At 45.6% G+C, this 60,948-nt stretch overlaps 2 protein-coding genes across 5 annotated transcripts; one reads left to right on the top strand and one right to left on the bottom strand.

Moving 5' to 3' along the window:
• The first annotated feature begins 857 nt into the window (after positions 1-857).
• PSMC1 (proteasome 26S subunit, ATPase 1) lies at positions 858-13,478 on the top strand. Of its 2 annotated transcripts, none has more exons than XR_014795040.1 (11): positions 858-935; positions 4,947-5,000; positions 5,595-5,691; positions 6,956-7,080; positions 7,841-8,026; positions 8,186-8,314; positions 9,123-9,219; positions 10,626-10,815; positions 11,274-11,904; positions 11,980-12,210; positions 13,143-13,478. XR_014795040.1 is itself a non-coding variant. In XM_084884300.1 (11 exons), the coding sequence occupies exons 1-11, from the start codon at positions 933-935 to the stop codon at positions 13,275-13,277; spliced, it is 1,323 nt and encodes a 440-aa protein (XP_084740426.1). In that variant the 5' UTR covers positions 862-932; the 3' UTR covers positions 13,278-13,478. The 2 variants fall into 2 exon arrangements, 1 of the variants encoding a protein (XP_084740426.1); XM_084884300.1 differs by having other exon boundaries at positions 862-935; positions 11,274-11,425; positions 12,056-12,210.
• A 141-nt stretch (positions 13,479-13,619) lies between these two features.
• Positions 13,620-49,991, bottom strand: NRDE2 (NRDE-2, necessary for RNA interference, domain containing). 3 transcript variants are annotated; one of them, XR_014795011.1, is made up of 15 exons: positions 49,851-49,991; positions 40,554-40,662; positions 38,469-38,702; positions 36,775-36,921; positions 32,548-32,998; positions 31,135-31,540; positions 29,276-29,409; positions 26,700-26,820; positions 24,396-24,571; positions 22,293-22,679; positions 18,420-19,348; positions 17,412-17,550; positions 15,491-15,562; positions 14,847-15,042; positions 13,620-14,390 (listed from the first exon to the last, which is right to left on the bottom strand). XR_014795011.1 is itself a non-coding variant. In XM_084883824.1 (14 exons), exons 1-14 carry the CDS (start codon positions 49,912-49,914, stop codon positions 14,917-14,919), a joined length of 3,495 nt encoding a protein of 1,164 aa, XP_084739950.1. In that variant the 5' UTR covers positions 49,915-49,991; the 3' UTR covers positions 14,793-14,916. The 3 variants fall into 3 exon arrangements, 1 of the variants encoding a protein (XP_084739950.1); XR_014795012.1 differs by having other exon boundaries at positions 14,857-15,042; XM_084883824.1 differs by lacking the exon at positions 13,620-14,390 and having other exon boundaries at positions 14,793-15,042.
• Positions 49,992-60,948: the final 10,957 nt, after the last annotated feature.

Raw genomic sequence — 60,948 nt, 5'->3', positions numbered from 1 at the left:
CCAGAAGCAATGCTGGAGGTTTTGAACCGTAAAGAGGGTAAACACCAGGCTTCCTGGGCAAAGGGCTCAAGGACAACGGTGAGGAAGAGGGTGGGTAACCCGGAGGTGGATGAGAAAGGAGTGTCAAAGCCATTTGGGAGCGAGGAGCAGGCAGGGACCAGCTCCACAGGAACTTAAATAGGACCACGGCGCAGTATTTGGCTGTGGCTCCCTCTGCTGGTGAGTGCGTGTACTGCACGTGACCACTGGCCACCAGGAAAACTGGCCACCATTCATTCATTCCTCCTGGATCACCAAGCAGAGGAGACCCACGGACAGCCAAAGGGATGCTGGCCGTCTTCCGATGTCCTGGTGGGAATGCGAACCTAACCAACGAGGTGCAAGATGAGGACTTTATCGGCATCATCGCAAGACACAAGTCACCCGAAAGGAAAAAAAAAAAAGATTTAGGTTATTCACCAGACAAAAACATATTCTCAGGTGATTCGAGTTAATGCCAGAGGCCAAACAATAACTTAAATGTTGATGCAAAAGCATACGTCAACCTCGCAGTTCCGAATGCCAGTCCAGTTCTTGGAGCAGTAAAGGAAAAGTTCTTCCCGCTTATGGTTTTTGCACGTTCGAAATAATTTACATTCTCCCAATTAATCTTCGTTCTCTGACAGTCGAGGCTCTTCTCTCCAGTGGTTGAGACAGCCTTTAAACTGCGATTCAGACTTTTTCCCCCCGCAAGTAAACTATAAGGTTCACGCGTTATAAGATACCGCGGCCCCAACCCTCCCGCGCGAAGCCTAGGTGCGCGACTGCATCCCGAGAGGTTTGGCTCCTGCGGGCCCCCGTAGCGCCCTGGCTACTTCCGTTTCTGACGCCAGCCGTGCAAGTGCACTTCCGGCGGCGGCGGCGGCGGCGGCGGCTTCTGCAGCCGAGGCAAGATGGTGAGTGACTAAGGCTTTTGGATGGTGGTCGTGATGTGACGGGGTCCGAGCGGCCGGCCCGATCTCCTTGGGGGACGGAGGCTCCGGGCGGCGGTGCCCGGGTGCCTGCGGGCAGGGCCGACCTGCGGGCCGGGCTCGGGGAGCTGGGGCCGCGGCTCGGCGCGAAGGGTCCCCCCAGGAGGACCAGGAGGACGGCGGGGCTGGGCGGGCCCGGCCGCCCGGCTCTGGGGCTCTGCTGACCTGCCGGGGAGCCTCCTTCAGCACCTGGGATGAAGGGTTTTGAGCCGCTCAGCCGGCGGGATGTTCGCCCGGCGGAAGGGAGGGCTTCGGTGCCGCCGAGCGGGGCCGAGCCGGGTCGTAGAAGGCCGCTCCGAGCGGGGCATTTGGAGGCTGACAATTGTAGGGCGGGTGGAAGCCGGAAGGAAAGGCCCCGGGGTGCGTTCTTAGCAAAACACACAGTTCACTCAGCAAATGTTTATGGAGCATCTGCACTTTGAGGGGCGCGGGGCAGGCTCTCTTCTAGGCGCCTGGGGTGGAGGGGGTGAGCATGATGGACCCTCGCTGCCTTCGTGGGGCTTCCTTTCTAGGAAAGGCAGCCGAACAGAGAGAAAGATGTACGTAGGTGAAGCCAGAGAGCGGGATAGAGAGGGTTCGTGGAGTGTCCGTGGTTACATGGCCGTTTGATAGGGCAGCCTGGGATGGGGAGGGACCTCCGGGGCTGAGGGTTGAGCTTAGAGCTCAGTGAAGCGGAGAGGAGCCTGTGCACAGGGGGAACGCGGCCCGGGAGCAGGGACAGCTAGTGCAAAGGGCCGGAGGCGGGACTGTGCAGCCTGCGTCTGAACAGCCGCGCAGGGCTTCTAGGACTTGGGGTGCCGTCGAAGCGAATGCCAGCTACTTTCCCAGCATTTCCTCCTCTTCCTCACAACCGTCCCTAGAGGCAATTCTTAGCCTGACTTTACCTGGGAGGAAACCGACACCGGAAGTGGCTGCCCGTCTCTCCTGGAGCCCCTTCTGTGCTGGCCTAGTGGTCCATGTGGTGGAGACACACACCGATGCTGTGGACCCGAGTGCGGTTCCTGGCTACAACTCTGACATTGTAGCAATATGTGCTACTTCTCTGGGCCCCGGTGGTTTTGCGTGTCAATTCGAGGGGATGGTAGTACAAGCTCACGGTGTCTGTGAGAATTGAGGTGATACCCTGAGGCCTTTAGCGCATGGCTTGGCATAGAGTGTATCTTTTTACTGAGTCCCATCATGTGAAATGCCCCCGGCGTGAAGAAGTGTGGGATCTGTTCAGGAAAGCGTCCTCTGCTGGGGCCGGACCGGCAGCAGCATGAGGAAGGTCGACGAACCTGGAAAGTTTATCTGAAAGTAGAGGCACCTGCAGCCGCTTTGTCAAGGGCCCGGCATGTTAAGCTGAAGGGTTGGATGCTACTCCTTAAGTCAGTGTTTCCCAAACATCTCTCATGATGAGAATCACCTGGTGGAGTTGTTAAAATACAGATTCCTGAATCCCAACTAACTAGTGCTCTAAGACAGAGCACTAAGTTAAGTATACAATTTTACCTATATGTTCCCAAAAATTCTAGTTTAGCACTTCTTAGTTGGGATTCAGGAATCTGTGTTTTAACAACTCCACCAGGTGATTCTCATCATGAGAGAAGTTTGGGAAACACTGAAGTGCTAGGGAGAGCTGCAAGTGTTTAAGAATTAAAGGATCAGCTGATGGTTTTCAAAGGTCTTGGGTGGATAGGGGAGGGGAGAAACTGGAGGCGGGAGCCTCAGTGGAGAGGCTGAGTCCAAATAAGACACAGTGACCTGGACGGAGACAGAGATAAGGGCTAATAGACGGGAGAGAGTGAGCTGGAGCAGATGGAGTTCAGTGTCCGGATTTGTGACCAGACCAACAATTAAAATGCTGACCCTGGCATTTCTGTCTCACCAATACTGTATTGGTGAGTAGTTCCTGAGTCACGTAAATACTCGGTGGTTTATTATGTTACCTCATTTTCAGCAACAGGAGCTAGGATCATCCAGGCTTTCCCGTTAAGGACCCCAAGGCTCTGTCTGGTAGGTGACCTGACTTACCTGAGCTCATAAGCCTATTAGTGATGGAGTCGGAATTCAAGCCCGGATGCATCTAATTCCATGTTGTTAGGCTTGGTGTAGTTCCTCATCTAAAGAGGGGGAATGATGACCCTGCCTGGAAGGATTGTGTGGAATTAATGAGTTAGTGAAGGAAAACGTCTGTACAGACAGGCACATAGTGAGGACCCCACACACATGAGCTGCCCCAGCCAATAGCAGATTTCCTTAAAAGTGATTGTTAAAGACTTGGACAGCCTGTGGCAGTATAGCTGTTTCCCAAAATTTCTCAGAGCCCTAGTTACCTTCTTCGGAATAAAGCACGGAGTTTTAAAAAGGCTGCACGTGGGATATATATTTGACTTTAATTCCTTTGGGTAACCCATGATATGGTAGTTTTGTTTGATAGTGAACCTGGCAGTGAATTTAGAGGTTCCAAAGTAGAAGTGATTTGAGGTGATTGAGGCAGTGGACTCCGTTAAGTAAGTTCACTAGTACTTGTTTAAAATGCAGTCTTTTCTGAGACATTGCTTTTTGTTATGCATTGTCCTGTAACTGAAGGATCTTTTATTTATTTAAATATATTTTATTGATTTTTTTTACAGAGAGGAAGGGAGAAGGATAGAGAGTTAGAAACATTGATGAGAGAGAAACATTGATCAGCTGCCTCCTGCACACCCCCCACTGAGGATGTGCCTGCAACCAAGGTACATGCCCTTGACCAGAATCGAACCTGGACCTTTCAGTTTGCAGGCCGACGCTCTATCCACTGAGCAAAACCAGTTTCGGCTGAAGGATCTTTTAAAATCAGAAATCCCACTGAAGCTTATTAAAACACTTAAGTTCTTGATACCTTAAGTTGCTTTAGCTTTTCTGGCTTTAGGGGTGGTAGGTGTGTAAGCTGCTATTACAAGGAAGTCTCCTGGATCTGGTGTTAATATTAATAAGTGTAATTAATAATTTACACTAATAAAAGAAATATGCAAATTGACTGTTACTTTGTGATGTCCACCAGCCATTTAGGAGCAAGTATGCAAATTAATCCAACAAAGATGGTGACGGCCCCGCCCCCCAGCTGCTCAGGGCCTCTGGACAGCACTCATGCAGGCTCGGAGCAGCCGGGGGGGACAGAACATCTGTGAGGTAGAACATATGAGGAGTAGGACAGGGGGCTGGGGGAACTATAGGAGCAGGAGTTCTCGAGTGTAAGCCAGAGCAAAGGGCTGAGCCCCAGGTGCCAGAGGAAAACCAGTCCCAGCAACCTGTTGCATGAATCTTCGTGCAACGGGCCTCTGTGATTGTTGAAAAGGGAAAATGATTTAGTTTTCATGGCCTAATTTCACAAAACACACTCTTGGTGGTAGTTCTATATTAAAGAATACTGTACCAAACTCTATACCTTCCCCTCAAGAAGGGTGGCTAGAATCTTAGCCTCATTATGATAAATTAACCCTTTGCACTCCGAACCATTCTGGACATTGGCTACGAGCTACTCTGAACCATTCTGGACATTGGCTACCAGCTACTCGACGCTAACGGCAGAAATGTGCGTTGAATTAACTCAATTCCCCGTAATCACTAATAAACTGCAATGTCCCCTGAGAGGGGACATCCGAGTGATATGCTAGAATTCCGATGTCCCCTGAGAGGGGACAGCGGAGTGCAAAGGGTTAATTATGTCTGTTGATGGAATTCTTCTTGATTTATGCAATCAGTTAAAGGCGTACCATTGTGCTAACAGCTTTTTGGAAAAATAAATTGTGCCATGCTAAATGTGCTCATTGACTGCAAGTGTATCTCTAATTCAGAAATGTTAAATGGGGGGGTGGGGGAGGGAGTGCTGCCAGTGTCTTAGAACTACAGGAAAAGAAGAGGGTGTTCTTTTGAAATCATGTTCTGAATTTATACCTCTTCCCACACCCGCAGGGTCAAAGTCAGAGTGGCGGTCATGGTCCTGGAGGTGGCAAGAAGGATGACAAGGTAAATGTGCAGCCAGATATGTTTGTGATGTGAACAACTAGTGGGAACTGTCATAGGTCTCAGCTGCGTTCTTTGGGGATTCACCAATCTTAAAACGCAAAATAAATAATCTTGTTATTTAGCCTAGCCTGGCCTACAGATACTGAACCCTTTACATGTTTTTGGAAAGGTTGTCAACCTGTCACAAATGTATTTATGAATTAATGACTTTTAAATGTGTAAAAGTAACTTACACACTAGAGGAGTGTTAAAATAAATTGCTTCTAATTTTAGTGTTTAATTTCCTGAGATGTGAAGAATTGTCTCAAGTTATATCAACTCAAACTTTTGGAATGTAACTCTGAATTCTAACTTCTATCCCTTATTGAATAATCTATCATTGTGTGTTATAAAAAGAAAGACCAATTACATTCACGTATTAAAACTGCAGAGATATAAAACCTAGAGTATTTTTTTTAAAGAACAGTTTTTAATAGTATCCTAAAAGATAAGGAAAATTATATCACCTGGAAATAGACAATGATTCTTCAGAAATGTTTGTGTTTTAATATGATTTGTGTGACTCTTTTCCCCCTGCTGTTCTGAAAACTTGAGGACAAGAAGAAGAAATATGAACCTCCCGTGCCAACGAGAGTGGGGAAAAAGAAGAAGAAAACAAAGGGACCAGATGCCGCCAGCAAACTGCCACTGGGTAAGGACACGGCTCTTCCTTGCTGCCTTTCCCAGCCCAGGGGAACGGACTGTGTGTGTAGCTCAGGGGCGTGGCTGAAGCTCCAGCTCAGGGACTGGATTCTAACTCTCCTGTGCAGCATGCCTCTAGGTTGGAATAAAAGCTGTATTTTGGGTTTAACAGTTATATGACTATCTCACTTTAGGAATCTTTAACCAGTTCCTCTAATCTATTTAAAAGTAGCTTTAGAGTAGAAAACTCAGGCTGAGCTTGAGGAACTTGCAAACACATTTACTTTATGAAGTGAAGGAATGCCCTGTGTTAAGGAGTAAGAGAGTAAAAAATGTGCCTACTGTAATGAATCAATATGTTATTGATAAAGAATAGATTATCAGGTCACCAGAAAAGCATAGAAAGTCAGGGTACATGGATAATTAATATATGGTGAAGGTGATATTTTAGTTCTGTGGAAAGATGCTGGGTTATTTATTGGCTATTGAAAGAAATAAATCCCTTGCTTTTCGCCAGATGGATTATAGATATACATATGAAAATAAATAAATAAATAAAAATTCCAAGAATAAACCTTAGGGGAGGAGAGATATTTTGAAGAAGTCAGGAAACCTGACACCACAAAATAAAAGGTTTATTTATGTAAATATTAAGAACTAGTGAAACCAAGAGAAACAGCACAAAAGAGTGTGTGGGGAAAATGTTTAGCGCATGTTAACATCACTAGTATTTCACAACCCTACAAGGGGAGGGTGTGCTACATTAGTATGCAGCACGGTGGACGGGCTGCACAGCATGTGTACCATTAGCACTGTGAGAAACTAAGCCAAAGCAAATTTACCTTCCGCATCTATGACTTATGTACACACACAGTTCACTTAAGTGATTTCATTCTGTATTAGCTGATTGGTCAGTGCTCATCTCCATTTTTACAGGCTTGCCTGTAACTGCCAAAATCCCTGTCCCCTTTGCATTTAGGCACCTGCTTAATTAGGGTCACCAAACTTAACTTTTCAGAGTCTGTCCAACTAAAGTGAACTTAGTCTCCCTTCCTCCCTCCCTCCCTCTCTCTCTCTCTCCCTCTCTCTCTCTCTCTCTCTCTCTCTCTCTCTCTCTCTCTCTCTCAAGAATAAACTGAGGGGGAAGGCTGGGTGGAGGTGGGCAAAGATGGGAAATGAGGACATCTGTAATAGTGTCAACAATTAAAAAAAAGAGTAAACAATTGCTAACTTCAAGCTTCAAGTATAATAAGACTTTATTTTTTTAATTACAGTGACACCTCACACTCAGTGCCGGTTAAAATTATTGAAGTTAGAAAGAATTAAAGACTATCTTCTCATGGAGGAAGAATTCATTAGAAATCAGGAACAAATGAAGCCTTTAGAAGAAAAGCAAGAGGTAAATTGAGAAATTACTGTAGCTTTCATTTTTACAAATTAAATTCTGTTTAAGCCCTAAAACTATCCGAGGATAAATGAAATTCAAGTAGTGGAATCTTTTAGGCTTTTATAAAGATTCATTATTAGCTGCCTTTTAAAAACACCAACTGCACCCTGGCCAGTGTGGATCAGTGGTTAGACTGTTGGCTCAAAGTTAAGAGTCTGTACCAATCGATGTGACGCTCATTCATGTTTCTCCATCCTCCCTGCCTGCCCCCCCTCCAATCAATGGGAAAAATATCCTCGAGTAAGGATTAACAAAGTAATCTATATATATATAAAAGCTTAAGCAACCGTCCGACCGGTAGCTATGATGCACAATCACCATCAGGGGGCAGACACTCCAAGCAGTAGAGGAGGGAGCCTGATTCCTCGTGGAATCAGCTGTGAGTTAGATTGCTGCTGGGACACTGTCAGCCCCCAATCTGCTTCATCCGCACCCCGGCCCTAGAAAGGAGGGAGGAGGGTCCCTCAGCCTGGCCTGTGGGGATTGGGCCAGAACCAGCCTGGTACACACATTCTTGTACCAGTGGGGTCCCTGGGCCTGGCCTGTGGGGATCAGGCCAAAACAAGCTCTCCGATGTCCCCGAGGGGTCCCAGATTGTGAGAGGGCACAAATCTGTGTAATCGGCATCTAGTAAGTAAATGTACCAACTGCTTTTTAAATCTAGTGAACTCTCAACTAAACTACTTTTTCTTCTTGGCACACTCTTCCATAGGAGGAAAGATCAAAGGTGGATGACCTGAGGGGGACCCCAATGTCAGTGGGGACCTTGGAAGAGATCATTGATGACAATCACGCCATCGTGTCTACATCTGTGGGCTCAGAACACTACGTCAGCATTCTCTCCTTTGTGGACAAGGACTTGCTGGAACCAGGCTGCTCCGTCCTGCTCAACCACAAGGTGAGTGGAGTCTCTGAAAGCTCTCTCTTTCCTCTTAGATCTGCCCACCCGTCTCACGTAATTACATCTTCCACAGTCAAATTCTGTGGTCAGCATTGCTTGGTTGTAATGAATGTGTGAGCCTCACACCCTGTATTGAAGCGTGCTGTTCCCTGTTAGGTGCATGCTGTGATAGGGGTCCTGATGGACGACACGGACCCCTTGGTCACGGTGATGAAGGTGGAAAAGGCCCCGCAGGAGACCTATGCCGACATTGGGGGGCTGGACAACCAAATCCAGGAAATTAAGGTACGGCCAGGAGCCAGCGCTGGGTCTTCAGACTTCTGGTTTCTCGTTTAGGATACTTGGAGTTGTTTTGCATTTTTGTTTTCTTTATTGATCAGACCAATAACTGACTCAGAGCTTACCAGCTGTGGTGTTTTATATTTCTGAATACTGAGGTAATAGAAGTAACTAATTCTGTGGTAGTTCTTGCAGCAGCTGCAGCTTAATACTTTTTACATGTAATGTTTAATGATTCTCTGTGTGGGTACATAATGGCCCCATTGTGTTTACTTCAGCCAGTGATGTGTGGGGGAGGGTGAGTGGCACACACTCACACAGTGGTGGGGTCTGGAACATATTCCCTGCCCTGGTCGTGGGGTTGGGGGAGAGCCCATGGGGATGGCTGTGGGCCAGCCCTTTGCAGATTCCTTCATCTGTAGAGGAGTCCCTCAGAGCTGTCACAGATCTCCCTGGCGACCTCTCGACAGGCGGTAACAGCAACCAGAAACCTTGCCCATTCCTATCTGTGAATTTTAAGTTCCATTTGCTGAGGAAGTTTTAGATATGATTCAAGGCTGACTTGTACAAAGAAGTGAAGGGGAAATCTGGTGCCATTGGGAAGAGAGGGGATGGGTGCTGGGAGCTCCAGTAGGACAGGTGTCTCAGTGTGTCCTTGCCACTAGTGACATCAGCACGTTGTCTCCAACAAGAGTAATTGAAATTTTAGCTTATTTTTTGTTGAAAGTGAGATGCTTGTGACGCCAGTTCATGAATATGGTGGTGATTTCGGTAAGAAAGCTTTTCGCTTTTACGTAGTGTTTGTTTCCTATAGGAATCCGTGGAGCTTCCTCTCACTCATCCTGAGTATTATGAAGAGATGGGGATAAAGCCCCCAAAGGGGGTCATTCTCTATGGGCCACCTGGCACAGGTATGTGTGCTGTGGGTTTGTCACTTCAGGCACTCAGCTCAACCTGAGCAGCAGCGTTAGTTACAAAACCTGCTGAGTGGGGATACCACAGTCCTTAGTTTAAAACACAGTGTTCTATTTGGGGATAAGCAGCTTCTGTGGAAAAACACCTATTGAATAAGAAAGTGTGTTTATCTGTATAATAGATGCACTAAGAAACGGAGGACTTGAAATTGTAGCCTGCACAGAGTCAGTGTGTTAAAAAGAATTGTAGGAAGTACAACAATAAACCAGTAGGCATTCCTTCCAAAAATGCCTGCTCAGTGTGATGTATTTACAGTTCCCAAAACTCCTACACTCAAACACACTAGATATAGATACTATAATATGTAATGCCTTCAAATATTTATAAAAGTAATCAGTCTTTTGAAAAGACGTTGTAAGAAAAGGTGAACAAAACAGTGCTTCACCTTGGCTGTGCATTTGAATCACCTTGGGAGCTTTAAAAACACTGGTTGTCTGGGCCCCTCCCTGAAGATTCCATTGTGTTGTCTGGAGTATGATCATGCACCAGAGCCATAGCAGAGAGTCATGATTTAAAACCTACCCTGTGCTGTTCAGATTAGGTTCATTTTCCTGGTCCACTGGCACTAGGTATTCATGTTGGGATGAATAAATGCATGAAGGTAAAAAAAAAAAAAAAAGTCCTATATAATAAAAGCCTAATATGCTGTGTCCAACTGCAGTGTGCATGATGCATACTGACCACCAGGGGGCAGACGTTCTGACCAGTAGGTTAGCTTGCTACTGGGTCCAGCCCATCACAACAGGGCGAGATGGGATGTACCCACCCTAGAGCCCTCCCCAGCCCAATCATCCACTGGTGGGTTCCCTCAGCCTGGTCTGTGTTCTCTCACAATCCAGGACCTGTCAGGGGGTGTCAGAGATCCAGGTTCTGCCCAATTGCAGCAGGCCAGGCCAAGGGATCCACTGGTGCACAGTTTGTACACTAGGCCTCTAGTCTATATATATATAAAGGCTAATATGCAAAGTGTCCCCTCTGGAGTTTGATTACTCGCTATGATGTGCGCTGACCACTGGGGGCGGTGCAAAACAAAGGAAAGCTCTGGCCGGCAACCAGAAGGCCCCAATAGTCCTGATCACCAGCCAGGCCTAGGAACCCTACCTGTGCATTGGGCATCTAGTATATATATAATTGATTTGTGTAAGTTGTGCAGTCCAGAACTTAGCCTTTCATTTTTATATAAATTACAAAGGAAGGTCATTTGATTGACTTAAAACCACGTACCCAAGAGGGTGGCATGCCTTTTCATCATAGGAATCCATCCATATTTAATATCCATTTAATTGGTAATGACAGAGTTTCTGAGGATTTTCCCCCCTTTATCTTTTTCAATATAAAATAGGTAAAACCTTATTGGCTAAAGCAGTAGCAAACCAGACCTCAGCCACTTTCTTGAGAGTGGTTGGCTCTGAACTTATTCAGAAGTACCTGGGCGATGGGCCCAAGCTCGTTCGGGAATTGTTTCGAGTTGCTGAAGAACACGCACCATCCATCGTGTTTATTGATGAAATTGATGCCATTGGGACAAAAAGGTAGACTTTCTTTTACCCGTTTTGTAAACTTAAGAGGGAAAACCATGGAGCTCTCCTCTGAGTGACCAGTGGGTGCTCCTGTGTGGCCTCAGTGTTTGCCAGTTCCTACTCTGGCTCTCCCTGATGCTGTAGGCTCTGCTCTCCCACCTGCTGGGTGGTTGTGAACCTGAAGATTGGTCAGTCAGTAACCGCATCCTGAGCATCTGCTCTGAGCCAGGCTCCATCTAGACTCGGGTCACAGCCATGACCACAAGTCTCTGGCCTCAAGGAGCACTCAGCAGGTTGGGGGACACCAAACGTGGGAGATAAAACTTTGGCAATGAAAACTGCTACGAAGAAAATAATGAGATATGTAAGCTGGCTATTGGGTTGAGACAAGAGTGTTGAGGTGTTTTGCTGTAATTTCCCGTTAGCAGGAGATCATTTGGGTCTTCATTCCTTCTCCTTCTTTTCCAAAGATATGACTCCAACTCCGGTGGTGAGAGAGAAATTCAGCGAACAATGTTGGAGCTGCTGAACCAGTTGGATGGATTTGATTCAAGGGGAGACGTGAAAGTCATTATGGCCACAAACCGAATAGAAACTCTGGATCCAGCACTAATCAGACCAGGTCACATTTGCTTTTGCTTCATCGTGGAGAATAGCTGTCTTTATGTGTATTTGTGTTTCATAAGCATTGTTTGGGGAGCTAATGAGATTATAAAATGATACATGTAAAGGCGACATTGTACTGAAATTTGAATAACCTTGAGGTTATAGATAAGAACATGATACAGTCTGTGCAGCGTGGCTCCTTTGAATTCTGATGTTATGTAACCTTTTCTTTCCCAGATACTCCCTTTTAAGCCTCAAGAACTTTTTTCCTAAAGAAATGAAGTAATTCATATAATAGTTTAGGTCCAGTTTTTATATTCATTTAGCAGTAAAAGTGGTAGCTAATTTGTTTACTCTCTTCGTAACTTTTTTAACTGGACTGATCTGTCCTTTTGCACTATCCGTGCTGTTCAGAAACCATTCCTTTGATGTGTTGCTGGAGGTAGCAGAGAAAATAAGTTAATTCAGACATAGAACTTACAAACTAGAATGGGAGTGTTCACCTTTTAAGATTTATGCATGGAAATTTAGAGGAAACAGGCAGTGTATGACCATGTCCTCCTTCCAAAGGACACTGACCCTGCACAGGAGGAGACAGGCACAGCTCAGCGGGCTGAGAGCTGCGCTGAAGCCTCTGTACTTACAGGCCGCATCGACAGGAAGATCGAGTTCCCCCTGCCGGACGAGAAGACCAAGAAGCGCATCTTCCAGATCCACACGAGCAGAATGACGCTGGCTGATGATGTGACCCTGGACGACTTGATCATGGCCAAGGATGACCTCTCTGGTGCTGACATCAAGGTGAGAACTGTGCGGGCTGGAACTCTTGGTTTTGTCACATCCGTTTATGAGTTAGGATGGTTCTTCCCAGGTGACCAGGATTTAGAACAAGGCCTGGCAGTGCTGACTATGCTACATCCTGCTTTTTATGGAAGATCTGGTTTCTGTCACATTGAGGGGAGGGGTGGGACGGAGACGTGGTCTTTTCATGCTGCTGCCTGCGCTGTGTCTATAGACTACATTAGTGTCTCAGTTGGAAAGCAAAATCTCTTCTTAAAACAGAAATTTGGTTTTGCACCAACTTTTTTTACTTTGAAATAATTTAAGCCTTCATAACAGTTGCAACAATAGTAAACACCCATATATACCCATTACTTCGATTTACCAAATATTGCCATTTTACCAGTTTGCTTTATCTTTCTATGGACACATTTTTTCCTGCTGAACCATAACCAAATAGGAACTTCAATGTTAGGATTATTTCTATCATTTCATTGTTTATATCTTGTTTTGTAACAGGTAATTCTTAAAAACTCACTCTACTAGATGTTCTCTTATGCATGTTGGTAAATGAAATGGTCATACGCTGTCTGTTGCATAAATAATCTGTTACTTAGAAATGTTACTCCCTTTAAAGTGGGGCTGTGGGAACTCACTGACTTGCCAGGCCACGCCCCACACAGCTGGTTAGCACCTGAGCCAGTGCTAGGCCCCGAGCCTTACTTCCGGGCCATCCTCTGCCTTAGTTACTGCATTCTAAGCTGCCTCAGACCCTCTGAGAAAACAATTACAATGCTTAACGCATTTTAAAGGATCTAATCTTTTCCCAAGTAAATCTGAGTAATTTGTGTCTAAAACAAGTGTCTTCCACCTCACTTCAAAACAGCTCTCTGAATTGTTAGGATAAAAAAATAAAGTATTTCACTTTCCGAACATCCCGTTCTTTCTTACAGGCAATCTGCACAGAAGCTGGTCTCATGGCCTTGAGGGAACGCAGAATGAAAGTAACAAATGAAGACTTCAAAAAATCGAAAGAAAACGTTTTGTATAAAAAACAGGAAGGCACCCCCGAGGGGCTCTATCTCTAGGAACCTCCGCTGCCTTCAAGGACGTGCCCAGGAGTGCGACCCCGGGGTGGGGGGTGGGGGGTGGGGGGGAGGAGTTGCCCAGAGGATCCTTTTCCAGTTGCTCTTTGTTAGCGACCCATTCTGTGCGTTGTGTGCCTCTGAGCACCACGTGTAGGAGCCCGATGTGCAGCTCCGTTCCCAATAAAGCGAGCTCTTTCTCAAGCACTGGTCTGTCTCTGGAGCAGCCATACCACAGCTCGGCAGGTGGATTTGGTGTCAGGGAAGCTTCTGTTCTGGGCGATCAGAGTGCAGCCTTCAATACCCGTGCCCTCACATCACACCCCAGGGCGGGTGGTGGCTGCACCACAGCAGCCAGTGGGGAAGACGTAACCATAGCCACATGCCAGCATCGCTGAGGCTCCAGCAACAAAGGCTGTGTCCTGTGGCTGTGGGTTCCCAGCACTTGGGGGTAAAGGGGTGTAGGAAAGAAGCATTGGTGCTGATAAGAGAAGCCTGCAAAGGTCAGGGGTGAAGAATCTCCTACCAGACCTGCCCTCCTTGTCCCTGGGTTAAGAAATCTCATCCTCGAGAGCATCTGTAAGTGTCAGAGCTTCTCTCCTTTTCTCCATGGAATTCCTGTACTTCCTCGCAGCCGTTTAGTCTGAAAGCCAGTGAGGGGAGCAGCAAGTGTCCCTGGCTGGCCAGCATCCTCGTGGGCTCTGACTCACCACCCTCCCCTTTTCCCAACCTCACGTCCATCTGTTTGTAGCCAAAGTTCTAGTCCACATACTGGCTTTCCTGGATGAGTTGCCAAATAAATTTTTCTTGTGTGATTCTAGAGATGGTGACTTTAAAAAGCCAGAGCAGCTGGGCAGCCCTCAAAACACCCCTACCTCAGCGGCGCTGGAGCACAGGACGCGTGCCTCTGCACGTCTCCCGGGCAGGGGTGGTCTGGTGGAAAGCTGGCAGACTGGGCCCGGCTCCCCTCAGCAGGCCTGCCTCCTCGGGCAGTGCTTTCCCCACTGCACACGAGTCCCCGGGTCCTGTCTGAGCAGACGCTGACTCAGCAGAGCTGGGGCGGGCCTGGGCCCACATCTAACAGGCTGGTCCACGCTGGAGGCATCACCAAGAAGGCTGAGGGAATAACAGACTTTCTAAGTACACTTGATACAGGCCGGAACTCCCAGTTTTAATGACTGCCTACTGCCCTGATCTGAAGACAGGGCAAATCTGCTCTCCTAACCAGTCCCGGGGGAGGAGGTGCTGGTGTTGAGTAACCACACCTTTAATCACGACTAAACCCAAAAGACTTGGCAAGGACCACCAAGGTGCCTCTGAGCGGGTCATTCACCCGTGGTGCTGGCTAGGAGAGGAGGAGCGGGACAACTCGCACACACCAGCACAGTAGGTTTGGTTACCACGGCCTGTTCTATGTACATGTAAACACAGGATTCGCATACATAACATGTAAGACGAGGGCTTCTGTCATTGGCACATCCAAAAAAATGTGCAGGAGATGAGAGACATAACCAGACACAAATTATCTAGAAAACTTTAAAAAGGGGTTGGCTGACACGCATGCTCGCACACCTGGTCCCACCTTTCGCTCCCCCGGCTCCCAGGGCAGGGACAGCCCTGAGGCGGGGCCCGTCCCCGGGTTCTAGTCCTCCAGCAGCAGCTCCAGCTCCTCCAGGGGCAGGCGCACTCGGAGCTCCTTCTCCGTCATCAGGTCCAGGATCTCCTGCATCTCGTCGGGGAAGTACTCCACGGCGTCCATGTACAAGGCCTAGGGCAGAGAGCCACCGCCCGGTCACCAGCCACTCCCTGTCCCAGGCCTGCCCTCCCGCCCCTCCATAGCCCACCAGCCCTCGCTGTCCTGCCTCAGCACACATCGGAGGACATGACCTCAGGGCAGAGGGAAAGAGTCAACTCCAGGTGGGACCAGTTGGCAGACAAGTTTCTCATGTCTGACTAGACTCTGCAGGGCAGACGGCCATGGATCCCAACGCCTGCTGTCTCTGGGCGAACGCCGGGAAACCCACAGCAACACCCCTGAACCCCAGCTCCACGCAGAGACAGGAAACGTGCCCACCGGCTCAGGCTGCACTGGGCAGTTCCCCAGAGGGGCCTGGATGGGCCCCATCTCCCTGACAGGGACAGGCAGGCGGACAAGGTGACTGATGGGGCAGGAAGGTCCTCGGGTGTCAGGACATACCGTGGCCTTTAGAACTTACCTTTGCCCAAGGACAACTCTGAAGTGCTTTGTAGAACACACCCTTGCTTCTGTCCTTGTTTCCTAACGAAACCTGAGCAGGGAGGAGGGGACACAAAAATGAATTGAAGCAGGTAGGCTGAAGATCCTCGGCTGCAGCCACCGTGAGGACATCCGCATAGCGAGCGGCTACTGGGTGTCTACGTACCGGGGGACGCTAGCTATCAGGGCCCCTGCTGTGCGGGGTCCATTCCCCCAGAGTGCTGACCGGTCACACTTCTGGCCGGCCTTCATTTCTCCTGTGGCTGCAGCCTTTCATTCCTAACAATGCCTGAGGCCCTGTGTGTGTGGTGAGGCTGATGGCTTTACACAGAGAAGACCTCTGCTTTAACACGTGCCATTTTCTGAAAACTTTCTCCGAGAAAAGAGAGCCCGGACTGCTGAATGGGTAACACTGAACGTAAACTTCAGGCAGGCATTTCAGTCCGAGAGGGTGTAGACATTCGGCAGGTCTCTCCAGTATAACATCCTTAGTCTCAATTCAGACACGCCCTCTCTCCACGCCCACTGTGGGAGCCGGAGCTGCAGGTGGCGCGCACACACACACACACACACCCCGGGCCTCTCCCTCATCCCAGGAAGGGGCCTGTCGCTTGGCGGCCCCTCCATGCACTCGGCCCACCGGGAAGCTCCCAGGCTGCCAGGTGTGTGCAGCTGTGGTGGGCACAGGCCAAGCTCACGGAGCTGAAGTCTGTTTCTGGACTGCATCCACCCACCCACCTCCTCCAGACTCATTCCCAGAACCTTCTAGGGGACACCAGGTCCCTGCCAGGCAGCTGGTGCTTGGCATCCCGCATGGCTCAGGGAGGGTTGCTGACCAACCTCCCGGAAACCCTGGCAATGGCCTCTAGAGACTCCACTCTGTGCCTCCGGAGCTCTGCCCACAAGGCCAGCTCACTTCCTCTTCCATTTTTTCACGTTACCGCCCACTATCACCGAGACTGTACCTCTGGGCTGTACCCAGCATCTGGGATCAAAGGTTCAAGCCTCCCCATGTCCCCCCAGAGCCTCCCGGCTGGACACTCCTGCTCCCACCCTGGCATGAGCCTCGGCCGTCCCGAGGCTAGACCTCTGCCTGGCACCCCAGGAGCCAGTGTGAGCTGTTCCTACAAAGCACTTCAATGTCCTCTGCTAAAATACTGACAAACTTTTAGAAGATTCACTACTGCAAGTTCCCACCCACCATGTCTGTGAGACTCAGAGGCCCTGGACCCAGCAGCCCAGGTGCTTCTCTGAGTGCGCTAGCCTCAAAGGAGACCCTCTCTCTGCGATTACCAACCGGCCACCACACTCCCGCTGGACTGTGCAGAAGGGTCTCGGCCAGGGGAGAGCCTGTGACACCACTGGTTCTCTCTGTTCGGAATTTCCTATTCTACGACGGCCTGGATGTAACTGCTCCTTCTCACTACAGCGCCCACCTTCTAATTTCCTCGTCTTCAACCCGACCCTTGTACAGTTCCCAAGTCAGGGCTGAGATCTAACCAGTGGGTGACGCCCATGCACGCCATGCCCCGTGGGGCTGTGACGGGGAAAGTGTGTCTCCTCGGGCACCAGGAAGCGTCTCGGGGCTCTAACCGGGACCAGGCACGGGACCGAAGTCACAGCTACCGAAGGGGCAGAGCTGCAGGTATGGTCCCCACGTAGAAGCCTCCGAGGCCGCCAACAACAGTCCCTAACTACTGACTCAGCCTCACACCATAACGCCCAGCAACTCCTCCTTCCTGTCATTCCCCAAACACCCCACTAAAACTGCCACGTGCAACCCCGAGGGCCTGACATTATCCCCGTCCGGGGCGAGGGACAGGGAGTGCCTCCCAGCTTTCCCGCACAGGGCCCCTGGACACCTGCCCTTTCCACATCAAAAACTCCAAGCATTTTCTTACCAAAAAACTCAAGTACATCCTCCACAGTAAGGGGCACTGGCTGCCGTGCTCACTCCGGATGGCGTTCTCAAACAGGGCTCTGATCCGGTGCGTCAAGCCGGTCTCGGGAATCGTGGCGTAGACCTCTCTGCCGTCTACCCTGCAAGACACGGGCTCGTAAAACCCCGGAAGGTTCTCACACTGACATCACAGGAGGCAGAGGTGCCTGTGTCCGTGACAAAGAACATCAGCAGCAACGGGGTCACAGCTGTGGGAGGCAGGCTGTCTCTCGGGTCTGGGGAGCGGGCGTGTGGAGTGCAGACGGGCCGCGCTCCTCCACAGCCAGAGGGAGGCGGTGTCCAGGGTTCGGTGGTTTCTCACACACCCAGGCCTTGCCTCTCAGGAACCTGTCAGAGGCGGAGTGGCTTGCCCAAGGTCACACAGCTGGTAACTGGAAGAGCTGGGATGTGCACCCAGAGTCCAACTCCAGGGCCTGGCTCTTACCCATGTGCTTCCACCACAGCGTCTCCGATACCGAAGGCCTGACCATTCCCACCCACAAACCATAAGCGAGGCGTAGAGTCCCAGAAGCCATGGCCTAGGAGGACGGCCACAAAAGCCTCTAATGCAAGATGCTGCTCTTTGCAGGTCTCTTCTATACACCCACACCTGTGTGCAAGCTCTGGCCATGTTCGTTTCTGTACCCCTAAGGCTCAGAGGCTGGGGGACTTGCACACATTCCATAAAGGTGTGGACACATTGCCTGGCCGGTGTGGTTCAGTGATCATTAGAGCATCGGCCTGCGGACTCAAGTGTCCCCAATTCGATTCCGGTCAAGGGCATGTACCTTGGTTGCGGGCACATCCCCGGTGGGGGGCGTTCAGAAGGCAGCTGATCAATGTTTCTCTCTCATCATTGATGTTTCTAACTCTCTCTCCCTCTCCCTTCCTCTCTGTAAAAAAAATCAATAAAATAAAAAAATAAAATAAAAAAAAGGTGTGGACACATGAACAAGATGAACGTCATTACCTCTGGACGGTCTCCACCAGTCTCTTCCTCATTTTCTCAGCCTCAATGGCAAACAACCAAGGCTCCAAGGGTTTTGCAGACCTGGTGACTGCGTCGAAGAACCTCCTGGTCCGGCTGGCGCTGTGGGACTTGCTCTGAATCTGGACGTAGGACCGCCACAGAACATGGTTGCCTGGATACAACCTCAGAGCCTCCGAGAGCGCCTGCCGCAGGGGAGCCAGAGGGTAGACGCTGACTTTCATGTGGAACCTGAGCAGGCTCGTGTGCATCAGTGTGACTGCCTCGAGGACGCTGCTCACGCTCACGCTCGGGGGGCAGGCACTGGCCTCCAGGCCCGGGCCTTCTGGGGGTAGAGCGCCCTTCAGTTTTGCAAACACCTGCTCGTGTATCTGCACAGCGGCATCGATCCCTGTGGTCAGATACTGGAAGAGCATAAAGCATTTAACCACGCTGACTAGGCGGTTAAGGCAGGCGACGGCAGCTGGATCGGAGACACAGCTCTCACCCAAACAGTCCTGCAGTGCATGTTCGTAAGCCTTCCGAGCTTTCAGAATGTGAATGGCCAGGACCTGCCCAGTGTAGGGCCCGTAGGGACCACTCTCAGCCAGCCTGGTGAGTATGTGGACAGCTCTGGTGTCCACTCTGGTGTCCGGCGCCAGCTCCAGCTCCAGCGCAGCATAGAGCAGACTGAGCTCACAGACCTCCGGGTCCTTCAGCTCCCGGCTCCCTGCCGAGCTGAGTGCTGTATCGAACACTTTTCTGGCGTCCTCTGTGTTGCCAAGCAACCATTCCAGATGTGCATACTGCTTCCAGAGGCAAACATTGTTGCGGTTTTCTGGCTCCTTAAGGAGATTCTTGGCTAGTTTTTTGCAGTTCTTTCCTCGTGATTTTAACCTCTTCTTGTTTTTAGTGTGCAGGCACCAAATGACCTAGAGGTGAAAAGGAAAGATGATCCATGTGCTCTGGGATGTTAAAGCAATCCCGGGCTATTGTCCGCCCGAGAAAGCCACACGAGGCGGCTGCACTTTCTTCCCCACCACATGCTTGGTAAACACTTAGGCTCTCTGAGCTGGGAAACAAATCAGGATTTCTTTTTCCTCTATTGAGTTTTAGAGGGAGTGGAAGGGATTTTTAGAGGGGTGGGGGGAGAAAGAGAGACAGAGATGTGAGAGACACACATCAACTGGTTGCCTATAGCACATGCCCTGACTGGTGCCGGGATCAAACCTGCAAACCAAATACATTCTATTAACTGGATATCAAACCCAATACTTTTCGGAGCGCGGCCTGATGTTCTAACCACTTGGCACACTAGCCAGGCACAAATCAGGATATTTTACCAAAGCCACAGGAACCCCAAATGAAACATCCAGGTTTCCATCAGAAACCTCTATTATCAAGGCTGACATACTCTAAATGTTCTTCTCCAGAGAGGCAGTCTCCCAATTTTATACTTTAACTAGTGTCCCAGTGCATGGGTTTGTGCACATTAAAAGGAATTAATTAGAAGAAATACTTTAATATTGCTGTTCGCCCTTTCTCTATAATAGAAGTGTCAACCAAATTCATGATCAACAATGACAGATCAAAACACAATCGTGAGATTGGTGCTAGTAAGAACTTTATATGTATCGAGTATGTGCAAGTCAACTTAGCCTTTTATCCTATACTAGAGGCCCGTTGCACAAAATTTGTGCACAAGAGGGGGTGTCCCTTAGCCCAGCCTGCACCCTCTCCAATCTGGGACCCCTTGAGGGATGTCCTACTGCCGGCAAACGAACATCCCTCTCACAATCTGGAACCATTGGCTCCCTACTCCTTGCCTGCCAGCCTGATCACCCCCTAACCACTCCCACTAACCGCTTCTGCCTGCCAGCCGATCACCCCCTGATCGATGCCTAGCTGCTCCTCTGCCGACCCGATGGCCCCCAACTGCTCTCCCCTGCAGGCCTGGTCTTCCCTAACTGCCCTTCCCTGCCATCCTGGTCACCCCCAACTGCCCTCCTCTACCAGCCTGGTCGCCCACAACTGCCCTCCCCTGCCGGCCATCTTGTGACCACAAGGGGGATGGCCATCTTGTGCAAGGGCGTGACAGTCAATTTGCACATTACCTATTATATAGGATAGTAAAAGGATAATATGCAATTTGACCCTAATGGCAGAACTACTGGGAACTACTGGTCGCTATGACATGCACTGACCACCAGGGGCAGACGTTTAACACAGGAGCTGCCCCCTGGTGGTCAGTGCGCTCCCATAGGGGGAGCTGTGCTCAGCCATAAGCCAGGCTGACAGCTGCGAGTGCAGCAGCAGTGGCGGAAGCCTCTCCTGTCTCCTTGGCAGCGCTAAGGATGTCCTACTGCGACTCAGGCCTGCTTCCTCTGGGGCGCGGGCCTAGGCCATCAGTCGGACATCCCCTGAGGGCTCCTGAGCTGCCAGAGGGATGTCTGACTTCCAGCTTAGGCCCGATCCCCCGGGGAGCAGGCCTATGCTGGCAGGTGGACATCCTTGAGGGCTCCAGGACTGCAAGAGGGTGCAGGCCGGACTGAGGAACACCCCTTCCCCCTGAATGCACGAATTTTCATGCACCGGGCCTCTAGTATATATAGAATAAACTTGCTTAATTAGACCTGCTTTCTCATTTAGCTAAACTTTTCCCAGCCCAGTGAAGCACCCAACTTCTCTTTTAGGTAATTGTCAGCAATACAGCAATAAATATCAAAATGAAGCAGATTATTATTGTAGATCACACAGGCAGAACAAGGAGTAAATTATTTAACTGCAGCAGTGTTTGACTATATTCTGCCCAGTGAGAAAACCTGAAGTCATTTTCAAGTTCCACCATTTCTTACTTCTTTTCAGTCAGGTCAAGTTTCTAAGCTTTCTAAATCTGTTTTCCGGCTAATAAAAAGAAAATAGAATTCTACTGAGTCTCCTATCTATTCCAGGACTTCTGTGAGGATCAAATGAGATAAGGCACATGAAAAAGCTTCACAGACATTTGGTTAAACTGTAAAATGTTTCCACCTGGCTATAAAGCAAGCTGGGTTCCTGGGCTGCAAAAACTCCAAGGAGGCTAGTCACTAGGGAGAAGCTGGGTACTGCTACATGATGTCATTACCCGGCACCCACAGCGACCGTTGCTGGGCTGGGCTGGCATTGGGCTGCATTTTGTGCCACGGGGTCTTGGCAGCACCGGTTGTGATTTGGTGGGGTGTTGCTCTGGGGTGGTGGTGGGGCCCGTGTCCCACTTGGAGGAAGCCGAGTGTTGCTTTGTGGGCACTAGGTCTGTGGTGCCATTTATTTTTAAATGGCCAGTGCACGTCATGGCAGCTCCTGCGGTGAGCATCTGACCCCTGGTGGTCAGTGCATGTCATAGCAACCGGCTGACCAGACACTTAGCCTTTTATATATATAGAAGATAATACAACCTGGTGTGTGCCATCTGTAGTTAAAACGTTGGAACTTTGGGGGTTAAGATTCTATACTAACTTTGGCCAGCAGGGGGCGGAAGAGTATTCTAGACAAATTTCTAGCAGATACACAGATAAAAGAGCAGGGTAAGTAGCTTATTTTATCTATTTTAATAAGCCCCTAAACCCTCTTACCCTGCTTAAGCTTAAGCTTGGTTCTTAACACTAAGAGCTCACATAATAACAGGCATCTGCTGATACGAGAATCAACACAAATAGCCCAGTCACTCCTGCGTTCCTCTTGGCTCTGGCCCCTCCGAAAGGGCAGCCACACACCGGGTGCCTTTACGGTCCAAGAAGAACAAGGTGCTGTGGCCCAGGACCCTGAAGAACACCAAGAGCCTCTATCAATACGGGAACAGAGGGCAGTCCCCACGCAGGGTGGAGGGGCCGGAGTTACCTTTGCCATCTCGTACCGTAGCCAGGAGGAGCAGAGCTGGGACCTCTCCGGGCCTGAAAACAGAGGCATCACCAGGTGGAAGAGGTTGCGGATGAACTCCTCGCCCTCTCGGCTGTGACCCCTGGTATAGCGCCGACAGCCCAACTGGTCGGTGCGACCGACACAGCTGACGCCAGAAAATGAGAGGTTGGGAGAAGTCAATGGCTGTTCGTCGTAAAGCCCGTGGTCGAAGACGCTGTTCTCATCCATGGCCAGGTAGAGGCAGGAGGCTGGAGGGCTGAAGCCAGCAGGCACGCCCAAGAACTGCAGGAAGGCCACAATCAGCTGGAACTGAAGAGCCTGGCTGGAGAGTCGGATTAGAGATTGTCCGATATCATCAAACAGCACCTGCAATCAAGACAGAGGTTCAGGGTCTCGGTTTATTTATTTATTCATTGTAATGAACAAAGAAAAATCATCACAATTCTCTTCACATGAATGTACAATAATTCAACATTAGACAATTTTGAACAGATAGGAGCTAGGTTTTCTGCAAGATGCAAAAAAGCTAGAGGCCTCCCAAGACAACCGAGAGCGCTGCAGAGTAAGTTTGCAATGCTGGTAGCATTCCCACACTCCTGGGATTCTCAGAAGGAGGAGGCCCATGGGCAGGCTGGAGCCAAAAATTTTCCAAGTATCCTGTTGGATTCATAGAAAATCTAGAATCACTCATTTCTGAAAGGTCACACAATTGCACTGTAGTTACAAGTGTAATTTTTTTTTTTAAAGATAGAAGAATAACTTTATTATTCTGTGGGGGTATTTTTTGTACAAAACTGCTTTAGGAAATGAAAAAAATTTCCAAAAATAAAAAAATAAAAATAGATAAACAGCAGTAAGGGAAGGGAAGAAGGAAAATACAGGAGCAAGGACGTGTTCAGAGCAATTTTAAGAGCCTAATACCAACGGTGAGTGTTCGTTGCTGACTTCAGGTATAACTTTAAAATGTAAGGCTTTGTTCCAAGGTCCTGCACATCTGATTGATCTTTGTGGCTCTGAGCAAAGGACTACCTGGAGTCAACTAATCAAAACCATCAGTCAATCAGAAATCTCCAGGCTTGGTGTAGAGAAAAAGCTAAGTGACAAGAAACTGCTTGCAGCAGTAGTGTGCTCCAGAAATGAGCTTCCAGGAAACTGCCCAGATTTTAAGCCGTGAGAACTGACTTCTGGAAGGGTAATGAACTCTCAAAACCCTCAACCCCCACCGACCACAGCCAGGAGAGGGAGCTCACGTGCACACTCGCCTCAGGTCAGTCCCTGCACCAAGCACTGGGCGTTAGCAGTGACAACATCTTCACCCTGGAGGCATGTAACAGACAACAAACCATTCCAAAGCTGACAAGCCTCCCTACTCTGTCCATACTATCCCATGTTATATAATACATACTCATTACATTTTATCCCAAGCAATATAAAATATATCTTGTGAAGCTGGGTCAATTCCAGGTATCAAAAGAGAATCTTTTTCTTTCTTTATTTTTTCTTTCTTTATTTTTAAAGGAAAGCTCCCAGAGCTGTGGCCACGAGACAGAGCAGCACATACCGAGTCATGCGGTAACAGAGTAACGGGAGCTCAATGCCTGGCACACAGCAGTGAGTGCAATGCTAGTTCCCTCTCCAGCAAGATTAGCTGTACGCCAAATGTCCCCAATTGGCCCTACATCCAGTCCCCCTTGTCTTCTGGAGTCAAACCTCTCTGCCATGTTTCTGAGGGGATAAGGAGGGCGGGGAAAGTGGACACAGTTAAAGAATCTAGGACAGGGATTCCGTGTTTTTAAACCTGTGCCCTCCAGCTTCCATGTGAAAAGGTAACTGAACAACCTGGAAGACCATCGCTCCTATTCAGGGGCAGGAACTACCTGGTCAAGTGCCTCTCAGGTCCTTCATCACCAGCAGCCAATGAAATCCTGCCCTGGTTTTCAATGAGAGGGAGTTTCCAGACAGGAACAAGAGCCAGGCTAGCATCTCCTAAGCCAGGCGAGTGCTCTGAGAGCCCAAACCCAATGGGCATGGGGAGAAGGCAAAGACCCTCTGGCTGGGGTCCCTCCTGGGGTGGGTACTTGCCTGTCTCTCCGGATCCTCACAGTCTTCCTCCGTTTGCTTCTTGGTCTTATCAGGGCGCCACGGCCGCCAGTGCCTCTGGTCTCGGGATCGCTCAGCAGCAAGCCAGATCTGCCATTTGGGCAGAGTCTTATCTCTGATGTCCTGGTCATCCTCTTCTGGTTCATCATCCTCCTCATCTAGGCAAGAACAAAACTTCTAGCTCACCTAACCAGCAAATAAAACCATCACCACCACCAACCAAATCCACCTGGATGCCAGCCACTGTGGTACCTGGAACGCCAAGGTGAGTAAGAGCTACCTAGGCCCAGCCTTCCGGAAGGCCTCTCCTGTAATCACAATCAAGATCCCTCAAAAAACGGTAGGTCAGCTAATGGAATCTGATTATTTTTAACACTATCACACCAATGAAAATTCTAGAGGACATATATTCTAGAACAGCACTGACCAACACAGCTTTCTGTGGTGATCCTACATTCTATATCTGTGCTGTCTGACAGAATAGCCAGCACCACAGGGGACTTACTGGCACTTGAAATGTAGCTGGTAGAAGAAATGAGTTTTTAATTTTATTCCACTTTAATTAACTTTAATTAAAATAGCCACATGTGGCTAGTGGCTACTACTGGACAACACCATTCTAGAATGCTAAGTGGCATTTAATGACAACATTGGTTTAGATTTTCTTAAGCCATCAGAATTTTTAGCCAGTGACCTTACAATTATGAACTATGTTAACTTCTTTTAAAAAATGTCAACTCAAGATATCCTTCAGTGATATCCTTTATCCTTCAGTGATATCCTTTGTCCTTTTTCCTGACTCTGAGCATGCAGAATGGAAGAAGAGAAGAGTCTGAATCACCTGTAAAGTTCCACATTTACACAGAAACAAACAGGGCATGTAAAATGGTACTGCCACTTGGGAAAGTTTGGCAGTTTCTTATAAAACTAAACATGCACTCCCCATAAGGCCCAGCAATTGCACTTTTAGGTGCCGATGCCAGAAAATGGAAACCTGTGTTCACACAAAGCCCTATCCACTAATGCCCACAGCAAAGCTTTATTCACAGCAGCCCAGAGCTGGGAACAACATACACAAACTGCTACAGCTATGTCATGGAACTGCTGGGCAAGAGATATGAATGAACTACTGACACACACAAGTTGGCTGAATCTCAGGGGAACTATGCTAAGTGGGAAAAGAAAGTGGGAACTATGCTAAGTGGGAAAACACTTGTTTTCTGGGTAACTTCTTCAAAGTTACCCAGAAAACAAGTGCTGGCAAAGTTACCCCAAACACCTGCAGGCCCCGCCTAAGAGGTGACAGACGTGCCACCTGGCCTGCAGCTGGGCACTGCCAGGAGATCCCAGCCAATCCCAAGTTTCCGTTTCTCAGATGAGAACTGGAAGGTGCTACCTGTGAAGAGGCTGGCTGAGCCTGGTGAGTGCCCATCCACCCTCTCTCCCTCACACGTGCAATGAAACCAGGCGATGAAGCACTTCCTGCCCAGCTAAGAGCTGCACCGGCCAACACGGCAGCATTAACATGTGGCTCTCAAGCCCTGAAAGTGGCTGTCTGAGCTGAGATGTGCTACACATGGAAACACACGCCAGGTGTCAGAGTTCGTACGGGGAAGCACGCAAACACCTCGTTAGTTTCTTACTCCTGATTAAATGTTGAAATGTTAATGTCTTTACACACTAGGTTAAACAACACACATTATCAGAATTAATTTCACCTCTTTTCTTTTCGCTTGTTTTAGATGGCTACTAGATAATGAGAAGTTACACATGTGCTTGAGTTCTATTTCTGTTGGTCAGGGCTGATTTAGAGGGTAACTGGAAAGTACTTTGGGGTCATTTAGAATGACATTTATAGAAATGCTAGTTAATAATTTTTTTTTTTTTGCTAGTTAATAATTTTATAGTATTCCTTAAAAGGCATGTAATTTTCAAATGATCTGGACACTGCCAAGAAAACAAAAAGACTGCCTTAAATACACACTAAAAGGGGGTGGGGACTAGCAACAAGACCGGCTCTTCAGGAGCCTGAAAAGGAAAAATGAAGCATTTCAACTGGGAGACCTCAAAGCCTCCAAGCGGGACGCAGAGAGGGGTCAGCCGCTTCAAAGGCTCCAAGAGGAAAACAGTCTATTCTCCGGGGACACCTACTTAATGCACTTCTGACGTTTGTACCATGTTCTTAAGCTCCTGCTAATGGCCTACACACATAAACGGATAACCATGACGACGTGAAAACAAGCTCCAGAAGAAAGACTCGCCCGCGTGCTCTCGCGAGGGCCTCACCTGGGTTGATGACCACCCAGCCGCCCCGCTCCTGCTGGTGCATCCACGCCCGCCAGCCGCGGGCGCCCTTCTCCCCAGCCCGGGGCTCTCCGCTGTCCCAGAAGGGCTCGAAGAACTCCACCTGTTCAGAGGTAAGACGTGGAGGTTAGCCAAAACCGGTTTGGCTCAGTGGATAGAGCGTCAGCCTGTGGACTGAAGGGTCCCAGGTTCGATTCCGGTCAAGGGCATGTACCTTGGTTGCGGGCACATCCCCATTAGGGGGTGTGCAGGAGGCAGCTGATCGATGTTTCTCTCTCATCGATGTTTCTAACTCTATCCCTCTCCCTTCCTCTCTGTAAAAAATCAATAAAATATTAAAAAAAAAAAAGACATGGAGGTTAGCCCAACATGCACAACACTGCTGAGTCACCGGGCAAATGAAGTGCGGGCTGGTGTAGGTGGGGCTATGCTTCGTGAAACCTTGCCCGCCATCAGTCTCTGAAATAGATATAACACACACACCCCAAAACAGAAAATGTAATTATCTAGAGGGGTTTGGGGGGGGGGGGGGGGCGGCGGCGCGCAGCCTCCACAGCCCTCAGGGCTGAGGGATTCACACCCCTGAGTATGGGCTGGACCAAGAATATGGCAAAAAGTGATGGGATGACATGTCCAAGACTGGGTTTCCAAGACTGGCCTTGGTTGTTGAGAAGAGTAGGAGCAGAATGGTTTCCCAGCTCTGACCCTGGGCCGGTCTAACGGGAAGCACTGGCACTGCCAGGCCTCCTAACTGATACCCAAAGTCATGCTGCTTTGGAGACCTTCTGAGGGAAGGGGAGCCAAGGTTTCATCAGGACAGACGGGAGGTCTTGAGGACATGGCCAAATCTCAACTATCTGCCCCTGACACCTGGCACGGCGCCCAGCACCTAGTAGGGACTCATTAAACACTTGCTGGCACAGAGTGAACATGGCAGGCACCCAATGAACAAAAAGCCTGCAAGCCTGGTCCCCCCGTCACTCATCCAGACATTAGGTCTGCAGTGCGTGGTAACCAGTTCAGTGGCAATAATTCCACGTGCAACAGAATGTGAACACAGCTAGGAACAGGAAAGTGATCATGCTGTCAACCAACAGCAAGGACTTTAAAAGAGAGTCAATAACATGGGAGCTTTTGTAGGAAACCTTTGAAGAGGATACCAGGCTTCGAACGGGCACACCGGGGGCCAGGAGCCGCAGGACTATCCAGCCTGAGCCCAGGTAGTGCTCGCACGCCAGGAGGAGGGCGGGGTCCAGGAGAGCCAGGGCGGACATCATGACATGGGCCCTGGGTGCTGAGTCCAAGCCAGTCAGCTCAGGAAGACTACACTTCTGCCGAAACCAGTTTGGCTCAGTGGATAGAGCGTCGGCCTGCGGACTGAAGGGTCCCAGGTTCGATTCTGGTCAGGGGCATGTACCTTGGTTGTGGCACATCCCCAGTGGGGGGTTTGCAAGAGGCAGCTGATTGATGATTCTCTCATTGATGTTTCTAACTCTCTATCCCTCTCTCTTCCTCTCTGTAAAAAATCAATAAAAATTTTATAAAAAAAAAAAAAAAAAAAAAAAGACTACACTTCTGCTCTTTTTAAATTTATTTTTATTTTTTGCTGAAACTGGTTTGCGGTAGAGCGTCGGCCTGCAGGCTGAAAGGTCCCGGGTTCGGTTCCGGTCAAGGGCATGTACCTTGGTTGTGGGCACATCCCCAGTAGGGGGTGTGCAAGAGGCAGCTGTTCAATGTTTCTCTCTCATCAACGTTTCTAGCTATCTCTCTCCCTTCCTCTCTGTAAAAAAAAAAAAATCAATAAAATATATTTAAAAATTTTTTTTAATTTTTTAATTTTTATTTTTTTAAATATATTTTATTTTTAAAAATTATTTTTATTTTTTATTTTTTAAAAATATATTTTACTGATTTTTTACAGAAAGGAAGGGAGAGAGATAGAGAGGTAGAAACGTAGATGAGAGAACATCGACCAGCTGCCTCTTGCACACTCCCTACTGGGGATGTGCCCGCAACCAACGTTACATGCCCTTGACCAGAATCGAACCTGGGACCTTTCAGTCCACAGACCAACGCTCTACCGCTGAGCCAAACTGGTTTCAGCTTAAATTTATTTTTTATTTGTAATTGATTTTAGAGAGGAAGGGAGAGGGAGAGAAAGGTAGAAGCATTAATGATGATCAAGAATGGGGATTGAGCCCATAACAGGGGCATATGCCATGACCAGGAACCGAACTGTGACTTTCCGGTTCATAGGTCGATGCTCAACCACTGAGGCACACCAGCCTCGCTATACTCCCTCTTTACAGGTTTTATTTACTCAAAAAAGATGTGTTTTTTTTAAAGTGTGATAAAGGTTATAACCAGTTTATTCATTCCACAGAAACACAGACCAGTAATACCAGACTCTGCCTGCTATGGTGACGGTTTACTCCTACATACAGAAAGTCATTAAATAAAAAGCTCTATTGATCCCTCTCTCCCCGCAAAAGAGAGATGAGCAGGGAAGGAAAGGGGGAGGGAGAAGAGGCCGGGAGAAAGGAAAGCGGAGCTCCTACCTGTCCCCGGGCGGGCAGGTCTTTGACGCTGTCAGGCTTGAAGAAGGTGAAGTCGACCATGGCCTGGAACAGGGAGACGGCCTTCTCCGCGTGCCCGGCCTGGCGCAGGAAGTGGCACTGCTGCAGGAAGAGCGCTGGAGCAGGCGGAGAGCTCTGTTAGCACCGTCGAGGAAAAACCTGATTTCTAAGACACAGTCACTCTGAGAACATCTCTCTGAAATCAGTTACTGTTGTATTTTCCAAGTTGTGATACCTACATGTCCTGCTTTAAAAGGACTCACAACAGCTCTGTAATCAAAGTCTATACATTCAATTTTTATATAAAACCATCACAGAACACAAATATTAACAATAAAAACTACAAATACATAAATGTAAGGCAAGAGGTTGGTCTGAATATTGATTATCAAAAACTCAAAGGAATGTTTCTCAGACAGATGCTAGTAACCCAAGGAAACTTCCATGATGAAGGTGGTGGAACATGGAGAGAGAAAACAAGACTCACTTATGTCCCTTTTCTCCCTTACGTATGGCCCTTGTTTAAATGCTAGCAATTTCCACAAGAAAATTTCTAGAAAAGGATGGCATGGCACTTTTTTTTTTTTTTTTTTTTTTTTTTTTTTTTTACCAGAAAGCCAAGATCTGTACTCAGTGGAGCACTAGATGGCATTATTCACCAGCAATTTTCATCATACACTCAGTCGGCTGTAACCAAATCAAGGTTCGATGCCTGAACGTTTCAGTTTGCCTATGTGTGGTGCAATTCCATTTACTAAGTATCGATTTGAGCACATCACAAATGACAGCAAACACACCGCTCCTTATGCCTCTGTGGTAAATGACTGTTATCTCTAGAGCAGTATATCTAGATCTTTAGAAGTTCACTGTAATAGCAGGATTTTGACCCAATAACTGCCTGTGGTGTGCTAGACACTGAGCTAGACTCACCATATATTTTCACCATATAACACTGTAAGGCAAGTAGCATTCTATTGTTGCTGAGGGAGAGACAGGAGCTTAAACAGGTTAAGGAACTCATCCAAGGTCATACCAGAACCACTGAAGGGCAAACGCAGGATTCAAGTCAAGAGCGACATTCTCTGGCTCCCGCATACCATGCTGTCTCTAATATCTCACTACTGGACAAATTCACATTCTAGGCTCCTTTGGGACGCACCAAGAATGCTAACCATACAATACCAGTAACCTCTATCCCTATGCAAAGGTTTCCTGTTAGTGAGGGCGTCCCACAAGCATTGCCGCCCGAAACCCTGGGGCTGGAGGTGATGGGCAGCGCAGGTACCTCAACAGAGCAGGCCGCTGGCAGCCAAAGTGGTGATGAGTGTTGACTGTCCTCCCTGGTTAGTAACCAAAGAAGCTGGAACTTCTGGGCCAAGGATACTTTCCTAACTCTGCTGTCTCTACTACTTCCTACTCCCCCCCACCACTAAAAAGTTGGAGGGGAAGAACCCATCATGGTCAAAAGGAGTCATCATGGTTTTTTTCTTGATTAATCCATTTTATCAATTTATCAATCAGGTTTATCAACTTAGACTCTTCTAAAATAAATCTTCATTTTCAATTAAAGTCAAAAGTATTATTACCTGCCCAGCAAGGTGTGGCTCAGTGGTTGAGCACTGACCAGGAGGTCACGGTTCAATTCCCAGCCAGGGCACCTGCTCAGGCTGTGGGCACAATCCCCAGTAGGGGGCATGCAGGAGGCAGCCAATCCACGATTCTCTCATCATTGATGTTTCTCTCTCTCTCTCTCCGTCTCCTTTAAGAAAAATAAATAAATAAATAAATAAATGGCAGCATCATTCCTCCCACATAAATGGATCTGGTCACTGTGTCCTTACCAAACATGGCCTCTTCGGTGCCAGGCAGCTCAGGGTGAGATAAGATGCTGCCATCCTTCACAGCAGACAGTGTGCTTAAGCACTTTCCATAAAGGCTGTGAATTTTGGATATCGAAAAGGTGCTGAACTGGCTCTGGCAGAACAAGAGGTATTTCTGCCAAAGGGCCGTGTTGTTGGGGTGCAGGAAGATCAGTTTCTGCCACTCTTTGACCAGCGTGGAGGGCTCCCAGAACTCGGCGCAGAGCTTCAGCTTGGCGAGCTTCAGGTCCACGCTGCTAGGGTTGCTGTCGATGGCCCGCTCCAGGATGGCCAGCTTCTTCTCCAGGATGAGCTTCAGGGAGCACTTCCGCTTCTCCTGCTCGCCCTCCTCGATGGCATACAGGCCAGGGCTTCTCATGACCTCGTCCTCAACGACAAAAACACCCATTTACACAAGCACAGGGCACCGCAGCCTCCGGATCCCAGCTGCTCAGGCAGCTCCTTACAAGCCCTAGAGCAGGGGTCTTCAAACTACGGCCCTCGGGCCACATGCAGCCCCCAGGGGAGTCTGATCCTGCCCACCAGGTTTTTTGGGCAGTGAGCGCAGCCAAGGTGTTACAGTAGGGATTAGTAGTTCATATAGTCCGGCCCTCCAGCTCTCTGAGGGACCGTGATCTGGCCCCCACTTTAAAAAGTTTGAAGACCCCTGCCCTAGAGGGATCCTCATCTCTCAAAATGAACTGCTGTTTGGACTTTGGTGATAACCACTAGTTTATCAAATTTCTTCTAATGGCAGCTCAGTTCCCTGGGTGCCTGTGCCACCTAGTATTCTGATCTTGTATTTATTTCACCTGACTGACCTGCCTATTGTCATTTAAAACTTAGATTTATGTATCAATAACTAGCATGCAATGCCTTGAAAACCTTTTTTGGAATCAACTTGACCATTAAAACAGTCAAATGAGGGACAAAATATAATTGTGTAAGTTGTTCAAAAAAAAACGTTGAGTGGAACTAAGACAACCCGTGCATGTTAGAAAGGGCGCACGTAGCCCTAACTAACAAGGTATCTCAACGAGCAGCCCTTCTCTCCCATGTTCTGGCTGTCCGCATGGTCTGTCTGGACGTCCCCAAGGCCTCCCCCTCCTGGTGAGCATCCACTCCTCTTTCAAGATTCTGCTCTTGGAAACCCTTTCTTATTCTCTAAGGCAAGTCACTCCCTCATTCCATCCCCAGATTACACATGAAGGCATTCATCTCCCCAGATGACAATCTCCTCCCTGCACTCGGGCCAGGCTCAGGGCAAGGGCTACAGTCTAATCTTTACACGCCCAGTGTCTGGGTTCCTCCTGGGAGCTCCCCGAGCACATGGCTTTGCCAAAATGAGGACTGCCACACTCCATGCGGTGGGACAGCTGGGACAGGGATGCTTACCTGGAAAGCAACGAACGCCATCCACAGCTGAGTGTCCCGAGGGTTCTCCCGCACCCTCCTGTTAAACTCCTCCACCCGGGCCTTGAGAAGCGCGCTCTCGTGGTCTGGCTGTGAGTCCGGCTGCTTGGATTCCTGCTCTGCGGGTCCTTGTCCTTGTAACCACTGGGTGGTGGACTGATCATAAATCCCCAGAGGGTTCAACCAGGTTGTAACAGGAGGAACCACGTCGTCCGAATCCTTCACTGGGATGAAGGAGCCGGGCGCAGACGAGGGAGGGTCCGCCTTACTGCTAACGGCAACGCCGTCCGCGCTCATCAGCCCCACGTTCTTCTTCGTGAAATAGCGCTCCACGTGCTTGTGTGCCCGCTTCTTTTCCGTGGGCGCCCCCTCCCAGGATATGCACTGCTTCTTAGGGTTAATGCCCAGGCAGGAGTCTCCTTTCCTCTTGTATCTTAAGTTTGAAAAAGAGAGGAAGTTACTGAGGAAATGTGTACTAGCTCTGAATGGGTGAAGGTTCATCACACTTAAAACTCTTGTTATGGCCGAAACCGGTTTGGCTCAGTGGATAGAGCGTCGGCCTGCGGACTGAAGGGTTCCAGGATCGGTTCCGGTCAAGGGCATGTGCCTTGGTTGCGGGCACATCCCCAGTAGGGGTTGTGCAAGAGGCAGCTGATCGATGATTCTCTCTCATCGATGTTTCTAACTCTCTATCCCTCTCTCTTCCTCTCTGTATAAAAATCAATAAAATATATTTAAAAACAAAAAACAAAACAAAAAAACTCTTGTTATGCAAGCTAAATGCATATATTTATTCACCTTACCTTCAAACTGTCTCTGTTGAGGAAAACAGGATTAGAAATGAACTTTTTCTGTACATTTAACTTACTCCTCTAACTCTTCAAGTCTTTGTTAAGGTCTCATGAATTTAAGATCATGCCTGCCTCCTGGATGTTGGTAATTTACACTTTTCTGGAGCTTTGTAGTTCAAGTCCTGTCATCTACATTACATCGTTTGATCACAATCACAGGTGACAGGCAAGGCAGAGCCATCACCCCTCCTCTGCACTCTTCCTAAATAAGGACACTGAGACCTCAGGTGACACCAAGTCATCTCTCTCCTTTCCCTCAGTATGGTCCTGCGTCCCTACTTAAAAAGATAACATATAGGTCTACGGTTCTTTTTTAATCCTGAAACTAAGTGTGTCAAATAAAATTACATCTGGCTATTTTCTACCGAGAGGGAAAAGAGGCTGGGTTCTGAAATGCTTTTATGGAACGTGTAGGCGTCCCCAGAGCCAGGAACACATGACTCTCGACTAGCTGCACAAAAGCTCAGGAAAACTGTGCGCTTCTCTGTATACATGTTATATAAACAACCCAATTTAAAAACGGGCGAAAGATCTAAACAGAAGTCATACAAGAAGACATGAACGGCCAATAAGCACATGAAAAAAAGTGTTGGACATCGTGAGTCATTAAGGAAATGCAAATTAAAACCACAGAGATATGCCACATACCCATCAAAACGGCCAACATCAAAAAGACTGGCAATACCAAATGTTGGTGAGCCATCTGCAGGACCCCCATGTGCTGTCGGAGGGAATATACGCTGGTACAAGCACTTTGGGAAAAGGTCTGGCGGTTTCTGTAGAAAACTAAGTATAGACCTACCCTATGACCCAGTCATTCTATTCCTAGGTATTTACCCAAGAAAAAGGAAACCACATGTCTACACAAATACTTGGGCACAAATCTTCTCAGAAGCTTTATTCACAGCAGCCAAATACTGGAGGGAGTCCAGGTGTCTGCTAACTGAGGAAGAGACCAACGGTGGTAAATGCCACAACACGGTGGAAGCTCAGAACCATTTCGCTGAGTGAAAAGACCCAGACACAAGGGACTACACACCACACACTATCTGATCCCATTGGATATGAAATCCTAGAAGGGACCAAGCTGACTGATGATGAGAAACAATTAGAACAGTGACGGCCTCGGGGGAGGTCTGTGGACTGACTGGTGTGGACTGACTGGGAAGGAGCATGAGGAAACTCTCTGGGGTCACAGGGTATCCTCCATTTTCACAGAGGTCTGGGTTATCCAGGTGCATCCCCCTGTCACACTCAGCAAACGAAGGTCTGTGTATTACAATATATGCAAATTTTAAATCAAAGAAAAAATGTGAAACAAATCTTGCACTGTAGTTAAGGATATCCATGCTGAAGTATTTAGGGGGTAGTATATGACGTTGGCAATTTACTTTGAACTGCATCAAAAACTAATATGGGTTGATGGATGGGGAGATATATGATAAGGCAAGTATAATAAAACTAGAGGCCTGGTGCATGAAATTTGTGCACGGGTAGGGTTCCTAGGCCTGCCTCGCAATTAGGGCTGATCAGGTTCCCCACCTCCCCGCCTCCTTTCCTCACAGCCCATACCACCACTCTCGCTCCCTCAGCGTGCCACCACCACCACCACCACCACCACCACCACCACCACCACCGGTTGCCCGCCATGTTCCACGCTGCTCCCTGGTGATCAGCGCACATCATAGCAAGTGATTGAACTCCTGGTCTCCCGCTCAAACTCCCAAGGGGACAATTTGCATATTAGTCTTTCATTATATAGGATGGTAGAATGCAGGGGGCAGGTATATGAGTGTTCACTGTAAAATCCTTCCAACTTACGCTGTATGTTTTTACATTTTCATAATAAAGTGCCAAGAGGAGAAAAGGCAGGAGACCCACTGCCATCTTCTGTAACTCCCACCTCCCGGGAGCTCTGTCCCCACCCTGTGGCTGAGCCAGCACCACGTTGGCTTCCCGCTGCCGACAGCGACCCAAGCGGCTCTGCTTGCCTGTGCTCCCTCGCTGCCCAGGTGCGAGTCCACTTTGGGGGAAGCGTGTCTCACACATATGTCCGAGCTTTCTCTCAAACCCTTCTCTTCATCCTCTCTCCCACCTTCTCCTAGATTAGCTCCAGATAACCTCTCTCTGTCCCATTTATGAGTTAAAAACAACTTTAACAACAGGGTGAGGAGATAAAATAATGCTACAATTGCTCTAAATAAGCCTATCATTCCCCAAGGAACAAATTTTAAGTAAAAAACTAGTTTTGTTCTCCTTTGTTACTATTTTATTTTCACTAAAAATGAATATTTTAGAAATTCATATATCTAAAATAGGTTTACTGAGCTTTCTGAATTTAAAACTATACTTTGTAAAACTAATTTTAATAGCTGCATTTCATAACAAATTAGATGAAAATGATGAAAGAGAAAAAATATTACTGGTCCATATTTTTAAGCATCTTCTTTCAGATATGTGGGTATGTATAGATTTACATGTATACACACAACCCATATTAAAATAGTTATATAGCTTCAGACTTTTCTGCCTATTTTTAAAGTATTTTCCCACACCATTAATCTTAAAATATGTAATTTTTATTGGCTTCAAACTGGTCCATTTGGGGATATGCCATAGTTTATTTAACTATTTTCCTACTGTGGACATTTAGGTTGTAGCCAATTTATCATTTATTACAGAATCTTAATAACTGGACAGGTCCTCTTGGCCTTATATCCCATGAGTCTCTACCTTCACTTCTGATTGATTACCTGTGAGCTGTTTGGGAACAGATTGTGTATTATGTTCCCAAAAGTGTCTCACAAAGCACTAAGTACCTAAAGGGTTTAATAAGTATTCAAATATTTTTTATTAATAGATTAGAGGAGAAAAGCTTAAATTCATTACCGAAGCAAATCACCTAGTTTTATGATTATCCAGTAATGTATGCTGAAAACATTTTGAAAAATTCATCACCATTTAAGGTCATTTTTAATTGTGGGGAGGGAGATAAATAAAAAGCTTTTCAACTTTTTAAAATGGCATATAGATTAGGTCAAATGGTTTCCAGACAGAATGTCATAATTATTTCACGGTATTTTTAGATTCGTTCATGCAACAAATACTTACTGAACACCTATGATGCCAGGCCCTGCTCCCCAAGCACCATGGATAAATAAGATTACTCCGACCTGGATCCCGATCTCAAGGTTTAAGTTTTCATTTTGGAATGTAAGATAAGACACGCCTAAAGAACTTAACAGTGGCTAAAAAGCCCAACAGCATCTACGGAAGATGGGTGTGGCCGGCCAGCCAGAGACAGCGCCGAGAGAGTTCAGGAGAGAGAGGGAAAATCAGGGAGAGATCGGATGGGTACCTTGCTATATCTCCCCGGTAGAGAGACTTGTATTCCCAGTTTGCAGGATCTGGTTTCTTATCTGTTCTGAAGGTTTCTCCTGTCAGAGCCTGGATGTCCTCCAGCCAAACACAGCGGGGCCCAGCAGCAGCAGCAACATTGTCTTGGCTGTGGGACATGGGAGGGTGGAGAAGAGAAAGGGAGAGGCACTTAACAACCTTCCAGTTACCATTTCACATTTGCAGCACCATGGAGGTCACAGTTTCAAACTCCACACAGCATCAAGGGAACGAGGTACCCAAAATGCGAGCATGCCATCCAGACGAGAAGAGGACGCCTGATGCAAAAACAGGTTTAAAATAGAAAGCAAACCTGTCCACACCACGTGGCACTTTGCCAGGAAACAACTGGCTCAGAAATTAACCTGAGGGATATGGGGGTGCTCTTTTCCAAGTATTCCATTTAAACTGTTGTAACCTGGATGTCAGGTATATTCATAAACAAGCCATTTTCCTTAATTAATTATTTATTTATTTATTTTTAATTTATTCATTGATTAAAGTATCACATACTTGTCCTCATCTCCTCATCCCCATCCTCCGCCCCTCTCCACTCATGCCTCCCCCCCCCCCCCCCCCCCGTTGTCCTTGCCCACTGGTTACGCTCATATGTATGCACACAAGTCCTTTGGTTGATCTCTCCCTTTTATCCCCACCCTCCCTCTGAGGTCCAACAGTCTGATCCAGCGATTTTCTTTAAAAAAAAAGAAAAAAAGGTGGATTGCTCTTAGGTCACCTTATTTGAAAGTGCTCAGGTTATTTATTCCAACCCCAAACTCAACAAAAATGAAAACAACAAAGGCCCCAGTTGGGAATAGTTCTGCCTCAGATGTCACTTGGGGTAAGTCTAAATTGTGCTTTTCTGGCCTGGGCTTGTGCACGGCTCTGCCTGCATGGACGGACCTCCTACGTGAAGGGCGGAGAGCGCCCGCTGTAAGCCCAGACCCTGGTTTATCCCTCTGAACCAGTCTGTGAGCTGGCAGACTTTCAGCTCAGATACGAATGGAACCACTTCCCTAGGAGTCAAGTGAGAGGGAGGGGAGGGTTTTCTGACATCTGACACCGCTCCTCCCGTAGAGAAAATCAGTTCATGATGCTGCGGACAGATGCTGCCAGAGGTCACAACAGCCATTAACTGTTGTCCCATCTGCTTTTTAGCTCTCCCGATAGAAATGAAGATTCTGGAGGCTTCTGAATCATTCCTGGCTGGGAATATGAGAGAATGGTATTTCGGGGACACAAAGGGGTGGAAGTGACTAAAAGGAAGATACATCACAATGAAAAGACGTTTCTCTTATTCTTGATAAACATGGAGGCCAACGGCCCTTCCCGTGAACTAGCCCAGACCCCCACCGTGTGCACATTTCCCGTCTTTCAAAACTCCCAAGGCTTTTTTGTCTAAATCAGATTTTTACACAATCATTACTGTGCCTAACATTTCTCAAATAAAATCATGGCCCTGATTTGTTACAAAATTTTCTTTATGTTGACAAGGTGGTAGAATTCTATTTTCCCCCAGCTTTGTTGAGATATTTATTGGCTGTGTTTGACTTGAGTCGAGTTAAATAATCATGTAACTGCTTAAGTCATGGCAGCAATTGGGGGAGGAAAATTAACGATTTAGAAGATCGCAGATGTTGAGAGCAGGACACCTACCTCAGTGTCTCCGGTCCTCTGTTACCGCCTCTGAGGCTTCTGGGGGATTTGTCCTTTTCAGAGTCAGTGTCTGGCTCAGACCCACTGCTACTTGACTGCCCGCGTTTTCTCTTGGTTTTCTTGTGGTGCTGATGCTTCCTTTTCTTCCTTTTCTCCTTCTTCTTTTTCCTGCTTGCTTGTCGGAGGCTTCTGTTCGAGTCGCTTTCATCTGACAGCTCTGATTTCAGAGGACTCCTGTTTGGGAAAATCCACATTAGACTTTATAGAAGAGGATGAGGGAAAATAATATGCAAATAAGAAATCAAACAAATATGTAAAAGGACATTCTAAAAGTGCTCACACAGACTTACTATTTGCCCATATACTATAAAATATCTTCCTGGATCACAACTCACCTTAAAATAAAAGTTGGATCTACAATAAAACCAGGTAAAGAAATTCTAATAGCCTCTGAAGCTATCCTTTGATATCTATACATTTTTAAATGAAAATAACCGACCAGTTATTTTATCAAGTATAATATTTTTAAAAGCAACATTAGAAAAGGTTTATTTTCTTCATCATTACTGAAATATCTACAAACAACTCCTTTTCATGTGTCAACTACTCTCAACTTCCTAAGGCTTCTTCCGCTTTGGGAGAACATGGCTTCCGGGGGTTCATCACATTAATGGACCATCTAGTCCAGGGGTCTTCAAACTACGGCCCGCGGGCCACATGCGGCCTGCAGAGGAGTCTGATCCGGCCCGCCAGGTTTTCTGGGCAGTGAGCGCAGCCGAGGTGTTACAGTAGGAATTAGTAGTTCATATAGTCTGGCCCTCCAGCTCTCTGAGGGACCGTGATCTGGCCCCCACTTTAAAAAGTTTGAGGACCCCTGATCTAGTCTATACTGGTGGGCAAGTGAGCTCATTTCTGAATTCGATGATCTACAACAATATTCTTTCAACGCTGGGTAGAGATATGTACCATTTTGCTTTCCCCAAAGTTTCCATGAGATTTTCCTATGCTCTTGTGGAGTCTAGAATGAGCTACCCCTAAGAAGTGCCTCAGTGAAATGCAGATTGCTTTGAGCTAAAGGCAATTTTAGCTTCAGGCTCAAAAGAAACTTCTCCCCCTTTCCTTAACTACCTAGAAGAATTTGAATTAGAGACCCTTGCCCATAATAGATTGTCAGAGCTTCTTCTGAGCTACCTATAGAGCAGGAAACTTCTATTTTATTAAAGGTTTGCTCTTATCATCCTGCAATGCCCTTCTGAAGGCACCTCTCCTCACCCCTCATTCAGGAGGTCTTATACACTCAACCTCCCTTCCTATCTCTGAACCTCCCATGCATCCGGGGTCTCTTCTCTCTCCTGTATGTGGGGTTCCCATGCACACAATATTAAATTCTATTTTCTCTTGTCAATCTACCTCCTGTTGAAATATTATTTTGCCAGCCAAAAAGAACCAGAGGAGAAAAAGGAAAATTTTCCCCTTCCCCACATTATATTACACAAACTCCTTCTATTTTTACAAAAATGTTGAAAATACAACTAAAGAAATAGATGAGTTCTATGTTTATCAATATTCTTTTTTTTTTTTAATATATTTTATTGTTTTTGTACAGAGAGGAAGGGAGAGAGATAGAGAGCTAGAAACATCGATGAGAGAGAGTCATCGATCAGCTGCCTCTTGCACACCCCCCACTGGGGACATGCCCACAACCAAGGTACATGCCCTTGACCGGAATCGAACCCGGGTCCCTTCAGTCCCCAAGCCGACGCTCTATCCATTGAGCCAAACCGGTTTCGGCTGTTTATCAATATTCTAAAGGTTGCTAATGAGGTTAGTAAATAAGGATCCCAGTGATGCCATTTCCCTCATGGGCTAATTACTGGCAGGTACTGTGTCATGCAGTTGCCACTGCAGTACAAAGGGGGGGAAGGAATAAGAGTGAGGTAAGGGAAAATAGTCAAAGGTCACCTCATTACAGTAAGTGAGAGTTTTACTTAGCTCTTCTATCACAGGGTTTTCTAAGGAGGCTCGTTCAGGCTAAGCCACAGTGTCACCGACAAAGACTCAGACTCCATCCACCAAAAGTCCTACCTCGTCAGCAGTGACCCTTCAGAGACTAGAGCTGCGGCCTCTTCAGCTTGCTGGCTCAGAGATGTGACGGTTTCAACACAAAAGCTTGGGTTGCTCAGCCAATCTAATTCTGCACATGCAAAAGAGAGAAAGGCCAGTGAAACGAGCTCAGTGTGATTTCTAAAGCAGGAAACCCATCTGACCAGCTGGCATCCTCATTCACAACCAGTGTCAGCCAGACGTTCAGAATAGTCCACAGAGGCTGAAGGTAATCCGTGAAATTTTTTATTTCACGGGGCATGGGCTTTGGCACACTCTAAAATATTTCAGGCTGAAATCCTCTGCGATATGAGGCTGTGGCTTAAGCAAAAGCCATGTAACAAGTGTGGCCTAAGACAACCAGGCTTTATGTATTCCCTCCACCACCCTGGGACCAAGGCTTCGTAAGCATTAGTGTTGAACGACCTCAAATTTGATCTAGGCAATTCCAAAAAGTTACAAAATCAAGTCACGCGTAAAAGCCTGCCGTGCTTACCATTATCACGAAAGAGTAAGGTATTTTCTTTAAAAGAATATTCTAATGTCCAATCTCAGTTAACATAAACCTGTCCTTATAACAAACACTCCTCTGGAAATAGAAACACAAGGGTGGCTCAGTGGGTTGGTGTATCATCCATCCCAAAAAGTTGTGGGTTTGATCCCCAGTCAGGGTACATATGAGAGGCAACTGATCAGGTGAAGATTTAAAAACACACACACACACAAGGTGTCAATTTTTCTAACTAAAGATAAAATTATGTAAGATCCTAACAATGACTGCCCTGGCTGGGGTGGCTCCGTTGTTGGAGTGTCAATCCATGCACCAAAAATGGCGAGTTCAATCCCTAGTAGGGCCACTATTGGAGGCAGTCAACCGATTAATGTTTCTCTCTCCCCTTCTCTTCCTTTCTGTAAAATCAACAAAAATTAATAATTAGTAACAATGATTATTTATTAAATGTCTGAAACAGTTTTTCTTATCCATTAATTTCTAACTCTTCTAAATGAACTATTTATAAATTACTTATTTTCTAACTTTTAGATATCTCAGCTATGAAGGAAAGTAAAAAAATTAGGTGAGGAGAAGGAAGGGGGCCCAAGGAGGGGTTTATATTTGTCCTACTTTGTTTTAGGGTGGGTGTCAGGGAGTATTCATAGCTAAGAAGATGGGTGCAGTTAGAATGGAAAAGGGTATTAGATTTTTTTAACAGTTGTACTGGCATTTTATTTATATACCGTAAGGTTTAACCATATAAAGTGTACAATTCAGTGGGATTTAAGAATATGGTGTAAAATTATTTAGGACATTTTCATCATCCCTAAAGAAACCCCAGCTCTGACTGGTTTGGCTCAGTGGATAGAGCGTCGGCCTGCAGACTGACCTGTTAACAGTCACTCTCCACCACCTACCTCCTACCCTCCCACCCCAACTCCAGTCCTAGGTAACCACTTACCATTTTTCTCTACACACTTGCCTATTCTGGACTTTTAATATAAACAAGATCATACAACACATGGTCTTTTGTAACTGGCTTCTCTAACTTGACATGTTTTCAAGATTCATCCATGCTATAGCATGTACCACCTTTTTATTGCCAAATAATATTTATGGATTATACCACATTTTACCTGCCCATCAGTTACTGGACACTTGGGTTGTTTCCACTTTGGGGCTATGTGAATAGCGCTGCCATAAAGATTCATATGCAGGTTTTTATGTGAACGTATGTTTTCATTTCTCCTGGGGTGATGTCGAGGAGCGGAATTGCTAGGTAACTCGTTCTTGGCATTATGAGGAACTGCCAGGCTGTTTTCCAAACCGGCTGCACCATTTTACATTCCCACTAACAATGTATGGGGATTCCAATTTCTCAACATCCTTGCCAACTTGCTGCTGTCTACCTACTTTGTTTTAGGGTGGGTGTCAGGGAGTATTCATAGCTAAGAAGATGGGTGCAGTTAGAATGGAAAAGGGTATTAGATTTTTTTAACAGTTGTACTGGCATTTTATTTATATACCGTAAGGTTTAACCATATAAAGTGTACAATTCAGTGGGATTTAAGAATATGGTGTAAAATTATTTAGGACATTTTCATCATCCCTAAAGAAACCCCAGCTCTGACTGGTTTGGCTCAGTGGATAGAGCGTCGGCCTGCAGACTGACCTGTTAACAGTCACTCTCCACCACCTACCTCCTACCCTCCCACCCCAACTCCAGTCCTAGGTAACCACTTACCATTTTTCTCTACACACTTGCCTATTCTGGACTTTTAATATAAACAAGATCATACAACACATGGTCTTTTGTAACTCGTCTGAGAGGTGTGATGTGTTTTCTCATTATAGCTTCGATTTCCATTTCCCTGATGATTACTGATATTGAGCAACTTCTCATGTGTTCATTGCCGTTCACACTGGACTAGAAATAGCTATTCAAACCCTTTGCCCATTTCTTAATTATTTTTATTACTGAGTTAATGAGAGTTCTTTATATATTTTGTATTCTAGTCCCTAGTGACAGGTACTTCGTTTTCTTCACTGCTATACCCCAGCACTGGACCCAGTGCCTGGCATACAGTAGTAGGGGTTTAATAGATGTTTGTGAAAAACAGCAAAGGGAGGAAGAAAAATTCCTAAGGAGGAGAGGTACGTAAAAAGCACAGGGAAGCCTCAACCGGTTTGGCTCAGTGGATAGAGCGTCAGCCTGCGGACTCAACGGTCCCAGGTTCGGATTCCGGTCAAGGGCATATATCTTGGTTACGGGCACATCCCCAATGGGGAGTGTGCAGGAGGCAGCTGATTGATGTTTCTCTCTTATCGATGTTTCTAACTCTCTCTCCTTCTCCCTTCCTCTTTGTAAAAAATCAATAAAATATTTTTTTTTAAAGAAATTGACCTTTTAAAAAAATAATAAAGCACAGGAAAAGTAGAAAGAAGAGAGGATTCTAAGTAAGTGCCTACAGTAGGCCAAGCACCAGCGTAAGCACTTTCCATCCTTAGCTGCTAATCCTCTATGGGATTACCGTCTCTATTATACAGCATCAGAAACTAGGGCTCAGAGGGAGTAAGTACTTTGTAAAGTCATAGCCAGTAAGTGCTAAACAACCCTTCACACAATCTTTTTTCTACTGTCTCCTTTTTCCTCCTGAGCTTGGTTCCCTTCCCTTGAGCCTAATTCCTGGCAAGAGGCACGTGAAAACAGTTCCTGCTGCTCGCTGAGACGACATTTATTTCCACAACAACTGGATGCTATAGTGAACAGAAGAAAAGGAAAGCGGGAGAGATGGAGCAAACAACATGCAGGGAGAGGTGCTCTCGAACAATTCCAATGTGTTTTTAGACGAAGATTCTGGGAGGAAAGGTAAATAAAAACAATGTCAAAAGCACAGTGTGTGCCTCTCCAAAGTCCTTCACAAGGTACAAGAGAAGTTTTTTGTTTTTAAAAAAAATATATTTTATTGCTTTTTTACAGAGAAAGGGAGAGGGATAGAGAGCCAGAAACATCGATCAGCTGCCTCCTGCACACCTCCCACTGGGGATGTGCCCACAACCAAGGTACATGCCCTTGACCGGAACCGAACCTGGGACCCTTCACTCCGCAGGCAGATGCTCTATCCACTGAGCCAAACCAGTTAGGGCACAAGAGAAGTATTTAAAGGTGCAATTAAGGCATACAGGGTTATGGGAACGGGGGGAGAGTAGGGAAAGAGTATAAAGAACTAAATACTCTTGGGTTTTGAACTCAAATAATCACTGGCCCTCTGTGCGACCTTCCTTTCAAATGATCTTTTGTCTGTAAAACAAGCATGTCAAACTTGCGGCCCAAAGACTCTATGTGGCCCACAACGAATATTTTTGTGGCCCAGCCAATATAACGGTATGTAAGAAACGTCTTAATAAAAATTTTGTAACTTAATTTTTACAATGTTCTGTCTTATGTAATTATTAATAATGAACTACAACATTTACTAATGACTGATATTATAATCATGTTGCATTCATTTCCCTTCCTCACCTTCCGCTCAGGGACATCATTTCTCTCCACTAATACCAGCAGCGAATGTTTTAGCAGCCGATGGCCACATAATTGATCTTAGGCTGACTTGTTGCGCAACAGGAAGTATTTTGCTTTTGGTGAACAAGAAAAATAGGTTTATTTCCATTACGTTTATTAATCTGTGCAGTTATGCAGTGTATGGTAAGTTAATGTTCAAGAAAAAAATATTAATTTTTATTAAAATGCTCTATTATTTTAACGATTACTCATTTATTTCAGCCCTTTGTATCCAGTATGTCTCTACGGAAATAAACCTATGTTCGATGAAAATTGAAGCTTTTCTTTTTTGCAGCCCACATACACTTAAGCCTTGTTTTATCTCGCCCGTGTTGGCCTTTGAGTGTGACATGCTTGTTCTAAACCAAAGGTCAACAACTCTAATCCCTACAGGGACCAGGTTAGTGACAATTACTGTGACACTACAGGGAGTGACAATAGGAAAAAGACAAAACAAAAAATACTTTGCCAGCCAAACAAATACACCTACTGCTTTCCAGCTTTTCCCTCTTCTTCCTCCAACTCCTTTCTTCCCAAACTAAAAGCAACATGAGGGCAGAAGCCATGGCCACTCACTCCTGTAGTCCCAACTCCTAACACAAAGTAAATGGACTCATAAATATTTGTCCTATAATTGAATGAATGAAGATCTGAACCATATCTTTGCATCTTTGATTCCCAGCACCTAAATTTATTGAACAAATGGAAGAGATTTTCAAAACTGTGCCATTAGGTAGGTATAAAGTACAACTATTATAATTCTTCTAGACCTCACTGTAAACAGAGATTTAATAATTTAAAGAACAGAGTATTGAATACTTACTATGTGCCAGGCACCGTTCTGGGCTTTGGGGGGTACAGTGGTGAACAAGACTGGCCAGGCCTCTACTCTTATAGGCCAGGCCTCTGCTTATACTTAATCATAACCTTATACTCATCTTAAATTCTGAATCACATTTGGATAAAGTATCCAATTCTATACCCATTCCCCATTCCATTACAACCACAGAGCACTGATGACTAGTTTGTTTAAGTGAACTCAGGTGAAAGCCACACCTCCAGAGATGGTAATTCAAAAGACATTTCTAGGGCTCATTGTATCAATAAATTAGCCTATGTATTGAGGATGGGGTTGTTTCTTTAAAAAGAATGAGCCAAGCTCTTCATTTTGATCAAAACCCTTACTTTGTGACAAAGAATCTGACAGCACAAACATTCCTACAAAAAACACCAGAAAACGTGGCTCAAAACTACACTTAAACATGGTGAGCCCTGGCTGGTTTGGCTAGAGCTGTGGTAAGCAAACTCATTAGTCAACAGAGTGGCAAACGGAGACTTGCGAGCCACATGTGGCTCGAGAACCGCAGTTTGCCAACCACTGGGCTAGAGCGTCAGCCTCTGGACTGATGGGTCCCAGGTTCGATTCCGGTCAGGGCACATGCCCAGATTGTGGGCTTGATCCCAGGTGGGGGGTGTACAGGAGGCAGCCAATCAGTGATTCTCTCTCATCACTGATGTTTCTCTCTCTCTTCCTCTCCCTTCCTCTCTGAAATCAATAAAAAATATATATTTTTTTAAATGGTGATTAAAGAGAACTTAGGCAAAGTCAGCTCTTGCACGAAGTACTAGTAAACCTACAATATGAAAACACCCAGACCCCAAAGATAATGTATAAACAACCAAAACCAGAGCATTCTATCAATAATATCATAGTGTGGTTTCTAACACAAGTTCTCGAGTCAGAAGAACCCGGGTTCAAATACTGGCTTTATTAGTCGGACAACACTGAATAAAACAATCTGAGTTTCTTTCTTTCATTCAGCACTTTTTTTTTTTTTTTTTTTTTTTTTTTTTTTTACTGAGAGCCACGCACTGTTCTAGGTGCTAAAAATGCAAAAACAGCCAAAACCGATTTGGCTCAGTGGATAGAGCATCGGCCTGTGGACTGAAAGGTCCCGGGTTCGATTCTGGTCAAGAACATATACCTTGGTTGCGGGCACATTCCAAGTAGGAGGTGTGCAAGAGGCAGCTGATCGATGATTCTCTCTCATCAATGTTTCTAACTCTCTATAGACCCTCTCTCTCTTCCTCTCTGTAAAAAAATCAATAAAATATATTTTTTTTAAAATGCAAAACCATAAGACAAACCCAACATGACCCTCGGGGAGCTGACACACTGGCAGTCATTGCATGCAATGGGACAAATGCCAAAACAGAGAAAACACTCAGCATATAATCACAGCACATTCTTAGGTTCCCTCATCCAAACTAGTTGTGGATCAGAGAAGGCTGCCTGGAAGAGCGGCTCAGTTAAGACTTAAAGGATGAGAAGGACTTGGGCAAATACTCCTCCGATAAACATCCAGGCAGAGGAAGTGGCTTATGCTATACTTCCGGTGTCCCAATAAGTGTTGAGGAAAAGTTCTTTATAAAATAACTGAGCTAATAAATATGGGAGGAATGCTAAAATTAGAAAATTACCATTTTGTAACCCCAACGAAATAATAGATCTAATCAATAATCATAAATGACTTGCAAACATTATTGGGTGAAGGCTGACAGTGGAACGTTTATAAGCGGAGTATTGCTCTTGTCATTTATCTTAGCCAGTACTTATTGGACATCTCAGTATCCTGCATGGGTAATGGTTGTAATGTCTGTAAAATGCTGTTTGTAAAATACTGTATTTTAAAAATACAGTGGATGAACCAGGAACCCACTGATGGATCTTCCCGTCACTAAGGGAGAGATAACTGGACAGCAGATCTTCTTGATCTGACTCAATACCAAGTGCAGAGCACCTCCAATGAGCCATTTTCAACTAAAAAAAAAAATAAAATGCCTGAATCTAATTAACTCTCTAGATCTAATTACCAGTTTACAGGAAACACGGGGAGAAGCATATTAAATGACACCAGGAGGATTTGATGGGAAATATGTATGGGAGAAACCAGTTTCCACAACAAATAAACCGCAATGGAAAACAGAGGAGAGGAAGAAACCTTTCTATTTAAAAGACACCTGAGAGACATACCCACAAAATGCAACGTTGCATCTTTTTTGGGTCCCGACTTAAACAACCCAACTATAAAAGGCCACTTTTGAGACAAGTTGGGAAGACTGAACATTGACAATGAGATGATACTAAAGAATTACAATTACTTTCACTGAGTAATAACGTTGTTTAAATTTTTTAAGATAGTACTTTACAAACAACACTTTTACAAACATTACAGATATTATCCATGCAGATACCCGGATGTCCAATAAGAACCGGTTAGGATAAAAGACAAGAGCAGCACTCCACACATGAACCTTCCACGCCACCATTCCAAAATAAAAGGATAAGCCCTTGGCCTGGTATTCAGGTCACTACCTTCCCTCAGCACCAGTCCCAACCATATCCCCAAGCCTCCTATGTTTCCTCTATATTTCCAGACAAACTGGACTACTTGCAGTGTTCTGCACAGGTCTCATGCTCCCCTTCCTGCATGCCTCTGAAGGCCCTGGAACGCCCTTCCACTAACTTTATTTGTCTCAACTCGAACCTCTTGAAGACCTGCCTCTAAAGGTTGCTCCTACCTAAAGCCATATATGAAGCTCCCAGGAGAAGTCATTCCTATAGTTCATCTATCCTATATGATCCTATATAATCAAACCTAAATATGCAAATCAACCAAACTGAGGAAAGACCAGTCACTATGACATGCGCTGACCACCAGGGGGCAGACGCTCGGCACAGGAGCTGCCCCTTGGTGGTCAGTGTGATTCGTAGGGGGAGCTCTGCTCAGCCAGAAGCCAGGCTCAAGGATGGAGAGTGCAGCAGTGGTGGCAGGAGCCACTGCAGGCAGGGGGCCCTCCACTGTGAGAGGGCGCAGGCCAAGACGAGGGACCCCCAAGTCAAATTTCGTGCATCAGGCCTCTAGCAACATCTATAACGTCCCGCCTTGTACTGCTATTTCTGTGTTAAGCACCTACTATTGTTCTCTACATTCAGCAAGTATTTAGTGACCATCTACTCTATTTTTGACCTATGCTAGGGGCTACGTGTGCTACAGTGAATAGACGCTGTTCTGACCACATGGAGGATGACCAAAATTACACTAATTATATAAGAAGTTATAATTATTGTAAGCATTACCAAAATACAGATGTAAGAGCCATCTGAGAGGATATGTGTACAAAGGAGCCTCGTCAGATACAACTGGACTCCGCCATGTTAAGTGCATGACTTAGAATGACTTGGTTACAATTCACTAGAGGTATACCTCCTATTACTGAGCTTCCCTTTAATGTGATTCACAGGAGTTGAAATTTTTTTTTTTTTTTTTACAAACGGAAGCCCCTCCACCAACAAGATTGAAACTCTCTTAACTACGGAGTGGTCTGGAACCAAACTCAACATCTCGGAGGTACGCCTGGCTGTCAGCGCCTCAATTTCTAACAATACAGACCTCCTGGGGACAATGAAGGCTTATAAAGAACATGTTATGCCATCACCTGGCAGCACACAGCAGGTTCTCAAAAAAATAAATTTTAGTTCTATTCCCAGCAGCTATGCCTGTTGAGAGAGGAAACTGCTTGACTGGGCTTGGGGTCCTAATCCCCTAGCTCTCAGCCTAAAGATACTGAACCAATAAGCATTTCAGAAATAAGTAAAACAGCCGAAACCGGTTTGGCTCAGTGGATAGGGCTCGGCCTGCGGACCGAAGGGTCCCAGGTTCGATTCCGGTCAAGGGCATGCACCTTAGTTGCGGGCACATCCCCAGTAGGGTGTGTGCAGGAGGCAGCTGATTCATGTTTCTGACTCTCTATCCTTCCCTCTTCCTCTCTGTAAAAACTCAGTGGGATATATTTTAAAAAAAGAAAAAAGAAATAAGTAAAACTCGAGAGAGGGCATTAAAAGACCCAGCATTTGCGCCAAGTTTCCTTGAGACGTGGAGCACCATTATTCCCACTTTATAGGCGAAGTAACTGAGGCTCAGAGGAAGAATGACTCCATCCAGGTCCCAGCTCCAAGGTCCCTCCTAGGTCTTTCTCCTTCCGTCACTCTAGGACTCGCGCCCCCAAGCAGCCGGACCGGCCACGGGCCCTTCCCAGGAGGCTTTGCGGCGCCGCGGGGAACTCTGGGACACAGGTGGATCAACACATCCAAAGCAAGGGGGCGGAGAAGCCACGTCTTACGCCCCGCCGAGTGTCTTCTTCATCCCTCTTGTGCGCTTACCTTTCCTGGCGCTCCCGCTATCGGGAGCCTCACTAACGCCCGCAAAGGCCGGGAACAGCGCCATGGTCACAGGCCGCACCGCCGTTCCCGGCTACACAAATGGCGCCCAGCGAGCGGACGCCGGTAGTGAGGCCATCGTGGCCGCGGTGCACTCTGGGAAGTGTGGTTTTCCTGACGCTCACTCAGGCGGGGCGGGGCGGGGCTTAAAGGGGTGGGGCTTGCGGGGCGGGGCCACGCCCAGGAATTTTGATTCCATTAAGTGTCAGAGAGAACCGTCGAAAAAATGGAGATCAATAGGTGAAATTGTTCAGAGCGGGGAAATGCTTAGGAAGTTGGGATTACAATCCACCCCCGAACTCACGCCATCGCTTACTAACCGGGTGAAGTTAATCAAACTCTCTAGCTCTAGTTTCCTTGTCTGCAAAAAGTTTAGAAAATTGAATGAGCATGTAAGGTACTTAATTAGCATTGTGCCTGGTTCCTGGAAAGCACTTAAAAATTAGTTTATTATGTGAGTAGTGAGGGAGGGAGTTTATGGGTGGAGGTATGGTTGAAACAAGGTTGACCCTAAGTTGTTAATTGTTGAAGTTAGGTAATATGTGTATGAGGGTTCATACACTATTTGGAACTTTTTTGTTAGGTATGCTTAAATGTTCCAAAATACAGAAAAATTTTTAAAAATATATTTTATTGATTTTTTTTTCAGAGAAGAAGAGAGAAGGATAGAGTTAGAAACATCAATGAGAGAGAATCATCGATCAGCTGCCTCCTGCACACCCCCTACTGGGGATGTGGCTGCAACCAAGGTACATGCTCTTGATCAGAATCAAACCCTGGACCTTTCAATCCACAGGCCGAAGCTCTATCCACTGAGCCAAACTGGTTTTGGCACAATACAGAAACTTTAAAATGTTTTAAAGTTTCTTTAAGCATAACAATAAATAGGAATAAACTACTGATACAACATGAAAGAATTTCAAAATCTGTATAATCTGGACACCTCCCCCCACAAAAAAAAAGAAAGAAAAAAAAAGCCAGACACAAAAGACTGCTTACTGTATGAATCTATCTCTATAAAATTCTAGAAAATGCAAATAAAAATGTAGTGACAGGAAGCAGATGGGTGGTTTCCTGGCTCCGGGAGCAGAGGCGGGGAGCCGCTCTTTGAGGTGATGGAAATGTTTGTTATCTTGATTGTGGTGGTTGTGGTTTCATGGCTGTGTAACCACCTGATTTTTTAAAAGCCTAAAAACACACTAAGGTTTTGAGTTTGTTGTTTTAATAAATTGAACACCAGTCTTTTAAACTAGGGATCTGGAAAGGCCGACATAGTAAATATTTTAGACAAGCAGGACATAAGGTCTCTGTGGCAACCACACTGATATTTGAATTTCATACAGTTTTCATGTCTCAAAATATTACTCTCTTGCTCCATTTTTTTTTTGACATTTATAAATGTAAACACAACTTTTAAATCATGGGCCATACAAATTGGAGTGGGCAGATTTGACCCAGGCCATAGTTTGCTGGACTCCTGCAAACTTTTTGCCATTAGACAAAACTAAAAGTAAACTTTTGAATAGTCTTTTCTGTATAGTAAAAACCACCCCAGAAGGCACCAAACAGCTCACTTTATTATTATTATTACTAGAGGTCTGGTGCATTAAGTTCGTGCCTAGGTAGGGTCCCTATACCTGGCTGGTGATCAGGGCCGATCTGTAGGGCGATTGGGGACCCCACTGGCACTCACCTTGGCTGGCCTGGCACTGCCCACTTGCCGGCCCCATCCCACACTGCCGCTGGTTGCCTCCCTCTGTGGGGTGACCAGCGGGGCATCAGGAGGCCCCCCCACTGGCACCCACCTTGGCTGGCCTGGGGCCTGCGGGCTGGGGGCAGCTCCTGCTTTGGGCATCTGTCCCCTGGTGGTCACTGTGCATCATAGCGACTGGTTTGTTCACCGGTTGTTCTGCTGTTTGGTCAATTTGCATATTAGGCTTTTATTATATTATTATTATTGTTATTATTATCATTATTATTTCACCACACAGACACCTTGGGTATTTTCAGAGGCTGTGGCATGGATTCCTTAGAATAAACCAAAAAATGTTTCAAATTATGACTTGGCTTTGTACATGGCTTGACTAAAGGAAGAGAATGCACTACTCAACCACTTTTAAGTATTTCTATCCCTTTGTGGCAGAGATTACTCATCTAAATTGGTAAGTTGTTATTCTAGCATCTACCTCACTTTCTGGTGTATTCTCATTTAGCTTGCATCTCTCTCACAGATCTTTATTGAGGAGAGAGAGAGAGAGAGAGAGAGAGAGAGAGAGAGAGAGAGAGAGAGAGGTTTGTTGTTCCACTTATTTATGCATTCATGAGTTGTTTCTTATATGTGCTCTGACTGGGAATTGGACCCACAACCTTGGCATATCAGAATGATGCTCTAACCAACTGAGCTACCAGGCCAGGACCCTGTCTCAAAGATTTGATTACCTCAAGAGTGATTATCTTCCCTAAAGCTGGAGGAAGAAACCCTGTGTGAAGGAAAAGTGGGAAAGGAGAAATTGTGCAGGAGAGATGTGTGACAAGGACCTTTATTTTAGTAGCAAAGGAGTTGGATGAGAGATGGTGAGGTACAGTCTTGATCTCAGTAAAGTAAACAGCCAGACTGGCCATGGAGAATGCAGAAGAGGTAGGCGTGATTAAGGGCTGAAAACTATAGGAAAAGGCCTTTAAGCAATGTCTTGGAGAACACAATAAGAACAAAAGGCGGTTAGACCCAAGATAGTTAGGTGCTCAGTACTTGTTTGTTGGCAAAATAGCACCTACATAATTCTCACTTACTTTTGCAGGATATAGAAAAGAGAATAGGTACTGAACACTTTTTTTTTGGTTTGGTTAATTAGCTTAATTTTTGCTTAATAAGCATCCTGTTTTCTGAATTTACAATGTGGTCATGTTAGTGCAATGTGACCTCACTCTCCTGGCCTCATCTGACTGGTTGGTCAGGGTAACTATGTGACTCAACTCAGCCAGGTTTTCGGGTTGTAGGTGCTCAGTCTTGGCTCTTAGCCAAGCCAAGCCAAGAAAAGTTCCCTTCCAGGAACTTTGGAACCAGAACTGAGAAAGAGAAGCTACACGGTGTCTCTTATTGTGTCTGGACTGCAAGATGCCATAGCCCAGGAGGTAGTGGAGGAGCAGAGGTAGCCTGCCTGTGGAGGGAGAATGAAAGCCGATGTCAGTCAGAGAAGAGGGTCCCAGAAATTCTTGAATGCCAATTCTATTTGTCCCTGGGGCCTCCTTCCTACGCTTGGATTCTGAGAAATTTCCCAATATTCTTATGATACATTCCCCATTTCAGTCAAACGAGATTCAAGGTGACTTTCCATCATTTATAACCAAGAGTCCCAAATAATACAGAATGACAACGTGAGTGAGTCCATGACACCATCTCCGCACTCTGAGGTCTGGATCCCAGTGTCTGGAGGGGTACCAGCTGATTTCAGGGAAGAATGAGACTCTTAAAACTGGTCTACCCAGAACATGTAAAAGCAAACTCCTTTCATCTTAGGAAGGAAAGAATCCTCACCCACCCACTGAGGCAACCTGAAGAAACTGGTCTATCAACTCGTTCCATCCTAAGGAACTTTCTGGTAACCCCTATGAACTCATGAAGTAAAAGAAAATGTGCCTTTGGAGACAGGAGATACCACAAGAAAATAAGAGACTGAATTACTTCATTGGTATGATCTCCATTCCTTTTCATTTTATTTTTTTAGATGGGTGGTGAGGAGGGTAGAAATGTCTTAGGTTGGAAATGCCTTACTATCCCAAGTGATAGTCCTTCACCCATAGCTAAACTAGCCTATTGGTGCCTAATCCTAATTCACAAACTCAAGAATCTCTCTGAAATATGTAAGGATTTGAGATATTGAATAGAAATGATCGTTAGCAACAACACCTGATAAGATGCTACCACTTAGAATCTTTAAAATCTTCAGGTGGTGCCCTGGCTGGTGAGCACAGTGGTTAGAGTGTTGGCTCCCACACCAAAGGGTCACCAAAAAATAAAATCTTCAGGAGGAAGCTCACTCAGGTTTGCTCTCCTCTAAGGAGGGTTGTGTGGTCAGGCTGAGGGCATTTTTAAATGCTTTGGATCAAAGGGATTTTAACCAGAGTTTTAAAAGGTTAAATGCAGTTTCTTGGGTAGCTTACTCTGAAATTAACACTTCTTCCCAAAATGCCCAGCTTTTGTTGTGATTGGAGTTCTTCCAGAAAGGAATATATGGGGTTTTTTTTGTTTTTGTTTTTGTGTGTGTGTGTGTGGTTTTTTTTTTTTTTAAGAGATGTGCTGTTAAGTATTTTACATTCCTTTTTTAAAAATATATATATTTTATTGATTTTTCACAGAGAGGAAGAGAGAGGGATAGGGAGTTAGAAACATCAATGAGAGAGAATCATTGATCAGCTGCCTCCTGCACACCCCCCACTGGGGATGTGCCCACAACCAAGGTACATGCCCTTGCCCGGAATCGAACCCGGGACCTTTCAGTCCGCAGGCCGACGCTCTATCCACTGAGCTAAACCGGTCCCGGCAGGAATATATGTTTTATAAATTATGTTGATAATGAAAGAGATCAATGAAACAACATAAATCCTTTATTTTGAAAAAATATTTTTTTAAGTAAATAGTTAAATCCTCTTTATTCAAGCTGCCTTTCTTTGACAGGAAAGTGACAGTTTAAGAACTGATTTTATTTTAGTCTCCAATTAAAAAGCCCTTTTACCTGGTTGACTTTTGTCTTTCTGGCAGTTCTCCTCAGTGTGGGGCAGGAGTGGCTGGTGTATTTCCTCCCCCTTCATTCCCATCTGCACCTCTCTTCTCACTGCCTCCTCTCACTGCCAAAAAAAGCAAACGTGTGAATCTTCTCACCTGTAAACTTCCAGTGGCAGGTGGAAGTACCTAAGTTAAATTGATTTCACCTTTGCCTACCTATTTGGGAACACAGAGAGGAACTATCCTCTCCTTATTTAAGCATGCAATACATGCTTGATACAGAAAACGTTTTAAAAGCAGGAACATATCTAGAAGATGGGCAATAGTCACCCAATTTCCATTACCCAAAGACGAATGCTATTTTGGAGTATTTCTACACAGGCCTTTTTTTTCTTCCTTCCTTTTATGCTTGTCAGGTGTCTTAGTTTATATTTTTTTTCATCATGATTGTGATTGCTTTCCTTCCAAGTATAATAAATACACAAGCATCTCTCTGTTTTAATTCAAATCTCATAAACATGTTTTATATGTAAATACTTCATCTAAGGGATGGGATCATGATATACTTAACCATGCCTTATTTCTAGATATTTAACAAACCTTACTTGTGCTGAGACCGGTTTGGCTCAATGGATAGAGCGTCGGCCTGTGAACAGAAGGATCCCAGGTTCAATTCCGGTCAAGGGCATATACATTGGTTTCGGGCACATCCCCAGTAGGGGGTGTGCAGGAGGCGGCTGGTCGATGATTCTCTCTCATCGATGTTTCTAACTATATCTATCCCTCTTCTTTCTTCTCTGTGAAAAAATCAATAAAAATATATTTTAAAAAATAAACAAAAAATAAAATAAAATAAAACCTTACTTGTGTCATCTCATCAATGTTATCCACGAGTTCGCCAAAACAGGAATGGCTAGGCAGGACTGTCAGCCACACATCTTCGATGGCCGCTTTGCTCATCCACCAGAAGCTAAGGGGGGTGTTTGTAACGATGAACTGCCACTGCGCCAGAGCCTGAGGAGGGAGGTGCCGGAAAGGACAGCGAAGGAGGGCCAGAGGACACGTTCTAAAGAGACAAGTATAACTTCCAATAATAAAGGCAAAGCCCCACAAAACACTTGCTCAGGAAAGTCACTGCACTATGTACCAGCATACATACAGGCATCTCAACAAACAACTCTGGCCCCAAGATGTAAGTGCAAAGATAATCTACAAATGAACCAGGAGTTCAGCCAGCACTGGGGAGGTGGGGGTTACGTGCCTGGGAGGGCTCCACAGAGGTGGAGCAGCTTACCTGTGTCTTGACAGATAAGGAGGAAGTCCATGGACAGACCAAGGAGAAAGCAAATGTGAGCAGAGAGAATAGCATGGGCAGGGTCTACAACAGCAAGGTGTGTTCAAGGACGCTCAGCCCAGGCACTGAAATGAGAGAGGATGGGGTGAGCTGGGAAGAACGGTCCCTGGTTCTTCAGAGGGAAGCACCAAATCCTTGGAATTTCCCGAGTGATTCTTTGTTATTTATGGTGGGTCCCTGACCACACCTGAGTTTATGCTAACAATACCACTCAGGACGTGGTCTCCCCACAGACTGTGTGATTAGAAGGTTGGGCTTTGAACCAGCTGACCTCTAGGCAGTGGATGGGGGCTGGAGATGGCGTTCAATCATGCCCACATAATGAAACTCGCATAAAACTCGAGACACCAAGGTTCCGGTGAGCTTCCTGGTTGGTGAGCACATCCGTGTGTGGGAGGGTGGTGCATCCTGATTCCACAAGGAAAGTGCTCAGAAGCCTGACATCCAGGACACTCCCTGACCTCGTCCTACGTGTCTCTTCATTGTGGCTGGTCCTGATATTCTCATTAAACTATAATCATGCATACACCACTTTCCTGAGAGTTCTGTTTATCAAATGTTCTAGCAAAGGATCATCATACCTTAGGTAATTAAGGGAACCTCCGAATTTATAGCCAGTTGGTCAGAAATGGGCGTAGCCTGGGATCTCTGAACTTGTGCCTGGCGTCTGAAGCGAGAGCAGTCTTATGAGGGACAGTTCCCATAAGTCTGTGCCAACTCCAGGCGATCTGCAGAGGAATCACACAGCAATTATTGCACCATTCTAAGGTGTTTGGATCTTATTTTGAAGGAGTTTAAATATGGGAATCTCAAGTATTTGAGTCTTAGAAAAATCACTCTCTGGAAGTATAAAGAATGGATCAGACAGGAAGGAATATGAAGGAGGGGGTGTGATGGATTGCTGGAGATCAGGCGGGAACAATAAACTGGGCCAAGTACAGCATCAGGAGCAAGGATGAATTGCCATCATCTCTGAACGACATGTATGAAGTGGCAGATCAGGGAGCAGCATCCCCATGGGTTGATTCTGCCAGGGTGTGTCCAGCCTGTGGTGGAAGGAAGACAAGAGTTTATTCGAAACATCACTTTCAACTATCCAAAAGCTAAAAGATTTAGATCTCCTATATAAACGACTAACAAGATACATTTTCCTTTTGAGTCTTTGGGAAGAGTTTATAGATATAGAGTAATACAACATATTATTGTGTGCTCACCCCTGTCCTCACTTTAGCACGTATTAACAGTTTCTCCTTTTTCCTTAATTTATTCTATTTGTGCTTTTTTTTTTTTTTTATAAATCCATGGTTCTCATTGGGGTGAGGGGAGTGGCAATTTTCCTCTCCAGGGGACATTTGGCAAAGTGTGGAAATATTTTTGGTTGTCATAACTGGGGAGTGGTACTGAAGCTAGTGGACAGAGGCCAGAGATACTGCTAAACATTCTACAATATACAGGGCAGCCCAAGAAAGGATTATCTGGCCCCAAATGTCAAGTGTGCTGAGCCTGAAAACCCCTGATTTTATATATATATATATATATATATATATATATATATATATATATATATATATATATATATATATATATTAGAAAAAAATGGAAATCCCTGTGTACCCACTGAGAAAGGAGGAGGAGATTCAACTCTCTTCTCTACACTCTCCTTTCACTGTGATAGAAAATAAGATCAGGAAAAACCATTTCCAGAAATAAAATTAGAATCAGAGCTAGACATGTTTCAGCCCTGACCAAAACATAATGTAACAAACACTCCCTCCTTCATTCGGTCCCTTTAGACACAGCCACTGGGAACCCAACCTGCAAGATCTTCTACAGAATATAGTATGTGTTTAACATTTGTTGGAATAAAGTCACCAAAGGCAGGCTTATTAAACAAAGATGACCTATTTCAAATCATCTATATATATAAAAGCCCAGCAACTGTAACTGTGGAATGCTCAGAACAACCGGAATGATGTGCACTGCAGCAGCCAACTGGCCAGATTTGGTCCCTGATAGGCCCTCCACACCCCAATCGTGAATGTTGTCAGCTGACCAACTGCCCATGACCCCTCCCCCCCGCTGGCTTGGCCCCATGGGTGCCCATCGTGGCCAGCTGGCCAGACCCTACCCGTGCACAAATTCATGCACCAGGCCTCTAGTAGTTTTATAAACAACTTATAAGAATTTTAGGTTAATTAACTCAAGAATTTGAGATACTGACATGATGCTTCAATGCAAAATAAAACTTAATCAACTGAAATAAGGGAAAGTTACCAAAACAGATGGAAAATTTAAAAAGCTCCTTATTTTTTATTAAAAAAAACAACAACATTAATATTTTCAACTACATGCCAAGTACTATCCTCTATACTGATAATAAAATACCATCTCAGGTGAGAGAAACATCATTTAAGATGCCTTCAAGGACCTCATAATCCAGGATGAGAAGTGCACACATTAGCAGATAATGTTCATGAGATGATGTGGTGGGACCATGGAAGAGACATTTGTTCAGTGTAATTGCAGCTGCGATGAAATAAAAGACTCGACTGGTAATAGCAACACTCTTTTCATCACACCCCAACTATGGTTTATAACTTGCAATATGAACTGAGAATGTCATTTAAATAGTCAAGTAAGCCTGCCCTACCAGATTTAAAATATATTGCTGTAATAGTCCACAGTAATTTGAATGGTGTGGAATTGGTTTAAAACAAGGTAGACATAATAGCACAGAATACAGAGTACAGAGAACAGAAACAGAACTCTATCATATGTCTGACATTTCAAATCAGCGAAGAGGTAATAATAATCTCAAAATAAATTTTAATTCAGAGTAATGTAACTTAATTAAGTAACACTTAATTCAGAAAATGTTATTGTAGCCCTAGTTCTCCTTAATTTCAAATAGATTCTAGTTGGGTCAAAGATTAAATATTTTAACAACACATGCAAAAAATGATAAAAATATAGGTATTTTTTACATCTTGGGACAAATAAGATCTTTCTACACATGACACCAAAGCTAGAAATTCTGAAAAGAAAATGTTAATAAATTTTACTAAATTAAGATTTTAAACTTCCACACTACAAAAATAAACCTGTTAAAAACAAATATAAAAAATGAAGCAATAAAAAAATGTTTAAAAACTACATCATCTGAGTTAATATCTGAAAACATATAAAGATCTTATAAATAAGAAAAATATGACTCTCCCCCATAAAAATGGGAACATGGAATGAAAATGCAATTCACAAACCAAGATATGCAAATAATAATGTGGAAAAATGCTCTTTTTAATGTCAAAGAAATGTAAATTTCATCACAATAGATGATAGTGAAGATTTAAAAGACTGAAAATTCCAGTAGGTACCGAAGACAGACATACACTGAGAGTGGGAAGATACCTGGGTAGAAACCTTCTGGATGGGAATTTGGTAATATGTGTAAGAAAGTCAAAGGAGAAAATAATAAAGGCAGATGGAGGGGGAAAGGAGAAGATAAGGAGAATACTTTTGAACTAACAAGTCCTTTTCTAGGAATTTACCTCCAATAGGCAGCTATTGGGTTTATAATGGTGTGTTAGTCTGCTATGGATGCCATAACTGAAAAACACAAACTGTGACAAACAACAGGCACTTATTTTTTGGAGGCTAGAGGTCCAAGATCAAGGTGTGGGCACGGTTCGTTTCTGGTGAGACCTCTTCCTCGCTTGCAGACAGCCAGGCCTCACTGTGTCCTCACATGGCCTTTGCTCTGGCGGCACCTCTTCTTCATATAAAGATGCCATATGAATACTGGATTAAGGCCTTACCCTATGACCTCATTTAACCTTACAGTCACGCTGAGGTCTTCAACATATGAATTCTGGAGGAACATAATTCAGTCCATAAAAAATAATGAAAATTTAAAAAGACCTAAAGGTCTATACAGTAAAATGTTATGCAGCCTTAAAAGTGATGAAATCACCCTGGCAAGTGTGGCTTAGTTTGTTGGGTGTTGTCCCGTGTATCAAAAGGTGGCTGGTTCGATTCCTGGTCAGGGCACATACCCAGGTTGCTGGCTTAATCCCCAGTAGGGGGTGTTGAGACAACTATTGATACCTATCAATATTTTTCTCTCACCCTCTGCTTTCCTCTCTCTAAAATCAATAAAAATATATATATACTTTTTAAAAAGTGATGAGATCCATTTATACTTATTAATATGGAGAGCTACTATGATAAAACATGTTTCTTAAAGGTTTTAAGACAATAGGCTTAGTATGACCACACTTGTGGGGAAAATATATGTATATTTGAAAAATATAGTTTATGCATCCCAAAATAAACAAGGTAACATCTGGGCAGTGGAGTTGTGGAAAATATAAGCATTTAACTTTATATTATAGTGAATAACATATAATGAATATTCTTACCTTTATAAAAAAAGGAGAAAGAAGTTATTTATAAAAGAATAGTCCAGTCCCAAAATTATTTCTTCCAGGATTACTTAAATAAAGTACAATTTCTGGTTAATAATTTTTTGCATAAATAATTGCAAACTATGAGCCAAAGTGGCTCTACAGAGCGCACCAGCAAAGAGGCCACTGACATGAGGCAGATTATAAGCTTAAGTGCAAGTGACTCATTTGGGGGGAAATTATTAACCTAAATAAATATTAACAAACTGATAGAATTTATGGGTGTACTTAGTGGACACTTGGCAATCATTTTATTATTTTGATCAAGCTAGCCTGTCAAACTAGATAATTTAAGCCAAAAGGCCCTATTAGAGCAGACAAATACAAAATAATATACTGACGAATTTCAGAGACAATTGATTCTTTTTTCAGCAGCTCAGAATCCAGTGCTCAAATTCAACATCAACCACTGGGAATTTTGTGAGTAAATTCACTTTACAACTAGGGGAAAAACCCAACACTTCAGTCTATGTTTGGTTAGCCCCCGATTGGATTTACCAA

Source organism: Pipistrellus hanaki, assembly GCF_964339955.1.
Source record: "Pipistrellus hanaki genome assembly, chromosome: 1".
Taxonomy (NCBI): domain Eukaryota; kingdom Metazoa; phylum Chordata; class Mammalia; order Chiroptera; family Vespertilionidae; genus Pipistrellus; species Pipistrellus hanaki.
Note: the sequence above shows the minus strand (reverse complement) of the source record. Positions and strands in the feature narration are given on the sequence as shown.

Excerpts from the sequence above, each read along its gene's own strand:
- PSMC1 (XM_084884300.1), top strand. Across the intron at positions 9,220-10,625 it reads CTATGGGCCACCTGGCACAG|GTAAAACCTTATTGGCTAAA; the intron begins GTATGTGTGCTG and ends AATATAAAATAG. Across the intron at positions 11,426-12,055 it reads TCCAGCACTAATCAGACCAG|GCCGCATCGACAGGAAGATC; the intron begins GTCACATTTGCT and ends CTGTACTTACAG.
- NRDE2 (XM_084883824.1), bottom strand. The coding sequence starts at position 49,914 with ATGGCGCTGTTCCCGGCCTTTGCGGGCGTTAGTGAGGCTCCCGATAGC. Across the intron at positions 40,663-49,850 it reads TAGCGGGAGCGCCAGGAAAG|AATTAGATTGGCTGAGCAAC; the intron begins GTAAGCGCACAA and ends TTGCATGTGCAG. Across the intron at positions 22,680-24,395 it reads GTGAGGATCCGGAGAGACAG|GTGCTGTTTGATGATATCGG; the intron begins GCAAGTACCCAC and ends TCTTGATTGCAG.